This window comes from Lynx rufus, unplaced genomic scaffold (genome assembly GCF_022079265.1).
Source record: "Lynx rufus isolate CCGP_SWC_20201006 ecotype Redwood Valley unplaced genomic scaffold, mLynRuf1.p SCAF_1, whole genome shotgun sequence".
Taxonomy (NCBI): Eukaryota; Metazoa; Chordata; class Mammalia; order Carnivora; family Felidae; genus Lynx; species Lynx rufus.
Genome location: NW_025814823.1, coordinates 94,112,651 through 94,184,450, shown reverse-complemented (window position 1 = coordinate 94,184,450; position 71,800 = coordinate 94,112,651). Strand labels below are relative to the sequence as shown.

The 71,800-nt window shown below is 43.0% G+C and overlaps 2 protein-coding genes across 2 annotated transcripts; both read left to right on the top strand.

Annotated features, from left to right (window-relative positions):
- Positions 1–26,967: 26,967 nt before the first annotated feature.
- On the top strand, positions 26,968–39,764 carry TMED7 (transmembrane p24 trafficking protein 7). Its single transcript, XM_047083565.1, has 3 exons — positions 26,968–27,513; positions 32,620–32,865; positions 36,782–39,764. Exons 1-3 carry the CDS (start codon positions 27,322–27,324, stop codon positions 37,016–37,018), a joined length of 675 nt encoding a protein of 224 aa, XP_046939521.1. The 5' UTR covers positions 26,968–27,321; the 3' UTR covers positions 37,019–39,764.
- Positions 39,765–54,721: 14,957 nt separating this feature from the next.
- TICAM2 (TIR domain containing adaptor molecule 2) lies at positions 54,722–70,515 on the top strand. Its single transcript, XM_047083553.1, has 3 exons — positions 54,722–54,880; positions 58,799–58,923; positions 69,158–70,515. Exon 3 carries the CDS (start codon positions 69,207–69,209, stop codon positions 69,918–69,920), a length of 714 nt encoding a protein of 237 aa, XP_046939509.1. The 5' UTR covers positions 54,722–54,880; positions 58,799–58,923; positions 69,158–69,206; the 3' UTR covers positions 69,921–70,515.
- The last annotated feature ends 1,285 nt before the right edge of the window (positions 70,516–71,800 follow it).

Sequence of the window (71,800 nt, the reverse complement as noted above, 5' to 3'; positions counted from 1 at the left end):
TGGTCTCTTTTGATGAATTGAAGTGAATAACTCAGTGTAATCTAACTTTTTGTCTTTTGGTGGTTGTGTTTATCGTGCCCTGTTTAAGAAATCCTTGCCCCCTCCAAGGTCATGAAGGTATGTTTTCTCTTAAAAGCTTCATTGTTTTACCATTTACATTTAAGTGTATGACACATTTCTTAATTTTTGTGTATGGTATTATATAGGAATCAAAGTTCATTTTCTTTTCCATATGGATACCCAACTGACCAAATGCCATTTATTAGAAAGAACATTGAGAAGTGTGCATGAGTGGCTCAGTTGCTTAAGCAGTGGACTCCTGATTTCCACTCAGGTCATGATCTCATGGTTCATGGGACTGAGCTCTGTGTCAGGCTCTGCATTAACAGCAAGCAGCCTGCTTGGGATTCTCTCTGCCTCTTTTTCTGCGCCTCCCCACCCACACATGTGCACATGCTCTCTCTCTCTCTCAAAATAAATAAAATACAATAAAAACTTAAAAAAAAAAAAAGAATATTGAGATAATCCTTTCCCCCCAGTGAATTGCAGCAGTATTTTTCTATGAATCTGTTCTGGACTTTTTGGTGCCACTGGCTATCCTTGTAGCAATATCACATTGTCTTATTTAATATAGCTTTATGATAAGTCTTAAAACCTGGTAGTCTAAATGCTCAAACTCTTTTTCTTTCTACAAGATTGATTTGGTCATTCCAGATTCTTTGTATTACCATATGAAATTTTAAATCAGCTTATCAGTTTCCACAAACAAAAACCTGCTGGAATTTTGATCAGCATTATATCTATAGGTTAATTTGGATAGAATTGACATTTAATCAACAGTGAGTCTTTCAATCTATGATAGTGGCATATTTCTCCATTTATTCAGGTCTGCTTTAATTTTTTCATTGATATTTTTTCCCTGGAGTTTATTTCTGGATATTTGATTGTTTTAGCTATCAAAAATGGTACTTAAAAATTATTGTGTTCTGATATTTATTGCTAATCTATAGAGATACAGTTGATTTTGCATATTGACCTTGCACCTAGTGACCTAATTTCATGTATGAATTTAAATAGATTTGTGGGGGGGTGGCGCCTGGTTGGCTCAGTCAGTTAAGCATCACCTTTGGCTCAAGTCATGATCTCACGGCTTGTGGGTTTGAACCCCCCTCCAGCTCTGTACAGACAACTGGGAGCCTGGAGCCTGCATCAGATGCTGTGCCTCTGTCTCTTTCTCTTTCTGCCCCTCCCCTACTCATGCTCTGTCTCTGTCTCTCTCTCTCAAAAATAAATAAACACTAAAAAAATTTTTTTTAGGTAGATCTTTTGTGGGGTGGAGACACTTCAGATTTTCTACATACACATTCATGTCATGTGCACAGAATGGCAATTTTATTACTTCCTTCCCAAACTCTATGCCTTGTATTTATTCTTCTTGCCTTATAGCTCCCATGAATTTTTTGTAGTGTGCTTTTAAGAGTTCTGAAACATATGAGGGTTTTCTGCTCTGTCTTTATTGTTAGGTTCTACTTTTGCTGCACTCTGCTGAGAAGAAAATCAAAGAGAGTGCCATAACAGAAGACAAGGAAACAGTGTTTCTAGAAGACAGAATTCCATACTGCACACACTTCTGATAATCACATAGTTTATAAAGAATGAGAATATTCACTATTTTTCCCCTGCCACATGGCATGTCTTATAGGATCACCCTTAGGCTGGGACAAGAGGGGCTCCTCCCCTGGGCTCCATGCACTAGAGGGGTCCACAAATCACACACACACAAAATATTTATCAATCGATACTTGGGATCACTCAACTCTAGGGAAATTCTTCTCCACTTCTCTTACCCTGTATCTTTGAAACAAAAAGATATACAACATTTCTAGCATCCCAAAGAGCTCTTTTACTCCCCTTCCTGATAAATACATACCTTCCCGATGAATACACACCTTTAAGTGTCTGCCTTGAAGGTGTGTGCATGGTACTGTTGTTGACATCACGGAAATGCACTGCTTTAGAATGAAGTCTTTCAACAGTAGGCTTTCTCATAACACCTAAGTTACAAACAGAAGACAAATCTGTTGACTTTTCAAACTTTTCTCCTGGTAGCATAAAGGCAATAGATACTTTCATACACAAGTATCCATCCCCAGTAATGTCAAACAACATCCATTTTCTTCCTTCTCATTGTGTTTCAGTGCTTCGTTCCAGAGACACCATGAGTCAAGACATTCACAACAGTTGCATAGAGCAACTGAGATTACTTTGCGGTATTAAACAATTTATATTCTGTTACATTGTATAATTTTAGGCGTAATCTGAAACATCCTCGATGCTGATGTACATTGGCAACTATATGGGTATTGAATATTAAAACTCCAAATAGTCCTATTTTTCTAACAGTATTTGATAAAATTTAATTGTTTTCAAAATATTAAAAAATTTTCATTAAAATTTTTCATATTAACCATACATCCTATTTTGTTTCATATTTTAATAGGTCATTCTGAATATTTTTAGGAGAAAAGTAACTTTTGAAACATAATAAGTTTAAAATTTAAATCTTTTGATTTTTACATTTATTTTAATTCACTTTTTTATTCAAATATATTCAGGGTGCCTGGGTGGCTCAGTCGGTTAAGTGTCCAGCTTCAGCTCAGGTCATGATCTTATGGCTTGTGGGTTCGAACCCCGTATTGGGTTCTGTGCTGACAGCTCAGAGCCTGGAGCCTGCTTTGGATTCTTTGTCTCCCTCTCTCTCTGCCCCTCCCCCACTCACGCTCTGTATGTCTCTCCTTCAAAAATAAATAAACATTAACAAAATAAAATATATTCAAATTTTGTACTGTCCAAATACATTTTCATGTTTAACTCTTCAGAAACATTGCTTTCAATAGAATACAAATTTTGTAAATATCTTAATTTAACAGTAGAATTAAATAATTTTGCTGAGGGGTGCCTGGATGGTTCAGTCAGTTAAGCGTCCAACTTCAGCTCAGGTCTCAATCTCATGGTTCATGAGTTCAAGCCCCATGTCAGGCTCAGTATGGACAGCTCAAAGCCTGGAGCCTGCTTTGGATTCTGTGTCTCACCCTCTCTCTGTCCTCCCCTGCTAATTCTCTCTCTCTCTCTCTCTCTCTCTCAAAAAGAAACATTAAAAAAAAGACATCTTTAAAAAAATAATTTTGCTGAAATGACAGAAAAAATAAGTTTTATGAAATCAATATGCTTTCTAAATTATTTATGTCTTATGTCAATGAGCATTTTTAAAATTTTATTGTATTTATTTAGTATTCTACCAACTTGCAATCACATATGATCACACTTCCTGCAAAATTTTCTTTTTTTGTCTTTCTGAAGTTATTTCTGAACAAGTAAGAAAATGGAACATATTTTACCTAACACTTTGTTGTTTGATTTATTATTGATTTGTAACTGTTCTCTATATGTTCTAGTCACAAGTTTACTGTCACATGTATGATTTACAAATGTTTTCTCCCATTCTGTGGGTTGTCTTTTCACTTTCTTGATAGTGTCCTTTGAAGCACAAAAGTTTCTAACTGGAAGTCCCAATTTATTTATCTTTTCTTTTATTCTTTGTGCTTTTGGTGTCAGATATAAAAAAAAAAAAAACCATTGCCTAATCAAAGGTCATAAAGATCACAACTGTGTTTTCTTTTTTTTTTTAAGAGTTGAATGTTTATTTATTTATTTTGAGAGACAGAGAGAGAGAGAGAGAGAGCATGAGTGGGGGAAGGCAAAGGGAGAGGGAGAGGGAGAGAGAGAATCCCAAGCAGGCTCCATGCTGTCAGCACAGAGCCCAGCGCAGGGTGTGATCCCACGAACTATGAGATCATGACCTGAGCTGAAATCAAGAGTTGGATGCTTAATCGACTGAGCCACCCAGGTGCCCCATGCCTGTGTTTTCTCATGAGAGTTTTATACTTTTAGTTCTTACAAATTAGGTCTCTGATCGATTTTGAGTTGATTTATTTTTACATATGAGCAAGGGCTCCAACTTCATTGTTTGCAGATATCCTGCTCTCCCCGTATCATTAGTTGAAAAGACAATTCTTTCCCCATTGAATTGTCTTGGCAGTCTTGTTGAAAATCCATTCGCCATAAATGTGAGACTTTCTTTCTCAATTCTTTTCTGCTGATGTATGTATCTGTCCTGATGCCAGTATTACATGCTGTCTTGATTAATGTAGCTCTGCAGTAAATGTTGAAATTGAGAAGTATGAGGCCCCTAGCTTTGTTTTCTTTCTAGATATTTTTAGCTAGTTGAGGTTCTTTGAAATTCCACAGGATCTACAGGATCAACTTATTGATTTCTGCAAAGAAAGGAACTGGAATTTTGATAGATTGTGCATTTCATCAGTAGCTCATTTTATTTAAACTTTTCCATATTTATACATATGATACCTAGGTGTTTGGGCCCCACAAATATGAAGCTGGGCATGACTTCATTTACAGTATTTTCACGACTCACACTGACCCTATGGGGAAAACATTATTAAGGAACTTTCTCAAGATCACACAGCTTAGTAAGTGGCTGAAATGGGACAACTCTTGTAGGTTTGGTTCCCCAAACTACAATCTTCTCATGGTATTATGCTATCTCTGATAATAATATCTTATATTTTGAGGGCTATATATTTTTATATTTTCTTATGTGTTGTCATTATGTACAAAAACTACACGTTAGAAAGGATAAAAATGATCACTTCCAATTAGAAAGCCAATTGGGTGTTAAAGCACCCTGTGTCTGCCTTTATTATCATAGCTCTCCTCCATAGCTGTTCTCCATGGCACTGGGAGTGCCTTCAGGACGGTGGCTATATCTGGATATTCTTCTATTTCCAGTACCTGGACAAATGCCTGGCACTGGGAAGGGCTCGGTGATGGCTGAGTGAATAAATGATCATGTTACACCTTTGACCCTTAGCATTCAGAGGCTGGTGTCATAAATCCCCTTTTTTTTCTGGAGTGTGATTCATTTCCCCCCACTACTCTGGGGAAGCCCAAAGGCAGAGCCAAAGTTTTGCTCATGATAGATGCTCAATGCTTAAAACTTATGGTCCAGGAAGGATTCTTCCTCGGTACAAGAAGAACTAATGTATCTTGAGAAAACAAGTGCGTGTGGTTCACTGAGAAGAGATAGGAGTAACCAGCAAGTACACAAAGATGTTCAACCTCACTATCGATCAAAGAGACACAAATGAAATAAGACTTTGCCTTTTACCTCTGAAACTAGCAAAGAGTAAAAAGTTGATAGCAAGAACATAGAGAGATGGGCCCTCTTGTGCAGTCTTGCTGGGAATATAACTTGGTGCAAGTTTTCTGAAGAGAATTTTGGCAATGGGTATCAAGTTGTAAAATACAAATACGCTTGGATGTCATAATTCCATTGTTTTTACAAGTGCACAGTGTTGGGAGAGACCACTCTTGTTGGGCCTCTGGTAGTCCTCTTGCTGGGCAATGCCCTAAGACTGCAAGACTCCAACTGCTTTCACTGGGGCCATTTCTCCAGATTATCTTATTTTTAAAAATTTTTTAAATGTTTTTCATTTATTTTTGAGAAAGATGGAGCACGAACAGGGGAAGGGCAGAGAGAGAGAGGGAGACACAGAATCCAAAGCAGGCTCCAGCCTCTGAGCCGTCAGCACAGAGCCCAATGCAGGGCTTGAACTCACGAACCACGAGATCATGACCTGAGCCGAAGTTGGTCAACCTACTGAGCCACCCAGGTGCCCCTCTCAAGATTATCTTATACAGTTGGTAAACTTGAGAGATAAGTTAACTTCGTCCTTCTGATCAAGAGCAGACTTGTTTAGTGCTTGCTATAAAAGCAGTGGATTCTCCAAGCTCAGTGCTCCTCAACTACAACACAAAGCCACTGTGTGCCCAGCCCCGTCTGGCTCATATTGTGTCACGCCCAGGGTACTTGGTGGCAATGGGGAACAACACAAACATGTTGATGCTACTGATGCTTGCTGTGCAATGAGTAATAAGTCCTTTAGCTCTGGAAAAAAAAATTATCAGACCCATTTCGTACAGATAAGTGAAGCGATTGTCAAAGTTGAGTGACCATCCCAGATCACACAGTTGTTTACCTTCGGAGACAAGACCAGAGCCCTGGGTAGCTGAGCCTCTACCACAAAACAGAGCACCTGGATAAACATTATGAGACAGAAATACAGCAACAGCTCTCATAGTAGAACTTCATCTAAACAGCTTCCTGGATTATCTGGCACTCTCAGAAAGGTCCAGACTGTTTGTGGCCCATGCCAGCTACCAAGGCACTCTCCAGAACAGTGGTTCCCAAAGTATGGTCTCCTGGATCAGAAGCATCAGCCTCCTCTGATAACTTGTTAGAAATTCAAAGTTCTCAGGCCTGAACCCAGACCAGCTGAAACTCGGCAACATGTGTTTTTAACAAGCCCTACTGGTGATTCTGATGCACACGAAAGTTTACACAACACTGCCCCGTGCACAGTGCAACTTCACTCTCTCCAGCTGGGTTGCAGCCTCACCGAGGGTTTGTTTCCACACATGTATGTGCAGTGTACTGGTCATTCTATTTACATATTTTTTAAATGTTTATTTATTTTTGAGAGAGAGCTGGGGAGGGACAGAGAGAGGGGGAACAAGGGATCTGAAGTGGGCTCTGCACTGAGAGCACAGAGCCCAATGTGGGGCTCAAACTCACAAAACATGAGACCAGGACCTGAGCCAGAGTCAGATGACTGACCAACTGAACCACCCAGGCACCCCTCTATTTACATATTTTAATTAACTGTTATATTTATCAACGAAATAGGAGGGAAAAAAGAGAATTGCTATTTCTATTGAAAACTAAATGCAATCTTTTAGAAAGATTCAATGAAGACAAGTCACTAAAAAATTGGTTTTGAAAGAGCGAGCTGAGTAGTAAACATCCACTGATTTGCCCTCAGTCTGCTTCACCAAAGCCTTTGAGTGTTCATTCCACTTGAAATCTGGAGATTATCAAAAATGGATGGTTTTAGGTGAGAAATATGAAGCAGAACACCAAGCAATGATTCTACATATTTTTTTAAAGAGTCCCTGGACCAGGGAGCCTGGGTGGCTCAGTAGGTAAGCGTCCGACTTTGGCTCACGTCACGATCTCACGGTTTGTGGGTTTGAGCCCCACGTCGGCTCTGTGCTGACAGTTCGGAGCCCCGAGTCTGCTTCAGATTCTGTGTCTCCCTCTCTCTGCTCCTCCCCTGTTCATGCTCTGTCTCAATCTCTCTCTGTCAAAAATAAACATTAAAAAAATTTTAAAAAGGCCTTGGACCCACATCAAAAGATTTGCAGATAAAAATACAGTGATGTGATTTAAGTTAAAATAAAATGTACATGGTACGTATGTACTGTTTTTTGTAATTTCCCATGTAACTAATATTTTACCTCCATTAATTGGCAAATTTTTGGCCCGCATTCTGTGGGCGAGAGAGCTTCTCTTGGATACAATTTTTTTAATCAAGTTTATTTATTTATTTTAAGAGGGAGAGAGAGGGAATCCTAAGCCAGCTCTGTGCTATCAGCATAGAGCCCATTGCGGGACTCCATCTCACAAAGCACAAGATCATGACCTGAGCCCAACTCAAGAGTCAGACACTTAACCATCCGAGCCACCTGGTGCCTCGTCCCTTGGATACAATTTAAACCCTGATCGAAGATTACCATCTACACCGCGGGATCTGGCATAGTATCTCCTGATTGCTGTTTCTCTCACTCTCGGCTCATTAAAGAAGGTTGGGTCTGTCCTCTTCGCTTCTACTCTTCTGTTTCTAAACCAAGACGACACCATGGTTAAACGTCTATGCCCTTGAGCAGTTGTTGCTAGGGGCATGATTAATGGTAATACCTGGGACATGTCCTGGAGTCCATTTATTAAGCCCAGTGGCAGATCAGTGTGTAGCTTGGACTTTAGCCAGAAAATTATTGTCCTCCCAAGGGGTACAGAAGCTCAAAGGACAGAGTAGGCAGAAGGAAGTGGTGGCAGGAAACCTTTCACCCCCACACCATCAGAGAAACCATTCGCCCCAGAGAGAGAAGCCATTGTTCTCCCCATCCCAAGGCTCCTCCTCAAAGAACCTTCCCTCACCTCCTTCTCAGAAATTTGGCCCCCATGTTGGCCCACTCTGATGTAAATACATTAGACTGGGGGTGGAAACCTAATTTCCACTGATCAGTCTCTTCACTTTCCTGCAAATATGGAGGATTTGGCACGTAGAGCATTAAATCGTCGCCAAGTGAATGAATTGGAAGGGATGTACAACTTGGGCTGGTGAGGTGGCAGTATTCTCCTGTGTGCTGGAAGAAGCAGAAAGAGCAATCCCAGAAGAGAGAGAAGGAAGCACGTGCACAAAGAGAAGCAGCAACGAGCGATCATGTAAACATGGACAGAATACTCTTGGCTGGAAACTTTCCATCTCCTGCTTCCAGTCCAAGTCAAGAACCCCGGCTGTACTCCTGTACTTCACGATCATCAACTACCCCTGCTTCTTTCTACTAAACTGCCTCGTTTTCTTCCCTGAAGCTCATTTCAGTAAGCCTCTGGGCCTTGCCTGATTCTCCTCCTGGAGCAAAAACTACTTGATGAGCACATTGGCATCTTCATGAGCACATTGAAAACAAACATTGGCAACTCCATGATAATGACTCTGTTGTTTAAAATCTGAACTTTAAGTAATTAGAGATAGAGGTAGTTTACTGATTAGTAATAAGGGCCCTGACACAGAAACATGACATTCCGGTATGAAATGGGAACAGCCTGAGTATCATAAAAAAAAAAAAAAAAAAAAAAAGATAAGCAGACTTTGGTCAACATATTATGGAAGAGACATTTGGACTAGAGCTGAAGAGAAGCTATTCTGTCTGCCATTCCCAGCCAAGGCATTTTTATTCATTCTATTTATTTTTCACTTTTAAAAAAAATGTTTGTTTACTTTTGAGAGAGAGAAACAGAGCATAAGCAGGGGAGGAGAGAGAGAGAGGGAGACATGGAATCCAAAGCAGGCTCCAGGCTCTGAGCTGTCAGCACAGAGCCCGACGCGGGGCTCGAACTCACCAACCGTGAGATCATGACCTGAGCCGAGGTCGGACGCTCAACCGACTGAGCCACCCAGGCGCCCCTATTTAATTTATTTTTTAAAGTTTTATTTATTTATTTTGAGAGAGACAGGGACAGTGCAAGTGGGGAAGGAGCAGAGAGAGAGAGAATCCTAAGCAGGCTTTGTGCTGTCAGCACAGGGCCCTGACGCAGGGCTCGAACCCACAAAACCATGGGATCATGACCTGAGCTGAGGCCAAGAGTCAGACGCTTAACTGACTGAGCCACCCAGGTGCCCCACCAAAGGCACTTTTAAAACAATTCTTTATTGATAGAGGAATTAGAAATTAATATCAGAAACATTGTATAGCGTTTGTGTATTGCACATAATTATGGTTAAATTAGTTCTTATTCTGCAGTGTGGATTCAGTAGGTTCTCACAGACCCTGCTGGTATTTTAATGAAATCTTGAGTTAGAGAACCTTCCCACCCTGTTCACCCCTTCACCCCAGAGGACTATGGAATATGGACATAGTCACGGGCCCTACCTGCCTAATATGGTCAAGACTGAGGTGCCCAGAATGGCAATATCAGGTGAACAGCCCCTCTGGCTGAATACTCCTTTTTTTTCCCAGTTTATTTATTTTGAGAGAGAGAGAGAGAGAGCGAGCATGCATGCACGAGCAGGGGTGGGGCAGAAAGAGAGGTAGAGAGAGAATCCAAAGCAGGCTCCATGCTGTCAGCACAGAGCCCGACTCCGGGCTCAATCCCATGAACCATAAGATCATGACCTGAGCTGAAAACAAGTCAGAGGCTGAACGACTGAGCCACCCAGGCGCCGCTTGCTGAAAACTCTTTCAACAAGACGTATTTCTATCTGGGAGTGTGACGTACTCTTGAGACCACCCTAAATGTAGCAAAGGTTTCCTCCTGCACCCCTTTCCTTGTGTTCCTTCCTAACCTCTTTAGGAAAGGAAAACAGATGACGAAGGTATGCCCGGAAGGACCCAAAGGAAGAGAGAGGGTAGGCTACAATTCAGAAGAAAACAACACTAAGATTCCTCTGGGCGTCTCTGACTATGGGCTGGAGAGGGGCTTTGGGAAGGACGCAAGAAGGCTGCTGGGGAGACAAGGATCCCCAGATACAGATAAATGGGTTCATGACCTGACTGGCGGGGGGCAGAGGAAGGCTCTTTTCTCTTACCCCCACCGCCATCACCGGGGGCTTTGTCTTTGGGAAAGGAGAGGAGTAAGAGTGGGGTTAAGGTGAAAGGGGTGTGAGTAGCTGAGCTGAGGCAGAACCTGATGGAAGGGAAGTAAAGGAAAACACACAATAAAAGGGAAAAGATAAAGAATTCACTCCTAGCTTGACGTGGTGGGTGTGTACACAAGTCAGTAAGAGCCAGGTGTGTGTGTGTGTGTGTGTGTGTGTGTGTGTGTGTGTGTGTGTATATACACCAAGGAATAGACTTTTAGTGTAATGGTTTCAGTGGAAACAGAGCACCTCCATTTCGCCTTCTTGTTTGCTTTCTAAGAAGACATTTCACAAAAAATTAAATTAAAAAAAAGAAAACATTTAAAAATTTTAAAAAGATGTAAAGGTTGTGTAAAATCTGGTGTTAGATGTGGTTACAAAAAGAGGCTTTGCCACTAATTAGCTGCATGACCTCAGTTAACTTGGTTAATTTACTTAACCTATTAATAGAGGTTTATTAATAGTAAATCACAGTAACGCCCATGTAATAGAACTGCCCTGAGAAAGAAACAAGATAGTGTATGTAAAGCAATTGATCGTGTATTGAGACCTGTTTTTTGCCAGCTCCTGTTCACATCTTTAATGTTTATTTATTTTTGAGAGAGACAGAGAGTGAGTAGGGGAGGGGCAGAGAGAGGGGGAGACACAGAATCTTTTTAAAAAAATTTTTTAAATATTTATTTATTTATTTATTTTTGAGAGAGAGAGACAGAGTGTGAGAGGGGGAGGGGCAGAGAGAGAGAGGGAGAGGGAGACACAGAATCCGAAGCAGGCTCCAGGCTCTGAGCTATCAGCACAGAGCTAGACGCAGGGCTTGAACCCATGAACTGCGAGATGGTGACCTGAGCCAAAGTCGGACGCTCAACCAACTGAGCCCCTGTTTCCTTAGGAATTTTAATCATCTTCAGAGTTGACATGAATACCATGGATGTATTCTGTATGAATCGAGTGCATAAAATCTGTAGTCCAAATTGAAATTAGTTACATTTCCTGTTTGAAGGACAACTTGGTTATGCTACATAAATGTTTGAGTAGATGTGAATCCCACACGGAAACATACATAGATGAGTCATATAATGTAATTATTTTTTATGCTCACCACAAATGTAGCCACCACTTGTCAGCATACAACACTGTTAGAATACCATTGACTGTATTCCCTATGCTATACAATGTAATTATTTTCAGAGAAATTTGTCAGGGGCGCCTGGGTTGCTCAGTTGGTTAAGCGTCCCATTCTCAGTTTTGGCTCATAGTTCTGTGAGTTCAAGCCTCGCTTCCAGCTTTGTGCTGACAGTGTGGAGTCCGCTTGGGATTCTGTCTCCCTCTCTTTCTGCCTCTCTCTTGCTCTCTCTCTCAAAATAAACATTAAAAAAGAAAAGAAAAGAAATGTTCCAAAGGGTGCAAGAAAATAAGTTTCATTATTTTATAATCTCCTTTCCTTTTCCCCTTCCTCCAAAAAAAAAAAAAAAAAAAGTAATACCTACCTAAATTATTCACATCCCATTCCAATGATATTTGGTTTTTTCTTAAAATAATCTCCTTCCTTAAACCTAAAAGTTTTTCCTGCCAGCATAGTCATTAAGAACATGATATGGGCAATAACAAAGAAGCAAAGGCGGACCCCAAGAGAATCTTTTGTACCCTAGAGCTCTGGCTCTTTCGGCCACAACCTTGAGGGTGGAGAGGACCACACTCACGTTTGGCACATGAGTTAAATCTGGGAAGGCCACTTCAGGGTTGCTCCTCATTCATATTCTTTGGTTTGCCTTCCATACCCAAACTGAATTCTCCAGTCCGCCTTCCCCAAAGGTTTACAATTCTCTTTGCTCTTTGTAGTTCTGTGTCGTTTTGTGGCAGGACCACACACGGTGACGGAAATTCCTCAGAAAGAGTTTCCTGGTTTGGTTTCTATAACCCAGCTCATCTACCTACTGTAGTATTTATTCTTGCATTTAGACCCTGGAAACATGTTTTTTGGTTTTTTTTTTTAGAAATAAGTATAAAGTATCATTATGGGTGGGCTTGGGGGAGACACGGTACTGAATAGTACCATAGAGAGACAGCAGTACATTGTCTAGCCCAGAGCTATATAAAAACAATATATTGTCGGGGCGCCTGGGTGGCGCAGTCGGTTAAGCGTCCGACTTCAGCCAGGTCACGATCTCGCGGTCCGTGAGTTCGAGCCCCGCATCGGGCTCTGGGCTGATGGCTCAGAGCCTGGAGCCTGCTTCCGATTCTGTGTCTCCCTCTCTCTCTGCCCCTCCCCCGTTCATGCTCTGTCTCTCTCTGTCCCAAAAATAAATAAACGTTGAAAAAAAAATTAAAAAAAAAAAAAACAATATATTGTCTTATATTGTTGCATAATAAGAAAGCTCATGGGAGATTACTATCCGGACCCTAGGCTTTTCTCTTGTATCTTCGCCTTTGACACATTATCTTGCTTCTGCTGTTGTTTTCTCCCTTGTCCTATTTCTGAAGTGAATATTGGAACAAAATATATGCTCATGTATGGTAGAGCCTAATTCAGAAACTGCATCCTATTCTATCTTAAGAGCCATTTGAGGAGTGCTTGGCTGGCTCAGTTGGTGGAGGGTGCAACTCTTGATCTTGGGGCTGTGAGTTTGAGCCCCAAGTTGGGTATAGAGATTATTTGTAAAATAAAATCTTTAGGGGCGCCTGGGTGGTTCAGTCAGTTAAGTGTCCAACTTTGGCTCATGTCATGATCTCACCACCCTGAATTTGAGCCCTACATCGGGCTCTGTGCTGACAGTTCAGAACCCGGAGCCTGCTTTGGATTTTGTGTCTCCCTCTCTCTTTGCCCCTCTCCTGCTTGCTCTTTGTCTCTCTCTCAAATAAATAAGTAAATAAATAAACATTAAAAAATAAAATCTCAAAAAAAAAAAAAAACAACTCACTATGGCTTAGCATTAGGGAAGCTCAGTAAATTCACCCACTCTCAAGATTAACATCATCACACGTAACCAGTGAGTGAGGAATGAGGATTGAGTTAATTTTCATCACAGATAATATAACTTCAAAATAAAACTTTACCCTATTCTCCATCTGGATTAAGTAAGTATATAAAATATGAAACATGAACTCAATATTATGTGTAATATTTGTGAAACTACTGCTGGATATTTTTCTTCTTGCTGAGTCAACTATCAGGTGAAGAATTTCTATATTGGACACATAGCCATTGTTTGCCATCCGGGCATGACCAAAAAGCGAATTGTTTTGTTTCGTTTCGTTTTGTTTTATCTCTGTAGAAAGGTCAGTGTGCAATTTGTTTAATCATATTTACTTTCTGAACGTGATTATGTGACATATGTTACATAACCCTTCTGTGCCTTTTCATGATGGGGATCAGACTCTACATCACACAAGTCACAGAAATTGAATAAGCTATCCAGTGTAAAGCTAAAAGTAACCAAAGTATGAGTCATGAGTTATCAGAGTTCTTTTTAACTCATGACAGTCATACTCTAAGGTGAAATGAATATCCACTTCCCAGTACATGTTATCACATGGCCTAATGAGCAATATTCTCAGAGGGGTGGCCTGTTATCGTTTCTCGTTAAGACCTTTGGAGACAAGTTCAAGAGCTCACATATAATCAGCATGAACATCGAAATGGCCAATAATATGTTATTTTATTCATCTGTGTGTGTATTTTTTTAAGAATGCTTCACACCCAGCCCAACATGGGGCTTGAGCTCACAACCCTGGGCTCAAGACCTGAGCTGAGATTAAGAGTCGGGTGTTTAACCAGCTGAGCCACCCCGGTGCTCTCTGTTCATTTGTTTTCAATCATAAACTACAGCCAACCCAAATGATTACTAAAGTGTATTTCATACATATTTCCTAAAAAGTCCCACTGAATAAATGACAAAAGTTCAGATTCCAGGGTATGAGGCCAATCGCCCACGGAATGCAGTGGTGAGATGACTAATCTTTGGGGCAGATCTTTGGGGTACCAGGAAGTAGAATTAATTGTTCCTGAAAGCACCAGATAACAAAGCTGGGAGTGGCATTCACATCTCGAAATGTTTTCCTCAAAGCACCACATGAAACTCTAAACCCTTCCAGTGACTGATGAAACCTGAAATCTCTGAAAACCAAACCCAGAGATTAATTCTTGGGCTGCCTCATTATGATGTTAGTGGAAACTAGAAAACCAATTATCAGGATGCGCTTAGGACCTGGAGAATCCAGAACCCCCAAAATCTTCTGAAATATTCAGCCCTGCTTGCTTTTGCTGGGGAAGCTCATCTTGGTTGCTAGAGAAACCTTCCGACATCCTGCTGGAAGTCTCACTGTGGCCTGGCTGGCGGCCAGAATGCAAACTCAAATGTAGTGAAATACAGAACCAGAGTAGGGAAAACGAGAATGACGTTACAAAGAATGGCAGGAATTTGCTAACTCACGTCGTCAAAAGTTTGGAGAATATTAGTGGAAATGGCTTTTGAAGGTGATCAGTTGAGGTAATGTTTTCCGATACCATATATATATATATATTTGTTTTAATTTTTTAATGTTTATTTCTTTTTGAGAGAGAGAGTGTGAGCGGGGGAAGGGGAGAGAGAGAGGGAGACACAGAATCCGAAGCAGGCTCCAGGCTCTGAGCTGTCAGCATAGAACCCCATGTGCGGCTTGAACTCAAGAACCGTGAGATCATGACCTGAGCTGCGGTCGGATGCTTAACCGACTGAGCCACCCAGGTGCCCCTCCGCTCCTCCCCCGTAGTTTATATTTTGATGTAGGTGTTACCCTTCTTTGAACTGGCTCAGGAAATCAAATGTGACTCTGAAAATGTGCTGGCTGGACCAGCAGCTTCCAGCCTGCCACAAATGAATGTGTTAAACTCCATCAAAGGCAACATATTCCTTTACACGCGGCTGTGGAATGAATTCAGAGATTTCAGAGGACCTCCATGTTGGATTCGATATGAAAGCATCCCTCCAAAGTACCCTGTTACCACTGCAGACTTGAAGATTTTCGCCTCTGCCGTGATGGATCGGGGAGATCCATCGTGATGGTCGGGGAGAAGAGTGTCAGCCCCATTAAAGCATGTTTTAGTGGCTATCCTTAGTCAGCTGGGAAGGCTGGTAGGAAAAGCTGAGTGAAAATGAGCTCCCTAAGCTCAGTGAGGTCAGGAGGATCCCTAAAGACAGTGCCCTACAAAAAACGGTTCTGCTCATTGTAATAGCCACCACATGGCTCAGTCGGTTGAGCTTACGCCTCGATGTCGGTTCAGGTCATGATCTCATGGTTCGTGGGTTTGAGGCTTACATCGGGTTCTGTGCTGCGAGCGCAGAGCCTGCTTCAGATTCTCTCTCTCTCTCTCTCTGTGCCCCTGCTCTGCTTGTGCGCGTGCTCTCTCAAAATAATTAAATTGGAAACAAAATTTACAAAAAAAAAAGTAAAAGAAAAAATATAATAGCCACCAGTTTGTTGATCACACCTAAAGTAGTGTGTAATATGCACAGATTTCTGGTGTGGTTAATTCATGGGGTCCACAGGGGACCTGAGTCTGTTCCTACCCCTAGAATGTTTTGAGTAAGATGTTGGATAGCCTAGGGGCGCCTGGGTGGCGCAGTCGGTTAAGCGTCCGACTTCAGCCAGGTCACGATCTCGCGGTCCGTGAGTTCGAGCCCCGCGTCGGGCTCTGGGCTGATGGCTCGGAGCCTGGAGCCTGTTTCCGATTCTGTGTCTCCCTCTCTCTCTGCCCTCCCCCGTTCATGCTCTGTCTCTCTCTGTCCCAAAAATGGAAAATAAACGTTGAAAAAAAAAAAAAAAAAAAAAAAAAAAAAAAAAAAAGATGTTGGATAGCCTTAACAAGGTTCCTTTCCATGATCATATTCCTGGGACCTTGGCCATTACCCTTGGAAAAACATACACTTGGAGAAATCATTTTAATTTTGAGGATTATTAAATGCTAGCGAGCTAACATTAATTCTGGGGACTCCAGACATCACTATGATTCATCACTCAGAGTAGGGGGTTATGGGACCAGGTAATAAAGGATTTTAATTCAAGGGTGCCTCGCTCTAAGCCCATTTGGGTCCAAGATACATTCCACAGTCATTTTCTCAGGTCCCGATTATAGGGTTGGTGAAGCAGTAACAGTTGATAACATTTCCAGGCTGGCTCATCCTCAGAGTAAGGAGTATTGGTGACATGGCAAGAAGCATCAGATGGAAGTTATCAGAGCTCCTTTTCAACGTCGAAACACTAAATCAAAGCAATACCGCGGAAAACAGGGAAACCACGGATCATTCCTAGAGTTGTACATAAATAGACATGACAACAATAGGATGAGACTATTGCTCAGGGACAGACCAGCATTCTTTTTTCTGTTTAATGTATTTTATATGGCGGTATAATCCAGAATAATTTGTAGTTTATAGGCTCATAGAGGGTGACCTTATCAAAAGATATTCTGACAAGGCTCTTCTCATTTAATACTGTGTTGTCTGCCTCATTCAGCAAGGCCTTGGCCAATGCTGCTTTCCAAGTGCCAACGTTAAGCTAAATGACATTGTTTTATTTTTAGTTCTTTATATAGAACTAATTATATAATATGATATAAAGGACATTGCATGTTGTAAGCCTCGCCAGTTAAGCACAATGCAAATGAACAAAGATTCTCTCCAATTGCTTCCTGCCCTAACCACCCATCTGGAACAGTTCCTTTGCATTTGTCAATGTAACTTTGTTTCCAACCATGATATTCCCCTGAATGAAAAAGATGCTCATATCTGATGAATGATAACCCAGTGAATGTAGTTGTTTGAAAATGTCATGCTCTAGAATCCTAGTACTTTCCAGTAGTTAAAACAAGATTGCCATAAGTAACAATACAAAAGGAAAGAACTGGGCTCTGAATGGTGGGTGCTGTACATCCAAACACTTACCATTCTTATTCTCCATCCATCCATCCATCCATCCTTTACCTAAGATTTACTTAACACCTGTTACATACCTAATAACTGCAGCAAATACAAGACAGTTCTCTGTATCGTGATGTGCTTTTTTAAAGAAGGAAATTATAATAACAATAAGGATGCTTGACTTCTTGGTATTTCAAACCAGTATTTCCCTACTCTGTGGGTCAGGAGCCAACCTGGAAATGTTATCAGTTGTTGCTCTAGCAACCCTATAATCAGGCACCTAGCCCAGTGTCTAGAAAACAGAGGTTCTCATTCACAGGACGCCACCTTGCAGATTTCTCAGAAATGTTTGCTGTCTGCCCTCTACTGCCAGGCTGCTTTTAGCATCATCAGGATGTCTCTGAATACCTGAGTAAGTTAGCTTCAGTGAGGGGAACATTTCCTCAACTTCAGGAAAAGTCAATCAATCAAATCTCTCTCTTTCTCAATCTCCCTCCCTCTCTCCTTCCCTCTCCCCTCCCCTTCCATTTTTGTCCCACAATATCTTCTTTATATTTTGTTTATTTATTCTGAAAGAGAGAGAGAGCAGGGGAGGGGCAGAGAGAGAGAGAGACTCCCAAGCAGGCTCTGCACTATCAGAGCAGAGCCCGACGCAGGGCTTGAACCCATGAACCGGGAGATGGTAACCTGAGCTAAAATCAAGAGTCAGACGTTCAACCAACTGAGCCGCCCAGACACCCTTGTCCCCATAGTATCTTCTATATTCTACTCAGTCATTACTGACCAGTATCTTTTCACCTCCTACCGTATTGACTCATATCCTCTCCCATCCTAAACCCCTCCCAACGGGTGCTAGTGAGCCATCAGAGGACATACTATTTTATTTCTGGTTGTCACCATCTTTTTTTCCGGGATACTGTAACGGTCTTTCAGTTGGTGATATTTTCATCTCCCTAATCCAGTCTTCATATGGCAATCAGATGTTCTTTTACAATACAACCCTCATGGCATTCTCTCATGCTTAAAACTTTTTCAACCATTCTGTGCTGCCCTGGGAAAAGGTCCAAATCTATTTTTAAAAAATTTTTAATGTTTATTTTTGAGGGAGAGACAGAGACACAGCACGAGTGGGGGAGGGGCAGAGAGAGAGGGAGACCCAGAATCTGAAGCAGGGTCCAGGCTCTGAGCTGTCAGCACAGGGCCCGAGGCGGGCTCGAACCCACCAACCGCCAGATCAGGACCTGAGCTGAAGCCAGCCGCTTAACCGACTGAACCACCCAGGTGCTGCTGTCCAAACCTATTAACATGACTTTCCAGAAGCTTTGTGATCCATTCACTAAGCACTTTTCATCCTAATCTCCATTTTGTTATCCTAGTCCTTTACCAAAGTTTAGTTTAAATATTTCAGCTGTGCTGCTGCTGCAAATCCCCCATGAAAAAGGAACAATTTTTGTGGTTTGTGCCCGGGCAGAAATATTAGAAAGCCAGCAGCACCCCCTAGTGGCCAGGATGGTGTTGGTGGGGCCGAATAAAAAGAGAGAAAGGGAAGACCCGAAACCGAAAGCCTAGTGTGTTCACAGCGCCACCTGCCCACTTAACAGGTAGGGCCTCTTCCTCCGCTGTTTCCTGCATTTTGGAGAAGGCAAAATTGACGTTCTCAGGGAAGGTGGTGTGTTTCTTACCGTCTCCAACTTCATTTTTTAAAAACACGGTAACATTTTTCATGTGTACGTAAAATAATGGGGCGTCTGGGGGCTCAGTCGCTTCACTGTCCAACTTCGGCTCAGGTCATGATCAGTACATGATCAGTCAGAACATGAATTCGAGCCCGGCCTCGAGCTCTTTGCTGACAGCTCCGAGCCCGGAGCCTGCTTCGGATTCTGTGTCTCCCTCTCTCTCTGCCTGTCTCCAACACACACACACACACACACACACACACACTCTCTCTCTCTCTCTCTCTCTCAAAAATAAAACACAGAGAGAGACAGAGACAGAGCATGCGCAGGGGAGGGACAGAGAGAGACGGAAACAGAGAATCTGAAGTGGGCTCCAGGCTCTGAGCTGTCAACACAGAGCCTGGCTGGGGGCTCGAACTCATGAACCATGAGATCATGACCTGAGCCAAAGTCGGATGCTTAACCAACTGAGCCACCCAGGCTCCCCAAAACATAAATAAATAAATAAATAAATAAATAAATAAATAAATAAGTAAATATTGCACCTTAATATTATGCTCAAAACCTCAAATAGTAAGTCCACCATGTGTAGAAATTTATTTGGAGAAGGGAAAACAGTGCCTTCTGAACAGTGACAGTGGGGTGGAGTGGATCCCTGGCTTCCACAGAGTTTGTGTTTCCATTTCCACTGGTGAGTGGCTTCTGAATATCTGTCCTTTCCTTGAGACACACATGTGATTGCATGAACTTGCATGATTGATTGGTCAACGTCAGGGTTGTTTACCTGTGGTTTTGTCCTTTGCTCACTATCAAGTAGGCAGTCACACCCAGCACCTTTCTGAAGAGGTCACATCAATTTTTGAACTTCAAATTTAGCACCACTTTGGAAAAAGGATATGCCGCCATGAGTCCTGACAGACTCGGATACTCCCAAGGGTCTGAATATGTGTCCTTTGTGCATACCTGCGGCTATCTCTTCAAATAGATTAGGAACTGTGAAGAATAACGAGTCAGTGTGCCCATTTGACTTTTTCTTAAATAACAGAGATAGCAGATAAGCCTTTACCAGGGAGCCCTCTGTGGGGGCTGGGCAAAAAATGCGGGTATCCCTCACCTCCCGAATTCTCACTATCTGAAGACTGCGAACCGTTTTACTCCAATGTTTATTTATTTTTGGGACAGAGAGAGACAGAGCATGAACGGGGGAGGGGCAGAGAGAGAGAGGGAGACACAGAATCAGAAACAGGCTCCAGGCTCTGAGCCATCAGCCCAGAGCCTGACGCGGGGCTCGAACTCACGGACCGCGAGATCGTGACCTGGCTGAAGTCGGACGCTTAACCGACTGCGCCACCCAGGCGCCCCAATACTCCAAATTCACTCTAAATCAAAACTCACCTAACAGATCTGTAGGGATCTGTCACCCGAAATATGTATGTTAGCTTACACATCTGGAGGAGAGGATGCACGGTGGTCTGCAGACCTGGCTCAGAACCCTTCCGGATATACGGTGTTTATGTTACGTTTATGTGGGCTATACATTATAGACATCATCTTCACATTATTCAGTGCTATAATCTGAATGTTTCTGTCTCCCCTTTCAAAAAAATTCTTACCTTGGGGCCCCTGGGTGGCTCAGTCGGTTAAGCGTCAGACTTTGGCTCAGGTCATGATCTTATGGTTTGTGAGTTTGAGCCCCACGTCAGGCTCTGTGCTGACAGCTCAGAGCCTGGAACCTGCTTCAGATTCTGTGTCTCCCTCTCTCTCTGCCTCTCCCCCACTCATGTTCTGTCTCTTTCTCTCTCAAAAATAAATAAACATTAAAAAAATTTTTTTAAAAAGTCACAGATGTTGCTAAGGTTATAGTCCTATGAATTCAAACATAAATGTAAATATAGACATGGCTATAATTACATAGGGAAAATGTTGAAGAACCTAAAGAGAAACCTGTTCGCAGTGACGCTCACTGTTGCTCAGAAGAAGAGGAAGAAGAGTACATCGGAATACTCAATGCCAAGTGTTTAAAAGGTATTTTCGGTCATGCACAGGAAGTGATCGTCGGTATAAACAACAGCGATCATGACATGAGCAGAAGTATCACATTCAAAACTGCATTTCCAGGTGCCATTTTATTACTGGGTGCTATAGAGCAGCAAGGTAAGGGAATGCTCTTCGTTTTGAGGAGCTGTTACTTTATTATTTTTTTTTAATTTTTAATGTTTATTTATGGAGAGACAGAGACAGAGTGCAAGTGTGGGAGGGGCAGAGAGAGAGAGGGAGACACAGAATCCAAGGCAGGCTCCAGGCTCTGAGCCGTCAGCATGGAGCCCAACACTGGGCTGGAACTCATGAACCATGAGATTATAACCTGAGCGGAAGTCGGACACTGAGCCCCCTGGGGAGCTATTTCATTGGCTGTTTTGGGTTTTGTCCTCTTGTTTCAAGTGGGGCTTCTCAGTCACTGACTGAGCCTTGATTGCCAAGTTGAGAAGAATGTCTATCCATTCCTTGATTTTAGACCTGGACAAATCTCCGGCAGGTCCTGTGTCAACTCACATTTCACTAGTTCATTCTCCCTCAAACCCCACCAGTTGCCAAACATCTACCAAGCTCACGGTCCTCCTCCCCTCCCACCCCACTCATCCTGGGGGCAATTAGAAAGTAACCATTTTTTAACTGCCTCTCTTTACCAAATTTTAGTTTCCTAAGTGTTACTATGTATCCTCAGCAGGGTATGGCCTTTATTTACCCTGCACACCGTGTTCATTGCAGTGGAAAAAGAAACCATAATTCATATCTCATGGAGTATAGTCAGTCTCCTTGAGGCTGTGCAGAAACATACTGTTGGTGAGCTCAGGAAGTTGTCAAATAACTGAATGATACGTATTTTAAATGCTTAAATCGTGCACTAAAAAATTGTTACAGGAGTCAAAGAGCAACGTTCATGACATTTGGGAAAATTGGCTGGCTTTTTTGTAGGGATATAGAATGCATGATTATTTTTCCCATTTAAAATACTAGCATGTAGACCACCTCTAAAAAAACAAAAAAAGTTTCTAACTCTAGCACCTAAATTGTTACCCGTCGTGTTTTCGGGAATGGCTTAGACTTAGATAAAGAGGCATTGCAGCAAAGATGTTGACATTTCTGGTCCCCACCGCCTTGTGTCAGGGGCTGCCCAAACCATCTTGAGCTCTGCATGGGCAAATGCTTCATTTCAGAGCTTCCCTGATCCGCATGTGATGCTGACACCATGCGGTCACAGCAGTGTCTCCCCACCCCCATTCCTGAGCCCCTCAGTATGAAACTGCTTTGATTCTATATTTACACTAATTTTAATCTGATTACTTAATCTGAATCTCTTACTGTAACATAAGGAAGTGAAGAGGCGACCCCATATCAATAAGGACTCATAAGGGGGTCCTGGGCAGCTCAGTCAACTAAGTTACTACCTCTTGATCTCAGCTCAAGTCTTGATCTCAGGGTCTTGAGTTCAAGTTCTGCGTTGGGGTCTGTACTGGGCATGAATCCTGATTTAAAAAAAAAAAAGACTCATAAGAAATATAACTTTAAACAAAATAGTGGTCTTTGGGGTTTTTTTCAATATTTATTTCTTCATTTTGAGAGAAGAGAGAGAGAGAGAGAGAGAATGAGTGTGTGTGTGTGTGTGTGTGTGTGTGTGTGTGTGTGTGCTGAAGAGGGGCAGAGAGAGAAGGAGACAGAGAATCCCAAGTAAGCTCTGAGCTGTCAGCACAGAACCTGATGTGGGGCTTGATCCCACAAATTGTGAGATCATGACCTGAGCTGAAACCAAGTCTGAGGCTTAACCAACTGAGCCACCCAGACACCATACCCCCCCAAAATAGTAGTTTTTTGAAGGAGAATTACAGAGTTTCTACTGCATTCTGAGCAGTTTCAAGTGTGCTATTTGGATCTTATGTATTTCAATCCTCTCAGCCACCTTCAAAACAGGTATTATTATTTCCCTCTTATAGCTGAAGAAACTGGGCTTCAGAAAGGTTAAGTAACTTGTCCCACATTACACCATACTTCCTCCATTAGGAAGGAATTTAAGACTACCGAGGCTCAAAGACTGTTTGAGTCAAAATTTCCATTGCTGTGTTCACTACAAGCTGAGCAGATCACAGTTTGTTTTTTCCTTGTTATATTTTGTAGTCTCTAGGAAGAGTGTGTACCTGACATAGAGATCATATCAATTTGTGTATTTTATAAAGATATTTCACATATGCCTTCACTGATTCTTATAATAATTCTGAGAAATGAGGGGAAAACTCAAAATATGGAACAAAATTAAATGGATATTTTCTAGATTATGAACACTCCAAGGGCAAGAATCTGGTTTTATTCATTTTCTGCTTTTATTTAGAGGGGTAGATTGATTGGCAAAAATAAACACAATTCTTCCCCATATACCCACTTCCCACTTTTGCTATTAATCTTTTCTTCTTTGATTGTGAAATATAATATACAGAAAAGTATATAAAATATATAAGTTTAACAAGGAATTATAAAATGCAAATACTAAAATAAAATGAAAATACAGGTCAGGGCTGCCTGGGTGACTCAGGTTAAGCGGCTGACTTTTTTATTTTTTTTAACGTTTATTTATTTTTGAGACAGAGAGAGACAGAGCATGAACGGGGGAGGGTCAGAGAGAGGGAGACACAGAATCTGAAACAGGCTCCAGGCTCTGAGCTGTCAGCACAGAGCCCGACGCGAGGCTCGAACTCACGGACCGCGAAATCATGACCTGAGTCGAAGTCAGCCGCTTAACCGACTGAGCCACCCAGGTGCCCCAGCGTCTGACTTTTGATTTCGGCTCAGATCATGATCTCAAGGTTGGTGAGATCAAGCCCGGAGTCGTGCTCTGAGCTGACAGCACAGAGTCTGCTTGGGATTTTCTGTCTTCCTTTCTCTCTGCCTCTCCCTTGCTCACTCTCTTTCTCTCAAAATAAATAAATAAACATTATAAAAAGCCACCCCCTACATCAAGGAAAAGAGTATTGCCAGCACAGAGGAAGCCCCCCACCTTCCCCATCTAATGTTGCTTCCCACTTACCACCCCCTGACTATCTATCCTGTCATTCCCTTGTACCTTGGATAGCTTCACCATATACCAGGGAAAGCCATATCCTTCAGTCTTGACTATTGTCAGCCTTTACATTGCGTATGATTTTCTTTTAGCCTAGCTTATTTTGCATTATGTTTATAAGATCCCCCCCCATATCCCCATATTGTCCTAGGTAACTATAATCTGTTCACTTTTATTGTTACATAATGTCTCATCTTATGAATATACCCCAGATTAAGGATATTTGGAGTATTTCCAGTTTAGAACTATGACTAGGCTTTGATTTCATTCTTATATAAGTATCCTAGTATACTTGTGCGGGCATTTCTCTAAAGTAACTCTGGATCCCGAAATCTTACAATTTAAAAAGTAAATAAATTACATTTAATGAATTAATTTTTTAAATTTTAAATTACTGAGATCCAAGACACTTACAAATTCATATTGAATAATTCATTTAAAATAACAATAAAAGGGGCACCTGGGTGGCTCAGTCGGTTAAGCATCAGGCTTCAGCTCAGGTCATGATCTCACAGTTTGTGAGTTCAAGCCCCATGTCCAGCTCTGTGCTGACAGCTCAGAGCCTGGGGCCTGCTTCTGATTCTGTGTCTCCCTCTCTCTCTGGCCCTCCCCCCCTCTCAAAAGTAAATAAACATTTTAAAAAGTAAGTAAAATAACAATAACAATAACAATAATAAACCCGTTACATGTTCTATTTGTTTCCTGAGACCACCATGACAAGTTGCCACAAATGTGGTGGACTAAAACAATAGAAATTTGTTCTCTCAGAGTTGTGGAGGCCACAAGTTCCTTCTGGAGGCTCTGAGGGAGAATGTTCCAGGCTTTTTTCCTAGCTGCTGGTGGCTGTGGGCGATCCTTGGCATCCTTAGCTTGTAGACATATCACTCCAATCTCTGCTTTTGACTTCACGTGACATCTTCCCTATATGTCTGTGTTTGTCTGTTTCTATGTACCTCTCTTTTCTAAGGACACCAGTCACTGGATTTAGGGACCAGCCTAGATCCAGGGTGATCTCAAGTCAAGATCCTTAACTTAATTACTTCTGCAAAAAACCCTATTTCCGAGTAAGGTCTCATTCACTGGGATGTGGAGTGAGGACTTGGACAAGTTTTTTGGGGGGACACAATTCAACCCACTATACATGTCAACATAACATTCTAAATGAAAAAGAGCTTTGTATTTATTTATATTATATATTTTATTTATATATATTAAATATGTAGTTATTTACATATAACTATATTTACATATTAGAAAATTTATATTTTCCAAATAAAAATTTAGTGATGAGTGACGTTGCTATACGTTTTTGTAAATCTCTTTAATATCTCGATTCATACAAGAAGTTGGTTGCTCATCTGCTTTTACATTTAATCCATTATTTGTTGTTTTGGTTGAAAAATATGATGAATAAAAGCCTCTTGCAGGTAATCTCAGACCCCCTGGGAGGGTTTGGGGGGTGGTTCTTTGGAGAACACTCTGAGAAGCACTGCTCTAAAGTATATATTGTAAAGTAGAAGCAAAGTGGAATTTCTAGACATATGTATGTATCTTCTGCTTTATTAAATAAGGCCACACTGTTTTTTAATGGTTTGTATCACGTCACATAACCGCTAGCAGTGAGTGAGGGATCTTGTTACTCTACATACTGCTAACCAATGTCTTGTATTGTTACACTTTTGCCCAACTGGTGGTGCGTACTTGTGTAAACTCACGAGTCAGAAAATAGAACCCACCGTTCCTACTTTGAAATTCATTCCTCCTTCCACTCACAGACACAAATAAGCTTTCTGTTTCTGGCCCAGTTCTCAGGAAAGTGCAGTCTCCCCCAGATCTTATCTCCTTAGAGCTCCTTTCCTGCATGCGGAGGGTTTGGGCCCCCAAAGGCCACAGGAGTTACTGCGTCCTCCCCTCACCCCTTAACAATATCCCTCACCCCTACCTGACCTCCGCACCCACCTCCCTCACTTCCCCGCCTGGCTCCTACCACCGAATCTGTATTTACTTCTCATCAAGCCCTCTACCACCCTCTGCTGATCATCTGAAAGTGCACAAGCCTCACCATGGTCATTTATTAAAAAATGGAATGATACCTAATTTGTGTTTTTATGCACAAGAAAATGTATAATTTAAGAAATCAACACCTGTTAGTTACCTACTATTTTTTTTAAGCACTCCAACACAAACCAGTGTGTGATCATAGGTAAGTTACTCAACTTTTTAGATCTTCGATTTCCTTATCGGTAAAACAGTAGTCATAATACCTTCCTTTACCCGAGAAGGATCAAAAGACCTGGGTAATAGGCTCAGCATAGTGCCTACTGATAATGAACCCTCAACTGATGTTTATTTTTATTTAACAAAAGCTTACTGAGTGCCTACTATATGATGATCATTCTCCTGGGTACTCTTTGCAAACATTAAGGTCTTGTAATAATCGTCTGGGTTAGGTTTGGGTTAGGTAGTATTATCATTTTACAGTTGCGAAGACTGAATTAGAGAGGTTAAGCAACTGGCCCAAGGTCACACAGCCAGTAAGTAGCAGAACAGGGATTAAAAGTCCTGTAGGGAGTGGTCCCAGTATTCAAGCTCCTGGCTAAACTGCTTCCCCCAAATACTTGTTATTATTTATGAGAAAACTCTCAGCAAGTTGCAAAGTGCTCTATTACCAGTTATTAGCCCCGTAGGGTAAAATTGAGCTCCTCATAACTCCTTCGGAGACCCCCCTCCCCCCCAGCGATCAGTTCTCACAGGAACAAGAAAAACTGTAGTTTATGCTCGCTGAGCTGTACCAGCCGGCCACAAGCCCTATCTAGACACCGGCTGGACACACCCTTTTTTCTGGGCCCACCCTGCCACGCTCATTACGCTGGCCCCGCCCCTCGCCTCTGGCGCCGACGGAGACCACGCAGACGTCTCGCGAGCTTCCACGTACACACTCCAAGGCCTCTACCCACTGCCCGGGCCGAGCACATCCGGGTTGCTGGAGCAGGTGCCTCAAGCCCCGCCCCCTTTTGCCAGGCGCTAGCCCCACTTCCGGCCATCTCAGGCCTTTTCCGCCAGTGCTGTGCCGGCTTTATCTCTGCTCTGTAGGTCGTTCCCGGCCCCAGGCCCCGGTCTCTCGCGCCCTTCCCTCGCTCCTAGCGGCTCGTCGCTCATCGCGAATCTCTCCGTGGCCCGGAGCGACTCCCGTGCGTCTTCGCGGGCGGCCCGGACCGAGGCCTGCCGCTCGTGGTGAGTCCGCGCAGACGTGACCCCGAGTCTCCCCGCAGCTCGGTTGAGGCTGCCTCCGTCGCCTCGGGATGCCGGGGCCGGGGTCCGCGCAGCGCTGGGCGGCCGCCGCGGGCCGTTGGAGCTGCAGGCTGCTCGCGCTGCTGCTGCTGGTGCCGGGGCCCGGCGGCGCCTCCGAGATCACCTTCGAGCTGCCGGACAATGCCAAGCAGTGTTTCTACGAGGACATCACGCAGGGCACCAAGTGCACCCTCGAGTTCCAGGTACGACGAGCTCTGAAAGTCCAGGGGCCCCAGCTCACGGTTCCAGGGTCGGGGCTGCATCCTGCTTGGTGACTCGTTCCTGTCTGGGTTTCTCCACTCTTGGGCTGGGTCAAGAATCACCTCTAGGTAGCTGATGCAGGGCATTTGCCTTTCCTGTTACACATCTTGGGCGAGAGCCATTTTAGACGAAATATGAAGATACAGGAGTTCCAGAAATGGTTCCTGTGACTTTTCCTTCTATGCTCCAAAATGTTCTTCGTTTTAAGGCCTATTGAACTTTCCCCCTTAAAGCACTTCTTTTAAAAAGAACTTCTTCCTGTTGTATAGTGTTCAGTGACCGGTCCCCTGCTCTCTGATTGACACCTCCACTTGAATCAGTTTTGAAGTCCTGCCAATATCTAATTCCGTTGGTTTTCAGTTTTTCCATTGATGTTAGGACTTTTGGTTAATGCTGTCCCTGTCAGAGGAGAGCTCCTTTCGAGGCTAGAAGACCATCTGCCAAAGGCATTGAACGAATAGCTGTGATAAATGAGAGGACCCTTTTCATCTTGGGGATTTTCATAGGAAAGAAACTTAATTTAACAGAATGTACTTTCTTAAGTTTGCTACAACAATCTTTATTTCCTTTTTTTTTTTTTTTACTTTATTTATTTTGACAGAGAGAGGGGGAGAAAGCAGATGTGTGGGGGGAGGGGCAGAGAGAGAGACTCCCAAGCAGGCTCCATGTGGTCAGCACAGAGCCCGTCGTGGGGCTCAGTCCCACCAGCCATGAAATCATGACCTGAGCAGAAATCAAGGGTCGGACCTTAATCAACTGAGCTACCCAGGCACCCCAACAGTCTTTATTTCTGTTTTGTTGGTAGACTCGTTTAGCTTATTTGAGCAGCTATTGAGTGCTAGGTGCTGGTGATAGGAAGTGGTACAAATAGATTGTTTCGCCGCCATCATTCTCGATTCCTTCTGCATCCAACCCTTTTCTTAATTAGTACCTGCTCATTCATCAAAACTACCTTAAGAGCAGAAAATCTGGGTGTCTCAGTCGGTTGAGTGTCTGTCTGACTCCCGTGGTGATTTTACGGTTCGTAGTTCAAGCCCCCTTATCAGGCTCCTCGCTGACAGTGCAGGGCCTGCTGTGGATTCTGTGTCTCACTTTCTGCTTCTCTCCTGCTTCCGCTCTCAAAATAAAGAAATAATTTTTTTAAAAAGGCAGAAAATAGAGAATAAACGGTCTAATCTTTGGGATCTATGAGAGCTTCCTTTAGGAAGTGATTTTAGGCTGAACTGTAAAGGATTAGTTGTACATACTTTGGTAAGGGGAGTGGTGAGGGAATAGAATAGCCTTTGCAAAAGTGTTAAGAGTGGCTGGGAATTTGAGGTCTATCATGAGATCCAATATACTTGGGAATAAGTATATTGCCAGAGGAAAGGAGGTCAGGGGTGAGACCATGTGCCTTGCTGGCCTAGTTAAGGATTTTAGTTTTTCCTCAGAGTATGGGAAAGCCATCAGAGCGTTGTGAGCAGTGCAGTGATATGATTCACGCGGTTTTGGTAACTGTATGTTCACTTGTGCAGGTAGAGAAAGTATTAGGGTGTTGGAGAGATGGCTGTAGGAGACTATTATAGTGGTCCAGGCTTCAAGGGTGGTAGCTGTAGAGGAGGAGACAATTGAAAGGATTGGAGAGAAGCCAGTAGGTGAAATCAACAGGACTTGATGATGTTTTGGCTACCGCGAGTAAGGGAAGGGAGGCTAAGGATCACCCTTTGGTTTGTTTAACTTCATGGGTTAGAACGAGGGGACTGAAAAGAAGATAGCAGGAATCGTAATATAAAAATGTCTGTGTATTTCAGGTATCAGCGTCAGACACCGTGCTTGGTGCCGAGAATACCACCACTACTGTTATGGGCTGTTACGTCTGTTAGGTAGCAGACAGCACGCCAAGCATTTCAGGCGTGTTACTTAATTCTCAGGACACCTCCATAGGAAATGGGTAGAGTTCTTACTTCTTCCTTACTTAGGAAGCTAAGGCTTTGAAAGCTTTGAGCCCAAGGTTGCAAAACGTAGCACGTGGCAGAATGAGTATGCAGTTCCAGGTTAAGTTTTTAACTCCTATACACTACCTCCCAAAGGTCAGTGAGACTGACCTTGACCTCAGGGAGCTTACATGGATACATGCAGTCATACAGTGTTAAATGCAACAGTGAAGGTACACACTAGGTACAATGCTGGGCAGAAGGAGAGGGCTCATCCAGGGAAATGTCACCGAGGGGCTGATGTTTGAATTGTGTCTAGGAGAAAGAGGAGCTACTCTACAAGATGGCATAGGGGAAAGGACATCCTAGGCAGGTAGATTGTGTTTGTGAGACTCAGTTCCTGAAATTAGCTTGAGCCCACACTGAAGTACAGTGAGTAATAGTGTTGCTTTGTAACTGTGGGTCCAAGGGCTTCAGGGGTGATTTGTCCCAGTTTGTCAGCATTGTTTGTTGGTAATAGTGAGATTGATGATTTGTACCTGGTCTTGGTGAGATATCCCCCAGCCCCCCAAAAGGCTGTGCTGTTGAGACTGGTAATATAGCAGGGATGTGCCTGTGTGACCAGTGACAGGCCTCTTTTTGGGACTCACTGGTTGCAAGGTGTTCCTTGCACACTTGTGTCATTCCTAGTCGAGAGTCTTTGTTTGGCTACAGTCCTCACAGAGGGAGGACAAAGGAGCCCATGCCTCACCTCCCCACCCCCTTCTGGTGGACACTTTGACTGTGATGTTTTATATTATGTTCTTTCCCTGTAATAAGCTGTAGATCTGTAAGTATCGTCGTTTTGGGTCCTGTGATTGTTGAGCAAACAGGACCTGTTTAACTCACCACTGTTTGAGCAGATGTAAAACAAAGATCTGTTCAGAGAACTTCTGGCAGTCTGCTATTTTTGGAACACAGAGAAAGGGTTGTTGAGGCCACCTTGAGGAGACACAGAGGAGTGGTATGGCACTGTTAACAGGTTGGGATTTTTCTGAATTTATCACAAGGTTTTAAGCGAACGGGTGATGGGGAGGCCAGGAGACGTGGGAGGGGCGACTCTACTGGCGTCTGGTGAACGGAAACCAGAGATGGTTGTAAACATGCCACGGTGCCCCGGGCAACGCAACCCCCTGCCGCAAACAATTATCCATCCCTAAACCAACTGAGACTGAGAACCCCTGGGTTTCGAGGGAAGAGAGATTGGGTTACGGGAAGACCTTTTAGGAAGTTGTGGCTTCAGTCCTGTCTAGACTCTGGATTAGGAGTGGAAGAGGCCGGATGAATTTGAGGGAGGCAGCAACGTGAAGAAATTTGTGTGACTAACTGGACAAGTAGGGAGACTTCGTTTGGGATGATTCCCAGTTTCTACATTATGTGACCGGACAGATTCTAAAGGGGTATTTTTTATCTGAAATAAGATGATTTGTTTGGAAGTTTGCTGGAGGAAGAGTGGCATGGTGATCTGTTCTGGTCCTGTTCAGTTTTGTTGTATTTGACCATTCACAGCACAACAGCCAAGTACGAATAATCAGGTACATAAAAATGAAGTCATGACTTTCACCTGGAGGAAAAGTTGTTGACATTGGAGAGGCAGTAAATGCCCAGTTGATAAGACACTTTTTAAGTCGAAACATCGTACCTGTATGTTAATATTTACATATTAACAGTTTCCTTAGCAGTTGCCTCAGTACATAGTTATATTTCATTTATTTGTCAAAGTGATCTTGTAACATAGTTCAGTTATTCATCATATTTCCTAAGTGACAAAAGGTCACACTAGCAGCTGATCCTTCTTTGAAGTGCGAGGTTTGATCTCTGTTCTGCAGATCTGGAATGGCAACATTGTGCTCACCGTGAGAGTTCACACTTGAGAGTACAGGCTTGTGCCACCTGCTCTCATGGGGGTTGGGAACCCTCAAACCCACATCTCTTCTTCCTCACTTCTTTCCCATTCTTTCAGCCTGCACCCTTTGTTTCTTACATCTCCCCTCCCTCTTTCTTCCTACTTAATTCTTTGTCCTCTAAGGAGGCCTTTCTCCTCTTTAATCCTTTTCTCCTTTTCCTCTCTCATTATGCTTGTCTACTTACCTCAGGAAGAATCTCCCTCCCCTTCATTTGTACGATCCAAATGGGCCTTTAAATTGTAACTGATGAAGCACAAGCCCTTGAAAATAACTCCAAAGTCCTCTTCAGAACTTTTCATTTACCCCCCTGGCTTTCCTTTCAAATATGCTTGCCCTTTAATACAGGCTTCCAGATAAGCAAAAGATTTGTTTGCTTTTGTTTTGTTTTTGCTTTAATCACAAGTGTATAAACAGGATAGTTTAATCATTGATATTTCTCTGGGAAACAAATTTGCAAAATGAGGCTATACTGTTAGAATCAGTAGCCCATGGGTCTGTTCAGTCCATAATGCTGTTCAAAACAAAAGGTGTATCAAATTCCATATAACTGATGTAGAGAAGCACTTAAGAAACAAACCTAAATTTGGCATTAAAGTGAATTTAAGTTCTATAATAGATATATGCTTGGGGTGTTACGCTAAGGACTGGTCTACTTTCCTCCTGCACTACACTATCCGTGCGTGTGCTTGGATGGTGCACATAGGAAATAAGGGGAGAAAATTTAGGGAAGGAAAATACTACATGGCAGTGAGCTTAAGGGTCAAGAGTGTGACTTTGGGGTTCAGATTCTGTCTCTGCCTTTTACTAGATGAGCAATCTTGGGTAGGTTGCTTATCTTAACTCTCCGTTTCTCAGTTTGTCAAATGGAGGGCAGAAACCCTCTCTTGTAGGTTTGTTGGGAGATTCAAGTGATTTAAGAGACCTGCGTTAATTAGAATGGTTATTTGGCTGGTTAGGTAGTTTCTCTCTCCCATCATGGGGAAATTTGTTCAGTGTTTGTAAAGCTTTGGTTGAACTGAAATCTGCCTCCCAAATTCCATCCACTGCTGGGAATTAAAAAATGTGAAATTGCCCTTGATAGTAAAAGTCCACTGCCAGGAGTCTTATCCTTTTAACAGGAAGTCTGGTTGCTTTGTCAGACTTGTGAGTTGCAGTGATATCTTTCTTCCCTTTTTCTCTGTCTTCATAGGTGATTACTGGTGGACACTATGATGTAGACTGTCGATTAGAAGATCCTGATGGTAACGTGTTATACAAAGAGATGAAGAAACAGTATGATAGTTTTACCTTCACCGCCTCCAAAAACGGGACATACAAGTTTTGTTTCAGCAATGAATTTTCCACGTTCACACACAAAACCGTGTATTTTGATTTTCAAGTTGGAGAAGACCCGCCTTTGTTTCCTAGTGAGAACCGAGTCAGTGCTCTTACCCAGGTAAATGAAAAGCAACAGAATGGTGTGTTGAGACAGAGGGAAAGCATAATTTCACACGCATTCACCCACTGATGAACACAGAGTTTGAGACTTTCACACAGTCTTTCAGATCCATCTTAATTCTTATAGTAGATTAGACATTTCAGGGAACTTCAGACATTTTTGGTGGAGACCACTGTGAGAGGATTTTATGAACTTTGAAGTGTAAGGAGGAGGATCCCTTCAGTGGGAAAGGAAATTTAGGAAGACTGGACAGTGCTCCAGCATTCGGAAGCATTTTTTGTGGTTCATGAGGAATATGGCTTCCATAACCCGGCAGGTTGGTATAACTGGAAACAAAATGATGCCTTCGTTAATCTGTAATCAATATGGCACCTGGTAGTGTTCTCCCAGTGTTTAGTGTTCATTTAGGCTGCTCTTAGAATGTTTGCTAGAACTTAGGGCAAAATATTAAAGATCAGTGGTAAGCCATCTAACAAAAATAGTTAAGGAAGGCAGGTTGGACTTTATGTTGAAGAAGAGCTTAACGAGAGAAAGAGAAGGAAAGAGATTTAAAGTCTGTGAACAGATGCGGCTCAGGTGGTGAGAAGGGCCATTTTCGTTCCAGCTTAAACAGAATGTGAGTTTAGATCTTATCTAAAAGGTACTCAATTAGGTATCCGAAGGAATTATTTGTTAATTCTACTTGTTAAGCCCTTAAAGTGGTATTTCATTGTTCCCAGGTTCTAGTTAGGTTGTTGGCCCAAGTCATGTGGTGACAGAAGCCATTTTTATTTGTTACTTATTATTTTTTAATTTTTTTGAAATGTTTATTTATTTTTAATGTATATTTATTTTATCTTTATTTTTTAGTATAATTTATTGTGAAATTGGCTAACATACAGTGTGCAAAGAGTGCTCTTGGTTTTTGGGGTAGATTCCCGTGATTCCTCACTTACATACAACACCCAGTGCTCATGCCAACAAGTGCCCTCCTCAATAATAACGTACAGGAGCCTTAACTCATAATCCTACTGTGAGCATTAACAGGATGTATTCATACACTCTTACTTTTAGAAATGTTCTCTTATTTTACCATGCCGTGTGAATGGCGCTTTGCTTTGTAAAAAGGTTTTTCTCTGGGGCCCTTGTTTGTAACATAAGCTTCATGAATTCTAATTTGTATAAGGTAGCTTGCTCTACAAGCCAGATAGATAAATATAACACGTGAGTGGTAATAAAGCAGTTAATAGCTGTTAATCTCCTTTATTTGTATCACATTTTTTATCTTAATCTTATTTTTCTACTTTTGAAAAGCTAATGAGTCCCTCATACCTCCTACGGTTGGTGACACTCACAACGCAGTTGTTCACATCTTAGAATAGAAAAATGTACCAGCTGGTAAATGCAGAATAAGTTACCGAGTTGTAGTAAATCACCATTTTTCACCTATTAGTAAAATGATGGATCTGGAGTAGACAGTGTTACCAGTCACTGCTAAAGCCACTAGGTGGAAAGCTGTGGGGGAATTGTACCATGGCTAGATCACACTGATAGCACCAAATCTAATGGCCATTTCCAGATGGAGAGGTAACTGGGCATTGTGTGTCTTCTGATAATATGCGTTAATGAAGTGCACAACATTGGAAGTTAGAAGGAAGTTGGAAATGCTGCAGGACAGAGAACCCAGTTTCTTCAAGTGGGAAGGGAAGACAGGAAGAGAACCAAAAGATTCAAGAACCCTTGAAGGACACATCAGCCAGACGATTGGGGTCGAAGCTGTTTGGATTCTGATTTGTAAACAACTTTTGAGATATTTAGGAAAATTTGAATACCGAGTTTATATTGAAAACTCTAAGGAACTATTTTTCAATTGTTTTACGTGTGCTAATGCTACCAGGGTTGTAGCTTTTAGTGTAGTGTTGCCTTGCAGAAATGAATATAAAGTATAAAAGTATAGTTAAAATGATAACAGCTAAGGGATTTGCCTCAAATTAATTGGAGTGGGGAGAAAAATAGGTGAGGAATACGTACATATTGGTGAAGCAAGATTAGCCACATGTTAATGATTGACCTGGGGGCTCACTGTACCACGTCCTTTGGAATATGAACTTTTTGAACATGGACTTAAATCTGAACACTTCTCCTTATTAGAAGAGGTAGGGAAAAAAGGGAAACCTCTCAAAAATTATACGAATCCGTGCAGTTAGTCCCTTTATTTCTGTGATGTTCTTTCATCCAGCGCTTCTTAATCCTTGCTCCGTGTCAGACTTCCAGGAATCCTTAAACATTCTGAATTTGTATCAGATCCTCGCTTTTGTGCACACTTCCCAGGATTAGCCTCCGTCCCGCTTTGAGAACGCCTGAGAAGGAGAGAGAGTCTAGAAGCACCTCCGGAGCCTCCTACCACAGATCAGAACATGTGATTATTCATTTTAGCACCGTTTTGCTAATCTTTGATTCTTAGGGCCCTCGACAAAACAGGAACAGGAAAAACGTTTGAGTGTCCATCTAACAGGTACATGCAATTTGTGGACCACGTAATTTCTCGTACTTCGTGGACCATGTAATTTCTCGTACTTTGTAGAAGCACCTTTAATGGAATATTTTTATAAGTGATTTCTTTCATCTTACTTTGGCAAAAACTTTATTAAATGTTCGAATTCTTTTCTAGTTCTCTATTCCTTCACAAAAAGTAAGACCGGAAAAAAGAAATCCCAGAATCTTTTGAGAGATTCTGTGGATTTATTAGTGAAAGGAGGGAAGAAGTTATACAAGTCGTAAACACTGTAGTAGAGAGGAGCCCAAATAACTTTGTGACATGGGGGTATTCTAGTGACTGAGTTAGCTTGACAGTTTTAGGGTCTAAAGGAGAGAGAGGAGCAGAAAGGAAGGAAAATGGGAAGGTTGCTAAGATAAACTTCATTTATTGGAGAACTTTCCAGAATACAGGAAAGTAGTAATGTTCGCCATCTTCCTCCCTCTGCTTCCCATACTCCGTGGCCCTCATCGCTGTCCTATTATCATAAAGATATTTTTCCTTTGTGCGGCTGTGCACAGTATATATCAACAGTTCCTTCCTTAGCGATAAGGGCGAGAAAACCCTCAGATTGTTTGTAACATTCTTAATACATGGTTTGTGATGTAGAATAAGTATAATAATAACGCAGGTATTTCATCACTAGGATTAAGTTTTCAGCAGTAGGAAAATATTAAACTCTGCTGTACAAACAAAAAATTTAGACACTTACCCTTTCTCAAAGCAGATAGTGTGATGAATGTATAGAAAGGTAAGGTGTCATCAGATGAAGGCTGGCAAATGGATTACACAGTGAAACTGAAACTTCCTCCCACTGAGAACGTATGTGTTGGTTGACTGGCAGGAGGGAGGACACATGTTTAGCAAATTGATAAATTAAAGAAAGACACTGACGCCCTGACCTATCACTTTCAGACTCAACTGCTTTTAAGATGGTTAACTTTGTCTGGTGCTTGGTTTATTTTTGTATCTATTTGGACTTTGTACTCATTATTGATCAAATTTTCTGCCCTGCCATTCTCTTCCTCCTAATTCATCCTCCTGGGGGAGCCTGAACTTGAAATTCTGTAACCACGCACTGTCACTGATAAGTATTTCTGCTGCTGTCAGCTTAGCATTCTGTCTAGCACATGGCAGGTACCACCGCTGTGACTTTCCAATTTGGGGCAAGCCGCTGCCTCACCGAATCTCCGGCCTCACCAGTTGTCCTAGTGGGGGTGAAGGGAAGGGCCGGTTGCATTGCCGGAACCAGTGGCGTAAATGAGCGGGTGAATGAGTGAGTGCCAGTTCAGTGGTGTGTTAATCAGATGAGGAATTGAGATCTAACTGGAAGATGAATATATTAGATGGATAGGGCAGAAAGTGTCCCACCTACTAACTGCACCTATCTCTCTTTAGATGGAATCTGCCTGTGTTTCAATTCACGAAGCTCTAAAGTCTGTCATCGACTATCAGACTCATTTCCGCTTGAGAGAAGCCCAAGGCCGAAGCCGAGCAGAAGATCTAAATACGAGAGTGGCCTATTGGTCAGTAGGAGAAGCCCTCATTCTTCTGGTGGTTAGCATAGGGCAGGTATTTCTTCTGAAAAGCTTTTTCTCAGATAAAAGAACCACCACAACTCGTGTTGGATCGTAACTACGTTTTGAGAATTGCTGCACCATTGCCACCATTAATATTGCTGTCCTCTGGTTAATTTTAGGTACCGAAGAACTTACTATTGGCAACATTTTTAAACCTTACTCATACACTTGTTGGGGGGGATTTACAGCACATATCCCCAAACTGTGGAAAGGACACCTTTTTTAATTTGTAAAGGTAGACAAAACTTCGGAACTTATTTTGGGCTATTCATGTTCAATATTCAGCACCAATGATCTTTTCTTGGTTGTTTATATCTTCGCATACTAAACTTTGGTATTTTGATTCCTTTTAGCCATTTAAAAGTACTTTTCTTATAGGTAGTGGATATTTTAAAAACCTTCCATTTAATGTCTGTGTGTTGTGGAGGAAGAAAATTGCCTTTTAATTGTTTATAGTAAAGTTTTCTTTTCCAGAAAACCAAATGTGATTCACTGTACCAGGCCCTAGTCTGCACTGTTTAATTTGAGCATGGAGGAGGCACCCTGGAAATGTTAGTTGATATTGATATAATTTTAAATCGATGGATCATGGTATAATTTATTTCTTACTAGCTTGGAAACTGTCAGTCTTTTGTTTTTTGTCTCCATTCTGTAATTTTTAAGCCAATACGTTCTTTTTTCCACGAAGACGTTCTCACCACAGAGAAAAAAGTAGGTTTCAGCAACGTAACAGCATTTATACAGGCCTTAAAAATCAGTCTGTTAAAACAAGTAGAATAATTACAGAATAACTTAAGATCCTACATCGGGAGGCAAATGAAATGAGAAAAGTTTTAGTGAGTTGTCTGCGCCATATTACATTTTCAGTGCTTTTACAGAGAAAAAAGTTCATCTGTTTTACTTTAACATTTTGATGGGCTGGTTCTTGCCCTAATGTGGCTTCACTGTCTGAGTCATTCCTGGCTTAAATTGACCGCTGTAATACTCACATTGTAAAAGTGCCATATCCTGAGGGGGGTGCTGCACTGAGAAGTTGGTTTCTTTGGATTTTATCCTTTCTTTTTTGTGTGTGTTTTGGTTTTTGTTTGTTTTTTGTCTTGCACATGTAATTTGTACATTTCTGGTCAGTGACCTGAATATGCTCTAAAACTTCAGAATGCCGTGTGTTTCTTACTTGATAATCTTCATCAATTGTACTGCATTTAATGAATATTAAACAGCGCATATCCTGTACGCTATAGGGTTTAGACTGTGTTTGTATTTTATAACTTGTATAGATCGAGCTGATTGAAATAAGATTTTGTTCAGGTGTTCCAGAATAGAATACAAGACACATGCAAAACTCTGTAGGTGTTTCAAGCTTTTCTGCTGTTAAAAAAAAAAAAAAAAGGCAGCTGCTTTTTGCCATGCCTCCCACCCCCACCCCAGAGTGAGGAGTGCTGAACAAGACTGTCCCGTAGAATGCTAATGGGATGGCAGTTCTAGTCACTTAACCACTGTGGACTGGAAGTTAACTCAATGCAAAGCTATCTTTAATGTCTTCAAAAAGTAGAACCGGTTCTGCATGTAAGAGCAAAACAAATTCAAAGGTGTTGTGCTTGCTCATTTCAGATGCTACAGTGCAGTTTGGGATGAACACGTTTCCACCCCTTTCATTCTCAAATGCTCGAAGACCAAATAGCTACTCTTTAAGCTATTCAGCAGCGGACTAGGAACTGAAGTTGACCATTTTGCAGGTTTATCTCTGGGTTTTTGTATCGGGATTGTCCTGCAGCTTTTATAAGTGTCCCTGTATATTTAGATTTGAAACACTAGCGTTAACGTGATTGATCCGCACGGGTGTACGTTATCTGTCCTTCTCCACTTGCCTGTCTGCTCTGTTGTGTTCCGATACCTTCCACCATAATTAATCCCCGTCAGGCAGCATCAGTGCACCTGGTTTGGCTTAGGTAATGCGGTCATTCAGTCTGCGCCTCCCAGAACTACACGATACTAGACGATTACTACAAATAACTTCTGATGAAACTATCGAGCTGTCTTGAAATTTTTGAAGTCACGGTTGTTTCCTGTTGTAGAAAATAGTACAGGCTTAGTCGACACTCTCTGTAACTGGTTCAAGTTTGACAGCTGTCTATTCTCAACTGGGTATGTATATTGAAATCAGAAAATACCTATCTATCCAGACCTAAATGTTTAAGAACTTTTTTTTCTTCCTCCTGCTGTATAATTTGTAGCTCCTCTTGTTTCTTTAATCCTTTCGTAACTTGTTGGAAGAGTTTGAATTTCCCAAATATTTATGTTTAGACATATGGCTCAGAATATATATTTAACATCCTTAGCTGTATATATTTTTAAAGTAAAATAAATAATGGAAAGGGCCTTGATATACAGGTTTATTACTAAAATATCAACTGTGTGAAGATCCATTTTAAGATACTACTTTGCTAATTAATCTAAACATGTTTTTTTCTATTAAAGACACAAACGGTTTGTGGTTCACAGCTCTCATCCTGGTTTGATGATAATCAACTTTGAAAATACAGTGGACCGAGGAGCGGTTTTGTTCTTTGGAAGGTTTCATTTAAGTCTCTGTACATCCATTTTTGCTTCAGTTTGTGTAACATTTATAGTTCTATAGGACAAAGCAGACCCTATGACTATTGTTTTCAGAAGTTAATATATAAATAATTCAAAGGGGGTTTTCATTTACTTTTGAAAAGAAAAATTTCTCTAAACACATGTGGGTCCTGCAGGATTGCACCAATCAATTCTTGTAGAATAAAAAAAAATCTTTCAACAAACTGACTTCACTTGTTTCTGTCAGGATTTGTCTTTTTACAGCTTCTTAAAAACTTGCAGCTTGGAGTACAGTTTGTAGCGAGAGAGTGGTTTTTATTGGGTGTTTCATCTAGACATCTCAGGGACTGGCCAAGAAAGAATGATGAAGAAAAATACCACCTCTAAACTACCTCATTTTAAACCTTTTTGCATTTTCTCACTGGAAGTTTTGGGTGAAAGGGAGTAAAGTCCTCAGTTCCCTAAAAAGCTCTTTGTTTTTAAGTAAATTAGCCTTAGGTTGTATAATGCCAAGTTTCCTCAGTTGTATTCTTACCCTTCATGATGTACTCACAGGGGACATTTGGGTTCCGGGGCAAAATTCTACAAAAGTAGCAGAGACCTAGCAGTAAATACAGGTTGATATGTGCAGTCAGGTGCCGTGCTAAGTATTTTACTTGCATGGACACATTTCATCTTGGCGATAATCCTGTGCACTGGGGATATTCTTCCCATTTTACAGACCAGGAGATGAAGAAGGCATTGAGAGGTTAAGAAACCCCCCTGTATCTCAGTATCATTAGCACAGTCTGAGTGTGAAGCACGGCGCTCTGGCTCCCGAGGCCTCTCCCGCGACCATGGTGCAGTCAGTACTGCCTTACAGACACCAACCAAGGAGAGATCTCAGAAGGCTTAGCTCTCTTGGTTTCCCTATAGCTCAGCAGCAGTTCAGGGCTTTACCTTTGGAGTCACCGCCAAGTGCAAATTATAGTTGTGTGCCCTCACACAAGTGATTGTGTTAACTTTATTTGTGTCTTCGCCTGTCGCTAAGGTAATAGCTGCTATAAAGAGAATAAAATGAGATGTTCATGAAACACTTAGGATCAGTAGCCACCCTATACAAGCCCTTAATAAATGCTGTATTTTCCTCATTGGTCCAGTTCTAGTCTCTTGATCTGTCTGGAGTTTCTGAAGTTTTTACCGCAGCCTGTATTCTTACGGCTCTTAAGTAAATACATAACACGAACATGAAAGTATTTATCATGTGCATGAATGATCTAGAATTCTGGTTTCAGAAATGAGTACAGTACTCTGACCACCAGGAACGTAACTTAGTTGGGGAGACAGGATAGGTCTCTGAGCAGCTAATGTTACGTAAATAGTGAAGTGGAATGGACTCAGAGAGGCTTAAGACCTTTCAGGGTGCTAGAAGTAAAAGAATATGTAGATCAAAAGATTTACTCCCCGAGGAGTTTTAACTTTGTCTCCCCACAGGGGAAGCTCATGGTTGTCTAGGTAGGCCAGTGGTTAAGTGGATTAATCTCTAATTCAGAGATAGGTGGACTATTGGCCAGTCCCCATTGCTGAATATTGAAAAAAACACATTCTTTTACTTTGTTAATAATAGAAGCGATGTTTGGTCTGACTTCTCTGTCATGGTTGTTTCCGAATCCAGGAAGAAAATACAAGGATGTTATCCCTAACCACCAAATGTGCTGTCTTTCATTCTACATTTCTCCATTTTATCCATAAGATATTATTAGAAATGATCCTATTACTCGCTGAAATCAAGATCTATTAGAAGTAACGCTGGTCTGGCACAATCTTTTTAATTAAAGAGAAAAGGCAGCACAAGAATTTGAGAAATAATAATTAGAAGAATAAAGTCCACTCATCCCACCGTCCACTTAGATGTATTTCAGTTGTGTGTGTGTGTGTGTGTGTGTGTGTGTGTGTGTGTGTTTAAATGTTTATTTTTGAGAGAGGCACAGAGGGGGACAGAGGATCCAAAGGTGGCTTTGCACTGACAGCAAACTGCAAGATTATGACCTGAGCCAAAGTTGGACGCTCAACCAACTGAACCACCCAGGTGTCCCTATATTTTAAGAACTGGTATTCTATTGTCTGTAACAAAATTTTAAACTTAAAATGGTAAATAAAAGTGGACATAATAGCAGAAGTTATTAAGGGCGCCTGGGTAGCACAGTAGGTTAAGTGTCTGACTCTTGATTTTGGCTCAGGTCGTGATCTTGTAAATCATGGGGTCGAGCCCTGCATCGGGCTCAGTGCTGACAGTTCAGAGCCTGCTGGGAATTCTCTCTCTGCCTCTCTCTCCCCTCTCTCTCTCAAACAAACTTAAAAAAAAAAGCCTGAAAAAAAGTTATTAGATGTATATAAAGAGGAATAATGTAACACACATTCATATCACCAATGCTCAGGTTAAATGCCACCTTGCCAGCACCCTGGAAGGCTTTTGGGTATCCTTTCCTGATCACATCCCTGAATTTCCCCACTAGAGATCAGCAATGTTCCGGTAATGAAAATAATTTCCGAAGCACCTGGGTGGCTCAGGTGGTTGAGTGTCCCGACTCGATTGCGGCTCAGGTCATGATCCCAAGGTCATGGGATCAAGCCCCACGTTGGGCTCCATGCTGAGCCTGGAGCCTGCTTAAGCTTCTGCCCTTCTCCCCGACTTGTATTCTCTCTCTCTCTCATAAAAAGAAAACAATTCTTGATGTTAGGTAAAGCATCTTTATAACCTTTTTCTCCAAGATTTGGGCTGTCATCTTTGTCATCTATGCTTTGCATTTAAAAAAATTTTTTTTAATGTTTATTTTTGAGAGAGAGTAAGAGCACGAGCAGGGGAGGGGCAGAGAGAGAGGGAGACAGAATCTGAAGCAGGGCCCAGGCTCCAAACTGTCAGCACAGAGCCCGACGTGGGTCTCAAACCCACAGACCATGAGATCATGACCTGAGCCGAAGTCAGACCCTCAACCACCGAGCCACACAGGCACCCCTATCCTTTGCATTTTTGTACGAAGTTTGGAATTTGCCCAAGTTTCAACAAAACAAGTCTTGGGATTTTTGTTGGAATTATACTTAATTAATTAATCCTCTCTGTAATAGTGCATTGTCCATTGAATGAACATCTCTCCATTGATAAGGACTTCCTTAGATCTTTTGATAACAGTTTTGTGATTTTCTTCATAAAGCATTCCATAAATTTTGTTACATTAATAATCATTTTCTTTATATTTTAGATGCTATTGTAAATGATGTCTTTAAATTTTGTTTGTTGCTGGTGCACAGAAATTGAAAAAATTTCAATATATATTTATTTTGAAAGAGAGAGTGAGCAGGGAAGGGGCAGGAGAGAATCCTAAGCAGGCTCCGCACCGTCAGTGCGGAGCCCGATGTGGGGCTCGAACCAACGAACCTTGAGATCATGACCTGAGCCGAAACCAAGAGTTGGACGCTTAACTGACTGAGCCACTCAGGTGCCCCAGAAATAAAAATTTTAAACAGATTTTTCTGTTTGGTAACCTTGCTGCAATTCGCTTATCAATTCTAGTAATTTCTCTATAGATTCATTTGAACTTTCTAAATATGCAAATACATCACCTACAAGTCAGAACAGATTTGCTTTTCTTTCCATTCCTCATAACTTTTGTGGTTTTCTTTCTTTTTCTTGTCTAATTACATTGGCAGACCCCCAGTACGCTGTTGAAGAGACGTGGTCATAATAGGCATGCTTGTTTTGGGAATGCACTCCAGGTGTTCTGTAAGCAGTTTATGGTATTTTTATTAAATTGAGAAATATCTATTCTTAGTTTGTGAAGAGATTTTCGTAATCACAGATGTTGCTGAATTTTATCAAAAGCTCTTTCTGGAGGCACCTGGGTGACTCAGGTCATGATTTCACAGTTCATGAGTTCTAGCCCCACATCGGGCTCACCACTGTCAGTGCAGAGTCTGCTTCAGGTCCTCTGTCCCCGTCTCTGCTCCTCCCCTGCTTGTGCTCTCTCTGTTTCAAAAATAAATAAGAAAAAAAAAATTTTTTTTTAAAAAGCTCTTTCTGTATTGCAAAAAATTATTGTTTTTCCACCCTTAATCATTAACATGATTTGTTACATGGATTGGTTTCATATTGTTAAACCAATCTTCCTTTCCTGAAGTAAAACCAACCTGGCCATGATTTCATTGGTTTGTTTTTGATTTGGCGTATTTTAAGATTTTTGCTTAATATCTCAATGATATAGCCTTGTAAAATGAGTTGGAGAGTGGCTTTCTTTCCCTGTTTCCTGGAGGAGTGTCTCTAAGATGTGCATTACTCCTGTCATAAATGTTTATTAGAAATCTTAAGTGAAGTATGTGTGGGGCCTGGCATCTTTGTGGGATACCGATTCAAATTTCTTTCTGTTTTTTTAAAATAGCTTTTTTTTTTTTAAAGTTTATTTATTTGTCTTGAGAGAGAGTGAGAGCACATGAACAGGGGAGGAGCAGAGGGAGAGAGGGAAAGAGAGAAACCCAAGCAGGTTCCATGCTGTCAGCCCAGAGCCCGATGCGGGGCTGCATCCCACAAACCACGAGATCATGACCTGAGCCAGGTCATGGGGATCAGGAGTCAGACGCTTAACCGAGTGAGTCACCCAGGCACTGAAATTTTCTTTCTATTAATAAGAGCATTTCTTCATGTAGAATATTGGCAAATTGAATGTTCCCGAGAATTTGTCCACTTCATCTACATTTTCAAATTTATTAGCACAGTGTTATTCCTGCCCTCTTTTTAACATAGGCCAGATCGGTAATGATGTCCCCCCCCTTGTCATTCCTGATACTATTATTTGTGGCATACAAATTTATACTACTATTTCTTTTATCATCTTTCATTTTTACTTGCCCAGCCTTTTTTCAGAGGGGTGTCATCTGTATTTTTTTTCAAAGAACCAATATTTTGGTTTCTTGTTGTTGTCATTGTTTCATTGATTCCAGCTTTTTATGATTTCCTTTTTTCTAGGTTGAGTTTGTCACTTTTCTGTAGTACTGTAATGGATATTTAGCTCAAATGTTCACCTTTCTAGTCAACTATATATTTAAAACTGTAAATCTCCTTCTAAATGCTACTTCAGCTGTATGTTCATTTTCTGTGCTCTGTGTCAAGTGACCACAAATTTTCCCGTCTAAAACAGCATACCTTTGGGGCACCTGCGTGGCTTAGTCGATTCAGCCTCTGACTCTTGATTTTGGCTCAGGTCTTGAACTCAAAAGTCATGGGATCAAGCCCCACATCAGGCTCCATGCTGGGCACGGAGCCTGCTTGGGATTCTCTCTCTCCCTCTCCCTCTGCCCCTCCCCTGCTCACGCGCAAGCACGGATACGCACGCACTCTCAAAAAAATAAAAATAAAACAGCATACTTTTATTATCTCACAGTATCTATGGGCCAAGAGTCTACGCACAGCTTAGATGGGTCCTCTGTTCAGGGGTTCGCAAGGCTGCATCAGTTACTACCCTGGACTGTGTTCTCAGCTGGAGCTTGCAGTCCTCTTCCAAACTCATCAGATTGTTGACCACATTCAGTTCCTTGCAACCCTCTGCCACTAGAGGCTGCCTCTCCAGACCATGTCTCCACTGTATGCTTCGTCAGGGCCAGTAAGAGAGACTCTGCTACTTTGAGTCTCTTTCAGAAAAGGCCAGACGGGATTCACCAGATTAGGTCAAAACTACCCAGAATAAGCTCCCTTTTGACTAACTCTGAGCCAACAGTATAAGGACATTAATTGCATCTCCAAAATCCTTTTACCTGTGCCCTATTCTTTTGGTAAGAAGCAAGTTATATGTTCTGCCCTCACAAGGGTATGGATCTGGGGATGGGGAAGGAATGTAGAGGCTGTTCTGGAGTTCTGCAAACCACAAGCTCCATTCTCCAAGCGTAGATATCTAGTTTAGTTACTCGATAATTTCAAAGAATACTCTGCTCTCATTATTACTTATAATTTGACCCACAGATATTATTTGGAGCTATAGTTCTTCATGTTCAAACATAGCTATTTAAGTTATAATTGAACTGTTATTAGAGAATATGTTCTCTGTGTGATTTAAATTATTTGACATTGGATAACAATTGCCTCATGACTCCATTTACCTCCCTCTCAACTTATATGTTGTCATGTATTTTGTATCTCTTTAAAGACAAGTCTTTATTGTCTTGTATAGTCACCATTCATTTAGATTTACCTATATTTGCCATCATTTTTGCTCTCTGTTCCTTGCTGTGTCTTTGAACTACCATCTGGGATAATTTAGTGCAGTTCAGCTGGAGGCAGATTCACTTTTTTTTTTTTTCCGAAATGTCTTTATGGGGCGCCTGGGTGGCTCAGTTGCTTAAGCGTTTGACTTTGGCTCAGGTCATGATCTTGTGTTCGTGAGTTTAGCTTTCTGTCGAGCTCTGTGCTGATAGCTCAGAGCCTGGAGCCTGCTTCGGATTCTGTGTCTCCCTCTGTCTCTCTCTGTCTCAAAAATAGATTACCCTTGAAAAAAAATTGTTTTAGATATGTATTTATTTGGCCTTCATTTTTAAAGGCAATCAATTTTTTCTGGACATAGAATTCTCTTTGGGTGATGATCTTGAAGATAACCTTCCCATTGTCTTCTGGCTTCCCTACCATTGCCATGAAGAAATCAACTGTTAGTTTCTTACTCCATTGAAACTAGTGGAGTCTTTTTCCTCCGGCTGTTTTCAGGGTTTTTTCTTTGTATTTGCTTTTCCGCAGTTTTATTATGCTGTGTCTAAGTGAGGATTTCATTTTATTTTTCCACTTGGGTTTTGTTTGGCATCTTAGATATGTGGATTGATACATCAGTTCTGGAAAACTCTCAATTATATTCTTTAGGTATTTCCTCTGCCCAGTATTCTCTGTCCTTGACTTCTGGGATTCTAAGTAAACACATGTTAGACCTTCTTGGTATGTTTCCTCTATCTTCATTTTTCTGTGTGTATTGTGTTTATTTTTTCTGTGTCATCCTAGATCGTTTCTTCTTATATAGCCTGTAAATCATGAAGTCACTTTTCAGCTATTTTTAGTTTGCCAGGAGACTCATTCACTGAGTTCATAATTTCTGTTTATATATATATTTTTTATTTTTTTAATGTTTATTTTTGAGAGAGAGAGAGAGCAAGCAGGGGAGGAGCAGAGAGAGAGGGAGACACAGAATCCAAAGCAGGCTGCAGGCTCGGAGCTATCAGCAGAGAGCCCGATGCGGGGCTCAAACTCACGAACAGTGAGATCATGACCTGAGCTGAAGTCAGACGCTCAACTGACTGAGCCACCCAGCTGCCCCTCTGTTTTTATATTTTTTAATTCTGTTTTTTTGGCAAGGTTCTTTTCCTTAATCTGCACTGGTATGCTATCTGGTTCCTTGCTGCATTTTTTAAATGAGGATTTTATTTCCGTGGATTATCCTTTGTGTCTGTTAATTCCACTATCTACAGCCTGCTCCAGTTCTGTTCTGTCATCTGTAGTTCATGTTGCTTGTAGTTCATGTTGTCTGGCATTATCTTTGATGGTTTGCTTGAAAAACCTGGAAAAGAATACAGAAATAATTTAAGATCTGAGATGATTTCATCTTCCTTAAGAGGTTTTTGTTCCTTGCTGCCAAGTGCCTGAGGTGACTAGCAGTCTGGAACTTAGGGTTTAGATGTTCTGTTCTCCTCCACATGATCCACTGCACCATGTATCCCTACTCCAGGTTACAGCCCTTGGGCTCCAGTCTTTGGGTGGATACCAAACGCAACCTTTGTCTCTCCAACTCTAATTGTTGATGAAAATACAACTCTGCCTCTCCACTGACTCCTCTAGATTGGCAATTCAGCACAAGGGCAAACGCAGCGCTGGCACTATTTCCTGAACTCTAATCCTCCTTCCTTAGTTTGACCTGGTAGATTCCATCTTCTACATCTTCGAGAGGATGCTTATTGTGTTTCCTCAGTTTTATCTTCGGTGAGAACATTGATCCAAGTGACCTCTTTTCTGGGGCACCTGGGTGGCTCAGTCAGTTAAGTGTCTGACTTCGGCTCAGGTCATGATCTCATGGCTCGTGAGTTTAAGCCCCGCATCGGGTTCTCTGCTGTCAGTGCAGAGTCCTCTTCGGATCCTCTGTCTCCCTTTCTCTCTGCCCCTCCCCCATCTCCCTCTCTCAAAAACATACAAAAAGCCCTTTTTTAAAAAAAAAAATGGCCTCTTTTCTCATCACCACCTCCAGAAATCCAAGGTTACATCTTGGTCATCAATAAAATGTGCAACATCTGTTCTTTGGTTCTCCACCTCACCCCTGGGTCACTCAAGGAGTTTCAGATGACCCCAGATGATATCTTTTTATCCATGAGTGACTCATTTATTCATTCAACCAGTATTTATTCAGTGCCAACTATGTTCTATGCTTTTTTTCTTAGAACTAGAGACTCAGTGGTAAACAAGAACTTACTGTTGTCTATCTAGGAGATAGACAAGTCAGTTTTCATATGAGAGGATTTTAACTTGGGGTAAACCCCTTAAAATTATTTGGAAGATTTTACATGTATCTTCAGTCTTCGGGAGGGTTTGTAGTTTTCTTCACATCCTCGAAAGAGTCTGTGACTCAAAGGGTTTTAAAGAATCGGTGCTCTATATGATATTACAGTAAGTTTAGCTTTCTCATATTAATAAAAAGATTTAAATTCTATGTCCGAATTTAAATTTGTTATTTGTTCTACCTTGTAGGACTTGGAGGGTTGGAGGTTGATTAGCTTTAAATAAAATTCTACCACTCAATAGATGTTTGACTACATGTCTACTGTGTGCTAGGCAATGGAGGTACTGATATAAATATGATAGTTTCAGTCCTCAAGGCATCTTGACACAGACACTATACAGAAAATTATAACCTCTTACCCGAAAGTAGTAGTTCTCAAACATTGGTGATATATAAGAATCAACTAATCTATTGTAAAGTATTCCTCTTTCTCAGGTTCCTTCCCCTGACCCTGAGATTTTTATTCCATAGATCTGGAGTGAATCCTGGAAATCTGCCTAAGGATTCTGGCCAAGTGTTATACCCCATTTCAAGAAATGATAATGTAAACTCTTTTGTAATACTATACACTTGCTCTTCTACGTTCTATATTTATGCTACCGAATCTACTTACTCCTCTTAATACTTTTTTGTCCCATCATATAGATGAAGAAACCAAAGCACAGAACAGTTAAGTTGACTTGCCCATAGTCACATGGTGCTAGAACCAGGGTTCAAGCGCAAAATATCTACAAGGGCAGGCTGTGTCTCCCCTGTGTATACATATATGTAGCCTCCTAGTCATGCAGAGATATGTGAAGAGCTTATCTTGAGCCACTGAAGGTCTCCCTGTTAACTTTCTGGCTAGTCCACTGGTCTGCTGCTTACCTCATATGAGAGCACAAACTTCAGGCTCACAGAGCTATGGGCTTTCCCCATTTATTTCCTCCCAGGTTTGCAATTTTTCCTGCCAGCACTGTTAGGTATGGCCTTTATGTCATCCACTCCAACTCAAGTTAGCTCCCTCTAGCAGTGGAGCTCCTGGCTTTGAATGTTGACCTCACCCTGGTGGCAACGTTGCACCAACCCATTTGGGGAGTCTGCTTCTGGCAAGAATGCCACAGACTCCCACTACTCTGGCCTGAAATTCGCAGGGTTTGAAAAAAATGAATAAATGATTCGCAATTTGTTTGCCTTCGGTCAATTTCCAGAGCCCTCAAATGATTATTTTGACAATTTTTTCCAGATTACTTTTTTGCGGCAGGGATAGAGTGTGGATTTGATATCTTTACCATCACTAGAATCCTTCCTAAGTGCCATCTACACATTTTGTCAGGTCTTGGATTTGATTTTACCCCACTTACAATCTAATCAATTAACCTGTTACTGTTTCATGGATGCTGGCAGAAAACACAAAACTCCTGGAACAGAGACAAAGGACTTTGTTACCCAATGGCACAGCAACAAACGCTACTGTCAGCATATTTGCAGGGGTTCTTCTTGCTCACAAGTCCCACGGGGGGTGACACAAAGAGGCTTAGGTCGATGCTACACATGCAGTGGGTTTATGTCATGTCTGAGGAACACTGAACTTGAGGAATCCACCACTTTTTTTTTTTAATTTTTTTTCAACGTTTTTTATTTATTTTTGGGACAGAGAGAGACAGAGCATAAATGGGGGAGGGGGAGAGAGAGAGGGAGACACAGAATCGGAAACAGGCTCCAGGCTCCGAGCCATCAGCCCAGAGCCTGACGCCGGGCTCGAACTCACGGACCGCGAGATCGTGACCTGGCTGAAGTCGGACGCTTAGCCGACTGCGCCACCCAGGCGCCCCAAGGAATCCACCACTTTTATGGCAAGCAGTAAGCAAGCCTGTTCTTTTTCCTGGAGGGAGGCATCACCTCATAACTCAAGGTTACTCACTTGAGATAAACAGGTTAAACGCCAGCCTGGGAAATGGCTCAGGGAAAGAGTAGGCACTGTCTTGCATTTTTGGCATACCCATCAAGTATTGGAGGAACACAAGAGACACATGACCAATGTCTCTTTCCAGCTCATTTTACCTAGTTTGTTGGAAGGAAGTTACCAATAATACCTTTCATCTTTTAGATTTCTTATGACCTGTAGCAATGTTTCCTTTTTACTTCTAGTATTATTTGTGGCTTCTATCCTATTTTTTCCAGAGTAGTTTTACCAGTTTATTAATTTTATTAGTCTTTTTGAAGAACCATCGTTTGCTTTTGTTCATCCTCACTTTTTTCTATTTTTCTGGCTTTGTTTTGTGATGTATACTTTTTTTTTTTTTTGAAAGAGAGACAGACAGAGCCTGAGTGGGGGAGGGGCAGGGAGAGAGGGAAACACAGAATCCAAAGCAGGTTTCAGGCTCTGAGCTGTCAGGACAGAGCCCAACGCAGGGCTTGAACTTGTGAACAATGAGATCATGACCTGAGCCAAAGGTGGACGCTTAACCGACTGAGCCACCCAGGTACCCCTCTAGTATGTACTTTTAAGACAAGAAATTCCCCTCTATGTTTTTAGTTACGTCCCACAAGTTTTGATACATAGTATTTTTAGTAACAGATCAAAATATTTTATGATTTCTGTTTGTTTTTTGACCCATGGGTTATTTTGAAATGTTTTTTAATTTCCAAATATAGGGGTTTTTCTAGTTATCTTTTTATTTTGTTTTTCACACTAATACCTAGGTTAGAGAACATAGTCTGTATTTCACTCTTGATTTTTTTTATTTTTCTTTGTTGAAATGTGCTCTATGGCCAAAAATATGGTCTAATTTTGTTCATGTCTAATTTTGTTAATGTTCCATGTGTACTTGATGTCTATGTCTATGTCGATCAGGTCAGGTTCATTAATCATGTTCATCATTTATATCCTTACTGAGTTATGTGAGTGTGTCTGGGCATATGTTAGTTATCCAGGAAAGTTGTAGAGCAAATTAAAAAGGTCAGAGGCCCAAGACCTTGAACATACCAGTATTTAATGCCAAGCGTTTCAGGGGTGTTAAGCCACAGGAAAATATTTTACATGTTGGAAAAGCCATCTCTTCTCTGACTTAATTAGCACTCCTCCCCACTTTGCTTATTTCATTCATTCATCACCAATGAATATTCTTTAAAAAATTGTTTTTAATGTTTATCTTTGATAGAGAGAGCAAGTGGGGGAGGGACAGAGAGAAAGGAAGACACAGAACCTGAAGCAGGCTCCAGGCTCTGAGCTGTCAGCACAGAGCCCAACGCAGGGCTGGAACCCAGGAACAGTGAGTGAGCTCATGACCTGAGCAGAAGTCAGAGGCTTAACTCACTGAGCCACCCAGGAGCCCCAACAATGAATATTCCTAGTTGTCTTGCTTGTTTACATATCTATTGTCTGTCTTTTGGACTAGACTACAAAATCTCCATGAGGACAGGGACCATGTGTCTTCTTGACAGTATATCCCTCGTGCCTGTACATACATGATACTAAATATTTGTAGCATAAATGGTGCACTTTCTTGAAATGTAACTTTAGATAATTTGGAGAAATTTCAAATTATTAAACTCGTGACCAATTAAAAATGTTTTCTTACTACACCACGTGAATATTCGTGAAGAAGAATGCAAAATTTGGAGCAATTTAAAATATAAAATGGGAACAATTCAAGTAAGTTTGCCTTTGACATTGGTGACTCTGGGCTGATTTATGCATACCACGTAGATGGTGAATGGGGGAAATCAATGTTTATCTCACTTGTCATCGGTGTTTTTTCAATGAAAACATTAAAAAGCAGGGATTGGAAGGGTTGTCAGACGAAGTACAGGCAGGAAACTTTGGGCAGGGAATAGGAATTGACTGAGAATTAAAAGAAATGGAGGTGGAGAGAATTTCTGAACTGGGTTGATAGGGTTATGACTAGGATTGGGAGCTTGAGGAGGACAGAGTGGGATTAGGCATTTGGCTGTATAAGGCTTTTTATGCTTCTTCTTCTTTGCTTTTTTTCTTTTCTCTTCATATTCAGCGTTGTTTCAGTCTGTTTCCGTTGTGGCCAAGGGACCGTAGAGAGGAAACTTTGTGAGGGTGGCTTCTTCGAGGAGGGGGTGATGCGCCGCGCACGGATATAGCTGACAACAGCACTAGTCAGTGAAAGGGCCCTAAAGGCAAAGGAGAAGCCAGGGGGACCGCGGGAACGGCTGGATATCGGCAAGGTCTAGGGTTTGGGTAAGCCCAGGGTTTCCTTCCTTCTGAGTTTAGGGGCTCCTCCTGTCTGGGAGGCGTGGAGGCAGCGGCTGCGCCCCTCATCCCAGCACCCAGGTCTGTACGGAGCAAACACAACAGCGTCACCCGCACCTAAGCCTCCAAGCCCGGGCGTCCGGGGACATTACAAAGCAGCGCAGAGAACGTGCCCGTTCGCCTCGGTGACATTCCCCCCGCGCCACTGCCGGTCCTCTGCCCGGCTCTTCCTTCTGCGCAGAGACCCAGGAAGGTTCCCGGGACTTGTTCCCGCGGGGCTGACCTCCAGGGACTAGCATCCCAGCGCCTCTGGGGAGAGAAGCTGGCGCGCCGGACACGGACACCTCCCCTTCCCGGAGGCAAGCGGGAACGGTGGGCGTGGGCTCGCGAGGGGCGGAGCCTGCGCGCCTGGCCGGGCACCCTCCCTCCGCGGCGAGTGGGGCCGGTGGGCGTGGACACGCGAGGGGCGGGGCCTGCGCGCCTGGCCGCACACCCTCCTCCCTGCCGCGCGTGGGGAAGTCGCCGCCGGCGGGGTCGCCTAGAGGGAGAGGAAGACTAGGGAGTCGCGGGGCCCCGCGCGGGTCGCCCCCCCTCCATCCAGGCGAGTAGCGGGCGTCCTGGCGGGAGCGGCATCGGGGCGCGGGGCGAGCTTGGGGCTGGCCGGCGCGGCGCCGTCCCTTCGGTGGGTGCTTGCCTCCCCTTGCGGGGAGAATCCGCGCAGCCTTCTGCCTTGCTTATAGGTTTCCCTTTGACCAGAAAACCTGTTTCTGGGAAAAACCTCAGAATATAACCAAGTGGCCGAGAGGTTCTCCGTGAGCCTCAACTGGACACACACGGAACCAGTGCTGAAGCTTTCGGTTTTGGTTTTCGTATTTGGCTAAAAGCTAATTTGGATAAAAGCAATTTGGGCTGGCAACTGTGATCTAGTTTTTAGGCAGTAAACTAAAATATATATATATATATTTTTTTTACATATATTTTTAAAGAGATATATTTATTTATATATGTAAATATATATTTAAAGATCTGATACATTTTAACGCTTGAAGTAGTGTGTTGATTCTAAAGCTCTCCAACTCCATATATCTCATTTAAATCGGAAAGTAGATGAGCAGGTATAGAAAACCACCTTATCTCCTTTTGAAACACAGTAAATGTCACTCATGTGTCCAGCTATATGGAACTTGAAGTATAAACTGCGTTTAGACTGTTGAATCATTGGCACCTCCTGTCTTGTCATTTGTTCCTCGTGGTGTTATTTATTTATTTAACAAACATCTGCAGATAAATCTCGTCCTTAACACCCCCTAGACCGAACATCCCCATTCTAGGTCCTACCCATTTCTCTGCTCCCTTTTTTTAAAGAACAAAACAAAAAACCAGCTTTTTGAATGAAAGACTTGCTTCCCAAGTTTCTAGGTCCACTCCTGTTTTCCTCCAACCCCCTCTCATCAGTCAGGCTGTCTTCCCACCCCTTCTCGGGAAATCTAGGGTCTGTGCCAGTTTTCACCTTATACGGCATAGTTGATTGCTCCCTTCTCCACGTTTTTCCTTCCATTGACTTCCAGGTCACCATATTTTCCTGCATTTCCTCCCATCTCACTGGCCACTCCTTCTGTGTCTCTAGGTTTCTTTTTCCCAACCACTGAGTGTTCAGAGTGCTACAGCACTCAGTACTGGCCATATTCTCTTTCTAGGCATACTTTCTCCCAAGGCAGTTTCTTTCTTTTTATTTAAAAAAAAATTTTTTTTAATCTTTATTTATTTTTTGAGAGAGAGAGAGCACGAACCAGGGAGGGGCAGAGAGAGATGGAGACACAGAATCTGAAGCAGGCTCCAGGCTCTGAGCTGTTATGACAGTACAGAGCCCGATGCAGGGTTCAAACCCACCGACCGTGAGATCATGACCTGAGCTGCAGCCCCAGGCTTAACCCACTGAACCACCCAGGCACCCCTCCCAAGGGGCAGTCCATGGCTATAAATAACATCTCTAAGCTGACAACTTCCAAATGTTTATCTTTAACTTTTCTGTCCTGAGTTCCAGATGCTTATCTCCAACTGTTTACTCAGCATCTCCACTTGGAAGTCTGATGGGTATTTAAATGTTGTGTGTCCAGGGGTGTCTGAGTGGCTGAATCGGTTAAGGGTCTGACTTCAGCTCAGGTCATGATCTTCCGGTTCATGAGTTTGAGCCCTGTGTCCGGATCTGTGCTGACAATTCAGAGCCTGGAGCCTGCTTCGGTGTTTCCCTCTCTCTCTGCCCGTCTCCTGCTTGTTCTCTCTCTCTCTTTAAATAAAACGTTAAAAAAAATAAATGTAGTGTGTCCAAACAGAATTTGTAATACCGCACCCACCCAGCCCTCCCTTTAGTTTTTCCCTCATTTACCTTCCTCATCACGGTAAATGTTACTGTCTTTCATCTAGGCTAAAACTCTAGGAATCGTCCTGGACTCATCCTTTTAGTTCTGACCCAACATCCAAGCATCCAGCACATTCTGTCAACTCTACCCTGAAAAGATATCTCAAGTCTGACCATGTATCCCGCCCTCTCTAACAAAAACTACAGTGCCTTCTTGCTTAGATGACTGTAAGTCTCTGATTTGGTCTTCCTGGTTCTGCCCTGGCTCCCCTACAGCCTTTCTCCCAACAGCAGTGGTTACAGAAAACCAAAAAACATGTAATCAGAACTTTCACTTCCCTTCAAAACCTGGTAGCTTCTCATCAAAAGCAGAAAAACCGAACTCTTATGATGGCTTCAGCGCCCTATGTGATCTAACCTCTCTCTCTCACCTTTTCCCTCTCACCTTTTCCCTTGCTTACTCCGCTAGTGACACTGATCACGCTGCTGTTTTTGCCTGTGGTCGGCCTTGGCTTGACCCTCACAAGCTGTTGCACCTTCACCTTCTCTCGCCTCCCTGTTGAAATACTGTCCCAGGGGTTACTGCCTTTTTTTTGCTTTTTGAACAGCCCTTTGCTCCTGACCTTTTGTGTGGGTTGCTGTTGGATACTGAATGTTATTCTCCACAATTCCACAAAGCCTGTGGTGGCTCTTAAATCATTGCTGGTTTCGAGGCTCTCTAATATTAAAAACGCACCCCCGTGCTTGCCTTGAGCCTCATTTTGATAAGATGTGCAGTTTACTGTTTTCACATTCAGCAGTTTTAGAAAACGTTCTTCCTGGTTTGGAGAAGATTTGCCCGTTAAGGCCAGTTCTCATTTTTAAATATAGAAAATGAAAGAAAAATAGTTCATGTATCAAAAAGAATGTAGAGTAATTTTTTTTTTTTTTTTTGGAACGTCCCTGGTTATCATTAGGAAACAACAGTCCCTCACTTGGAGAGTTTTTGAATGGTACCAGGAATAGGTAGTTTTAATGGGAAGAAGAAACGTGTGGGAACAGGTTCAGAGAATATTACACAAGTTTTTAAGTTGTGTGGTGAGTAAACCACTATCAGAATGTCAAGCTTTTATAGCAACATTCTGTTCTCTTTTTACAATAGGTGGGGATGGGAGTGAAAAATAATATTTTTATCTTTATGAAAAGCTGTTGGGGGATAAAAGACTGTTTATAATGTTTATTTCTCATTTTTATCCCAAGGAACTAGTTCTGTGATGTTATCAGTAACACGTGTACTTATTACCTTCCCCTCTTTCAAAAGAGAAGGAAAAAAATGTTCCATTTCAGCATTGGGATTTCAGATGCGTGAATAAATACGTACAATAGACGATGAAATAACATTTTAAAATGAGGGCGTTTGGAATAAGGAACAGGGAGAAGATGAGAGTAGGTGAGTTAAGGAGAAGCCAAGAGTGAAGAGGTTAAAACCAGAACACCTGGGGCACCAGGGTGGCTCAGTCGGTTAAGCATCCAGGTCATGGTCTCGGGGTTCACGAGTTCAAGCCCTGCGTCGGGCTCTGTGCTGACAGCTCGGAGCCTGGAGCCTGCTTTGGATTCTATGTGTCTCTCTCTCTGCTCCTCCCCCGCTCCCATTCTGTCTCTCTCTCTCTCTCTCTCTCTCTCTCTGTCAGTCTGTGTCTCCCATAAATAGACATTAAAAAAAAAAAAGACTCCCAATGTAAAGAAGTCAAAGAAAAGTACACATGTTCCTCACCTGGCTGGCATAGGTCTGTTCTTTTGTATGACGGAGCCTGATGGAGCTTGGCACCCCCGTGTTGTAGTTCAGGGAATTGCTGTAGTTCGGCCAGTTTTTTCCGGAAAGGGCCAGACAGTAAATATCATAGGCTCTACGGGCCATACAGTTTCTGTTGGGACTACTCAACTCTGCCTCTCTAGCATGCAGTTAGCCAGAGACATCACATCAGTGAATGTGCATGGCTTTCTTTCAATAAAACTTTATTTACAAAAACAGGCGGCCGGTTGTGTTTTGCTGCTTACCTCTGCAGTAGCGCTTGGTCGTGAATGTGGATGTCGTGTCCCTCACAGTTTAGTTGCCCAGAACACAACTTCGGCTGGTTGAAGCAGAAAGCCGTGCATTGGAGGCCGTTACAGGATTTACAGTATTGTTGGGAAAGTTGAAGAACTAGACTGTAGGTTGAGTTTCTAAGAACCCCTCATAGCACCGCTGAGCAGAGCTGGTCTGGTGGAACTGGGCTCCTGCCAAGTCAGCTGGCTGCCAGCTCCTGAATCACAGCAGCTCTGCCTGAGCCCTTAAGCAGCAAAACAGCCGCCTTGTGCTCCGCCTCTGCCTAGTTCCCTCCGACGCGTAAGTGCATCTGATCGGCAGAACTTAAGTTACGCCTGGAATCTTACCTTGAAGGGAGCCTAGGAAATACAGCTTTTAGCCCTTGTGGTACAGGAAGTACGGAAGGTCCACTAAAAGGAGGTGGGAGGAAATGTTGGATGCGCGCATCTGCAGAGTCTGCTACGGAACACCCCTCTGGCTACTTATCATCCACACTCTCTGCTGTGTTTCCACACTTGAGCTTCCAGATAGCACTAGCGAAAGTGGCCCGCTGCCTCCAGTGCGATGCAGCTACCCCCTCATGGAAACAAAAGGGCACTTGCTTTGTCCCCACAGGTTCTGCTAGTCACGACATCTTCTGCAGTGTTCATCACGGACGTTGTGCTGGGACCTAGCAGACTCAGGTGTTGGGTGGCCTCTCTCCTTTCCTAGAGCAGGAGGGCGTAGGTAGGCGAGGTCAAGCTGCCCAGTGACCAAGAGGCTAACAGGAAGATCACACCCCTGTTTTTCATCTTTTGTCTCTCTACTAGCACATTCCCTCTATTTGTAAGCGTTCCAAGTTTTCTTTATTAAGAGATCTCATTAGAAATCCCCTCTGGACCCTGCGTTCCCTTGTAACTCCTGGCCCCTCCTCTCCTTCTTGGCCAGGCTTGCCCTCACGTCCCATATACTCTTGTCTCCTTTGGTGATGCCACCGTGCATCTGTAATTGCCCCAGTAGACCTCGAGGTGCTAGATGCTGTGGACACTGACCGGATGGTCCCACTCCTGGCACCATCACGTGTCTGATTTTCCCATTCCTCCGTTGCCATTTTCCCCCCTCCTTTTTTTTTTTTAAGTTTATTTATTTTGAAGGAGAGTGAGCGTGTGAATGGGGGAGGGGCAGATCAAGAATCCCAAGCAGGCTCCGTGCTGTCAGCACAGAGCCCGTGCGAGGCTCAGTCCCATGAAGTGTGAGATCATGACCTGAGCCAGAATCAGGAGGCTTAACCATCCGAGCCAGCCAGGCAGCCCTCCTCCGCTCCGTTATGGCCCCTCCTCCTCCGGATGCCCCTCCCGGCACTGGTTGTGTCTTCAGCTCTCTGCTCTCCTCTTTCTAGCTGTTCTCAGACGCTCAAGATTTGATCTCCTGAGCCTCCTACACGTGTGAGTGCCTCATGGCCAGCTGCTCTTCCAGGTCCCCGGACAAGCTCCCTGTGTCCCAGACTAGATGAATAGGTCATACCCCACCCTCTCCCCTGCCCTGTTCACGACAGCAAATGGCAGCATGACCCACCCAGTTCCACAGGGCACCCGCTTGGGGGGCATACCTGGTTCTTTCTCTGTGAGCCCCCGTGACTCCCTGCATATCTTCACGTCCCCTGTCACTTCCTTAGTACAGGGCTCTGCTCCCTCACCTAGGTTACGGCAGCAGCCTCTCAGCTCATCATTCTCCCAGTCTAGAGCTTACACATCCCAGCCTGGTCTCCATACCTGCAGCTGTTTTAACCTGTCCTGCACAAGTCAGATCATGTCTCTCCTACTTACCACCTTCCAAGGGCTCTCTGTCTGCCAACACGATCGCATTCAAAGTCCGGAACAGAATATATTAGGTAGCTCCCTCATTAATCCTGTGTGTCTCCATCCCTACCTCTTGCTGGTACTGCTCCCCCCGCCTCCTCCTACTCATACTCGAGGCATATAAACACCTAGTGCGAAATGATCCTAATGTACTTGGCTCTGTGTTTTTGCACATGCTGTTCCCCCTGCCTGGTAAGTGTCCACGTCCCTCAGCCTTACTCATGCAAGTGTCGTCCGATGCAGGTGTCCCTCCTGAGCGCTTTCGTAGCACCTGGTGTCCTGGACAAAGCAGCAGTGCAGTGATTGTCTACTTATCGTCTACTCATCTCGGCTTCACATCCCGAAAACCCAGTAGGTCTTGGTACAGAGTAAGTTTTCCACAGTACTTATTTGTTAATACCGATGAAACTGTAGTAATTAAACGAGGGAAGACACTGTTGATTTTATGCGTATTTGCCACAAGATGGTGCTGTTCAGATAGGGAAAACCTTCAGGGCTGAAGGAGTCAAGCACTAGGGGCCTTAATCTTAAATGTATTACATTTCAGGGGCAGTAATCTCAGTAACAAGCTTTTTCTGGGGTAAATACATGGACACCCTGAAAACTGTATATGTTCTCGTATTTTATCAAATTATTGCTGATCATTATTTCACTTATTGCTGTTTTGGGACCCTCTTCCCAGGTGGTCAAACATGGGGGGAAAAATAGTTACAAACAGAGAGGGAGGGAGGCAAACCGTAAGAGATTCTTAAGTACAGAGAACAAACTGAGGGGGGGTGGGGGAGAGGGGAACGTGGGTGATGGGCATTGAGGAGGGCACTTGTTGGGATGAGCACTGGGTGTTGTATGTAAATGATGAATCACGGGGATCTACCCCTAAAACCAAGAGCACACTTTACACCCTGTATGTTAGCCAGTTTGACAATAAATTATATTTAAAAAATAAATAAAAATAAAAAAGGAAAAAAATGCAAAGATGAACTCCTAACTCTAGGGCAACACACCTTTAAGGAAGGTTATGGTAGGGTTCTCTAGAGAAGAAGGACCGGTAGGTTGTATAGAGGGCGGAGGGTGGGGGACAGGGTGCATTTATTTTAAAGAATTGGCTTGCGTGGTTGTGGGGCTCCAGGGCCTGAAGTCTGCAGCGCTGGAAACCCAGGCAAGAGCTGGTGTTGCATCTTGAGTCCAAGGCTGGAAACTCAGGCACAATTTCTGCGTCGCCACCTGGAGGCAGAACTCCTTCTTGGTGGAACCTGACTCCACATCTTCCCGGACTGAACGATCTCGCGTTGCATCCTGATGAACCGATCATCAGTTGAACGTCTCCTAAGTCAAAAGTGCATTTAATACACCCCACGTACCGAACATCGCAGCTTAGCACGGCCACCCTCTGCATGCTGAGAACACGTACATCAGCCTACAGTTGTGAAAAATCAACTCACACGAAGCCTGTTTCTTTCTTTTTTTTTCTAATTTTTTTTTAATGTTTATCTTTTTTTTGACACAGAGAGAGATAGAGCATGAGCGGGGGAGAGGCAGAGAGAGAGGGAGACACAGAATCAGAAGCAGGCTCCAGGCTCTGAGCTGTCAGCACAGAGTCTGACGCGGGGCTCGAACTCACAAACTGTGAGATTGTGACATGAGCTGAAGTCAGATGCTCACCCGACTGAGCCACTCAGGCACCCCTCTTTTTTTTTTTTTGTTTTTAATTTCTTTTTTAAGTTTATGCATTTATTTTGAGAGAGAGAGCACCTGCAAGCGGGGAAGGGGCAGGGAGAGAGAGAATCCCAAGCAGGCTCTGCCCTGTCAGCGCAGAGCCCGATGCGGAGCTCGAACTCAGGAACCGTGAGATCGTGACCTGAGCCAATATCAAGATTCTTAACTGACATTGGATGCCACCCCCGCCTCGCCTACATGGGTCTTCCCTCATTTTTTTCCCTCCTTCCCTCCAGCATCACCAAACTGTACCTCCGCTAGCTCGCTCTCTGGAGCAGTCATCTTTGTAGCAAATCCTCTTACGGCTCCAGGCCCCCTCCCCCCAGCTCTTACTCCCTTTTCTCCTTTATGGCAGGACTCTTCCACGTCACGCTCTATACTCAGCCTCGAACTTCTTTTCTTTTGTCTTCAACCCTGTCCAGTGAGGCTTCCCCTCCCTCATGTTTGACACAAGGCCACCGAAGCCGCTCTTACCGAATCAGTAGGTCCTGCATCGGTGGCTCCTCCAGCAGCCTGTCCCATCTTGCCTTTGGAGGCTCTGGAAGACAGCTGGGCGCTGTCTTTCCCTGAACCGCTTCCTCCCCTTAGCTTCTGAGTTAGCGCCACACTCTCCTAGGACTCCTCTGGCCTTCCTAACTGCTCACTTTCTGTCTTTGCTGGTCCTTTCTGTTCTTGACCTTACACTGTTGGAGTGCCCTAGGGCTCGGCCCTTGGACCGTTTCCTTTTTCTATCTCTACTCCTTCCCTTAACCATCTCCTACAGTCTTTAGGTTTTTTTTTTTTTAATTTTTTTTAACGTTTATTTATTATTGAGAGACAGAGCATGAGCGGGGGAGGGGCAGAGAGAGAGAGGGAAGCACAGACTCTGAAGCAGGCTCCAGGCTCCCAGCTGTCAGCACAGCATCACCCAAGGCTCAAACACATGAACCAAGAGATCATGACCTGAGCCGAAGTCCGATGCTTAACTGACTCAGCCACCCAGGCGCCTCCCTTCCATTCTTTTCAATGTTTAATTATTTTTTAGAGAAAGAGACAGAGCACAAGTGGGGGAGGCAGACAGACAGGGAGACACAGAATCCGAAGCAGGCTCCAGGCTCCACGCTGTCAGCACAGAGCCCAACACGGGGCTCGAACTCACAAACCGAGAGATCCCGACCTGAGCCGAAGTTGGATGCTTAACCGACAGAGCCACCCAGGTGTCCCTACAGTCTTTAGGTTTTAAAAACAGTCTGTATACGTTGGGGCGCCTGGCTGGCTCTGTCGGTTAAGCATCCGACTTGATTTCATCCCAGGTCATGATCTCATGGTTTGTGAGTTCAAGCCCCACATCGGGCTTTGCACTGACAGCGTGGAGCCTGCTTGGGATTCTCTCTCCCCCTCTCCCTTCCCTTCCCCAGCTTGTGCTCTCTGTGTCTCTCTCAAATAAATGTACAAACTTCAGATACAGTCAATACACTGATAAAAGCCAAATATGCAACTCCTGGCTGGGCCTGTCCCCCAAACTCCTAACTCTGTATTCTCTGCCCACTCAGCATCGTGAGTAAACCCTGCCAGTTCTGCAATATATACCCCAGATCCAGCACCTGCCCACCACTTCCACCGTGCGCTGGTCCCAGCCACCACCATTTTCCTCCTGGGTCCTGCAACAGCTTCCGAACAAGTGGTCTTGCTTCTCTCCGTTCTGTTCTCAGAGCAGCAGAGCCGCCCTACAAACACCAAAGTCCGGCCGTGGCATCCCTCTGCTCAAAACCCTCCTCTGGCATCCGCTCCCCATTATCTCCTCCTTCTCTACGCTGCGCTCTCGAGCCCCACCGTACCCTACCTCCCGTTGCTCATCAGTCATTAGGCACCCTCTGGCCTCAGGGCCAGGATGCTCTTCCTCCACGTACCTGCATGGCTTACTTCCCTCACCGGTGTCTTTATTTATTTATTATTATTTTTAAAATATTTATTTATTTATTTTGAGAAAGAGAGCACACACGCATGAGGTGGAGGGACAGAGAGAGAGGGAGACACAGAATCGGAAGCAGGCTCCAGGCTCCGACCTGTCAGCACAGAGCCTGACGCGGGGCTCGAACTCACGGACTGTGAGATCATGACCTGAGCCGAAGTCGGAGGCTCAACCGACCGAGCCACCCAGGCGCCCCTGTTTGTATTGTTTAGATTCTGCCTCCACGTATCCTCAAATTATAAATCCTTACTCCACGGTCGTGAGAGGATGGACCCAAGTCTAGTGAGAGGGCAGCCTGACTTGTAACTCATAACTATCTAGAACAGAGCTGTATAAGTACTGTGGATTTTTGAAAACAGAGGGCAAAGCATTTCTCAAGAATGCCATGTGGGACAAGGACTAAATACTATAAAGAAGAGAAGTGTCAAAGCTCCCTCTCTCCTAAGCAGGTCCGAAAGGAACGTTCTCTGTCTCTATAGATCAATTTGAATTCTCTCGATTTTGATATAAATGGAATAAAAATCTGTACTTGTGTTTGGTCTGGCTTCCTTCATACAACATAATTAGTCTGGGATTCATCCGCATCCGTGCGTTTATCAGTAGTTCTTCCCTACATGTTGCTGACTGGTATTCTGTGATAATGGACATGAAACAATTTTTTCTCCATTCCCCTCTTGGTGGACATTTTTCACATCCTCTTTATTTCTGTAAACTGGTAATTATATCCAAAGACTTGGCTAGAGTCGGGCTCAATGTTTTTGGCAAGACTGCTTCATGCATTATGCCGTGTACATCATATAGAATTACATCGGAAGGCACATAATGTCTGATTGGGCTCAGTAAGGCTGAGCGTTTGATTGAGGCTGGTGAATCTGTTACATCTTCGAATTTTGTGTTGACATTCATCGAATTTTCTATTTCAGATGCATTGGTTTTCATTCCATTTGCTTTTTTTTTTTCTTTTTCAAATCTCCATAGCTATATCTTTTTTCCTATTGCTTTACTGTCAATGGTCTTTTTTCCATTCTGCATTCTCGGATTTTTTTTTCTTCACACCTTTCCACCACGTTTAACTGATTTGGTTTTGATCCTGTTTATTCCATTTGCCGCCTTTTTTCTGTTTTTTCGTAATGGTGTCAGACCCTTGATTTGTCTGCAGTCTCTCTTTTCAGGGAATTCTGTTCTCTCAGCTTCGATACTTTTGTTTCATTGGTTACCCTTCTCTTTAGCGTCTCCTGGGGCAGCACTATTCAGAACGCTGGTCTCGTAATAGAAGCAGCAGCAGGCACTGAAGGTAAACCGTGTGGCTCTCTGCATTGAAAATGTCTTGCTATGAAAAAATGTTAGCTGAACTGAAAAGCATACCTACCTGATGTGGTTGATTTACATCCTGGCATGGTGTCCCCATCTTGTCATGGACTGGCACCAGACATTTCAGAGACGGCCAGCTTGTCCATGGACTGCTCTTGGAGTAGCCCTGCCCCAGAGCGTAAGCCCTGGTTGTGGAAATGAAATGTTCCTTCAGCTTCTTTGTTATGTATGTCATAACCATAATGGCCACTAACATGTAAGGAGTGCTGTGCTCAGCCATTGTGATCTTCATAGAAACCCTAAAGGTGGGTACTATGATTATCACCGCTCTGCACATGATGAAATTAAAGCACAGTTATCAAGTAACTTGTACTAAAGTCACATGGCTTTTTTTATAGCAGGGTGTTGGGATTTACATTTAGGCAGATTCAAGAGCACATAGTCTTTTTTTTTTTTAGTTTATTTATTTATTTTGAGAGAGAGAGAGAGGAGGGGGGAGGGGCAGAGAGAGAGGGAGGGAGAGAGAGAGAATCCCAAGCAGGCTCCACACTGTCAGTGCAGAGCCCGATGCAGGGCTTGAACCCATGAACCATGAGATCATGACTTGAGCCAAAGTTGGATGCTTAACCGACTGAGCCACCCAGGCACCCAGGCACCCGTCCAGAGCACCTCGTCTTCATGAAAATGGAATTTTTTGTCTTTTAATGTTTATTTATTTTTGAGAGAGAGACAGAACGTGAGAGGCGGAAGGGCAGAGAGAGAAGGAGTCACAGAATTCGAAGCAGGCTCCAGGCTCTGAGCTGTCAGCACAGAGCCCGATGTGGGGCTTGAACTCACGGACTGTGAGGTCATGGCCTGAGCTGAAGTCAGAGGCTTAACCGACTGAGCCACCCAAGCACCCTGGAATTTTTTGTCTTTTGCCTGCTGTCTTTATATTCTTTTTCACTTTCTGTAGATCTGTATGCCTACTTGCCAAGAACGCATATTCGTCATTTTGTCCTTTTCACTGTATTCCTGTTTAATGTGGAGGATCCTTTTGGGACCCTCTTTTGCTGGGTACGAGGTGGGTATACTCTGGACCCTCATTCCTTCTTATCTAGGACCCCCTGATCTCCCCTTCAGAACCTCAGCTTCCCTTCCATTCTGAAGGGTTGAATTTTTCCACGTAATTGTTGCCCTGAGGGGATGTAATGAGCCCAGTTGGGCTGTTGTCATTGGTAACTGTAGCTTTGATCTTGGATCTTTCATGGGACTAGGGGTGGGGGAGGGATGTCATTCTATCAGGTTAAAAGCAGACACACAGAAGTTTCCATCTTAGAGTAATTCGGCCAAACCTATCCTTATTACAAATGCATTTGTCCTTTGACAGAGAAATCCCATTTGGGGAAATGATTCTGCAGATGAACTTGCACACATTATGAAATGACTTTTATTCAGAGCTGTTCTCTGCAGCATTGTCCATAATAGGAGCCAACTGGAAACAACTCGCATATCCAAGAACAGAGAACGATTATGGTATATACACATGGTCGAAAATTTTGTTGTAAACAAGAGTGAGAAATTATGTGCTACGTGTCTCTGCTGCTGTTTTTCAGTGTGTGTGTGTGTGTGTGTGTGTGTGTGTGTGTGTGTGTGTTATATACATACATATGCATAAGTGATGACACTTTTTTGTGAAAAGGAAAGAGAAAAAGGATATATATTCATAGAGAAATAATGTGGGAATGCAAACTGGTGCAGCCACTCTGGAAAACAGGATGGAGGTTCCTCAAAAAACTAAAAATAGAACTACTCTACGACCCAGCAATTGCACTAGTAGGTATTTATCCAAGGGATACAGGTATGCTGTTTCGAAGGGACACGTGCACCCCCATGTTTAGAGCAGCACTATCCACAATAGCCAAAGTATGGAAAGAGCCCAAATGTCCATCGATGGATGAATGGATAAAGAAGATGTGGTATATACACGCAATGGAGTATTACTTGGCAATCAAAAAGAAGGAGATCTTGCCATTTGCAACTACGTGACTGGAACTGGAGGGTATGATGCTAAGTGAAATTAGTCAGTCAGAGAAAGACAAAAATCATGTGACTTCACTCAGATGAGGACTTTAAGAGACAAAACAGATGAACATAAGGGAAAGGAAACAAAAATAATATAAAAACAGGGAGGGGGACAAAACAGAAGAGACTCATAAATATGAAGAACAAACTGAGGGTTACTGGAAGGGTTGTGGGGGGGGGTGGGCTAACTGGGTAAGGGGCACAAAGGAATCTACTCCTGAAATCATTGTTGCAGTATATGCTAACTAACTTGGATGTAAATTTTAAAAAGTAAAATTAAAAACAACAACAACAACAATAACAACAAAGAAACAATGGAAGGGTACAGGAGAAACTAATAAAAGTGGTCACCAGTAGGAGGCCATGGGGGGAACAGGATGGATGGGGAAGACAAGGATGAAAGTGAGACTTTTCACTATAAAAACGTCCTCAGAGTCGTCATGTATTTCAGCTACTACCTTTTCTTTAAAAAAGCACAAATGAAAAAATGTACACACGGGCATTTTTATTCCTGTGACCGGTGATTTCGTGTGCTTCTCCCCCATGGCTGCCTTCATTCGCCTTCCATTTCACTGAGGGGAAGAAAATGTTTTCACCCTGTATCTGTCTGTAGCCGATGGGAAGGGGACCTACAAAGGCTTCCCCGGAAGCCTGTTTCAGGCTTTATCCCACACCTGCCTTGTGTTGTGGGAAAGCCCTCTTATAGGTGGAGTTTGTTGGCTTGGCAAGAGCACAGTCGTGTTCCTTCCTTCTTCCTTGAGAACCACAGTCCTGGATGGAGACCATTTGCCTGTCTAGGAATCACTGGGTGGTAGGAAAGGCAGATCTCCCATCTCTCCTCCTGGGCTTTCTCCTTACACCCACCCTCCAGATTAGAAGGTCCCAGTGAAGTTTTCCAGACAGTGTCCTCGCTTTCTTCTCTCTGGGCTGCTTAGGGTCGGGCTGGGTAGGAGGGCTTGGATGTTGAAAGAGCTCCATCATAGATTTCTGGAGGCTTTCCTCTTTTCTGCTGACCAATGTTTAAGAAAACTAAGATATAAAGTCACAGTTCTTGTGTTACTTACTTTTGTTTATGCCAAGAGATTTTTTTGACTCTGGCTTGACATACCATTTTACCCTAGTTATTTTAGAAGCATTTTATGAATATCTCTTCTGTTCCTCCAAGTGCACTTCTCTGCAGCCACTAGTGATTAAGATAACGGTGTTAAGTTGGTTTCACAAACTTATCTCAGTGAACATAAGTGAAGCTCATTTTAATTGACACCATAAGTAGATTCTTCTAAATGGTTAACAGTTTTTTGAAATTGTAGTGTAATGGGGCACCTGGGTGGCAGTTAAGCATCTGACTCTTGGTTTCGGTCAGGTCGTGATCTCACAGTTCTTGAGTTCAAGCCCCGTGTCTGGCTCTGTGCTGACAGTGCAGACCCTCCTTGGGATTCTCTCTCTCCCTCTCCCTCTCCCCCTCCCGAGAGCTTGATCTCTCTCTGAATGAAATTGCAGTGTAGTTAACCTACAGTCTTGTGTCAGTTTCAGTCAGTTTCAGACTGTATTGATGATATATATACTCAATATAGCAATTCAACAATTATGTACATCACTCAACAATTATTTCTTTTATACAGGAGAAGCTTTTTGCTGCAACTTTGCAGGGAAACACCTTTTGTTTTTCATTACACAACAACAAAGTCAGCAGTTAATTCTAACCAGCGAAGAGATTCCAAATTCATGTGGTTTTGCTATTTGGGATGGATGCGTGTAGCGTTTTGGAGTTATGCCGTAGAGTACCTCTTGGTAGCTGCCATAACATACTGCCGAGTAGAAGCTAAAGTGTAGACAAAATAAAGGAGAAGCTGTAGCTAGCAATTCCCTCAATTCCCTCACTATTCAGAGACAGTAGCAAACCCTTTCTCTCTTTAAGTACATGAAAAATTTTTCTGTTTTCCCTTATCTTTTCTTCCCATAACAGTTTTCCACCATTTTTGCTGAATGTTTTTTTTCTAAACCTAAATTATCTTGGTATATGTTATTTATGTCATTATAATTACAAACCTAATTGCTTTCTTTATTTGAACTCTGGTCTTTGTTCATGAACAATACATTGAAAAGCTTTGGAATAGAGGGGCACCTGGGTGGCTCACTCGGTTAAGCGGCCGACTCTTGATTTCGTCTCAGGTCACGATCTCATGGTTGCTGACATCAAGCCCCACGTCAGGCTCTGTGCTGACAGTACAGAGCCTGCTTGGGTTGGTCTCTCTCTCTCAAAATAAATACACTTAAAAATATATATTATTTTTTTTAACGTTTATTTATTTTTGAGACAGAGAGAGACAGAGCATGAACAGGGGAGGGGCAGAGAGAGAGGGAGACACAGAATCTGAAACAGGCTCCAGGCTCTAAGCGGTCAGCGCAGAGCCCGATGCAGGGCTCGAACTCACGGAGTGTGAGATCATGACCTGAGCCGAAGTCGGACGCTTCACCGGCTGAGCCACCCAGGCGCCCCTAAAAATATATATTAAAAAAACCTCTGTAATAGAGCCTCTGGGCCCCTATTTGAAAATATGGAACCTCTATTTATCTGTTGTAAATTTTCTATCTTTTGATAAAAGAATCCTTGAAACTGCCTGTTTGGGAGTCCTGTTCACCACATTGCCAATGTTATCGGAAGATTTGTTTAAACTAGACTCACGTGAAGTACGTTTCTTTTCACAGCTGATCTAATTCTTCCACTCTGAATTTAGAATTTTTCAAACAACAGAATGAGGATGAGACTGTAATGATTCTTTGTTGATTTCACTGGAGAAAATCACTAGGCTTTGTTTCCATATCCCACGCGAAACTGAGATGTTAATTTTTCCCTAGATGAACACTGAGTTTTCAAAGTATTCCCAGGATTAGCTAGAAAAAGGTATTCCGTACTTTTCTCAACCTTACTGCAATTTCCCTGCCAGCCCCAACACCAGTGCCTGACCCCGGACAGAGAAGTTCCCAGCCGGTGAACCTTAGACATCACTTCATTTGATGTTTCAGATCTTCTCTTTGTGCCGAGTTAGAGCTGCTGGCTAGTGATCTTTGGGAAATTTGTGTTCTGTTTTGTATTTGTATTTGATGCAAAAATAAGCTTTATATTTAATATTTGAGTATTCTGTTGCTTTCCACTTCTCTGTTTCTAGTTTACACAGTAAGTGGATAATGAAGAAGTTGGATTTAAACTCCATATGGGTAGAGTGGTATGGTACCATCTCAGTAAAACACCAAAGCCATTGACTTTATTCTGGAGGTTTACAGTGCGAATATAAAACCATTTAAGATTTCCAAATGTCTCCTGTTACATAAACTGACTATTGAACTTGCCCTTGGCTTAACCTGTGGTGGCCCTCGTGATGCTCATCAAAGGCAGGGGATCTCCTTGCTCCAAGAGCTGATTGGCATTTCTTTCTCAGGGTCCACGTGTTGTGATCTTTTTCAGGTTTTCTGGTAGAATGAAGAACATAGTTTCCATTTTTTGTGTTTTGATCACCTTTACAACCTTTCGTCTGCTTTGTTGTTTCTTCTCTCTTTAGATGAAAAGAGATGTTGAGGAAGAAGTGAAGCCCTCCTCTCCTGACCTGGATGTTGATAATGGGTGTCGGGAAGTCTAAAATGGACCCCTGCCCTCTCTCTCTGCCCTGGGGTAAAAGTCCCAGTGTGGATATGAGTCAGAGACCTCATGAGGCAGATTCCAAGAAATCCGACGACATCTCCCTGCGTGACATTGCCGAGCATAGCCACGGTGCCCTGACGCCCTCTGGAGAGCGGGAGGGCACTGAGGCCACAGAAGAGGTGCCCGAAGAGGATGAAGAGGAGGTGTTCCTCAAGTTTGTGATACTGCACGCAGAAGATGACACAGACGAGGCCCTCAGAGTCCAGAATCTGCTACAAAATGACTTCGGCATCAAACCCGGAATAATCTTCGCCGAGATGCCGTGCGGCAGACAGCACCTGCAGAACTTAGACGACGCCGTAAACGGGTCTGCCTGGACCATCTTACTGTTGACCGAAAACTTTTTAAGAGACACCTGGTGTAAATTCCAGTTCTACACGTCCCTCATGAACTCCGTGAACAGGCAGCACAAGTACAACTCCGTCATACCCCTGCGGCCCCTGAATAATCCCCTGCCCCGAGAAAGGACTCCCTTTGCTCTGCGAACCATCAATGCCCTAGAGGAAGAAAGCCGTGGCTTTCCTACACAAGTGGAAAGGATTTTCCAGGAGTCTGTGTATAAGATACAACAATCTATATGGAAAGAGACCAGAACTACCCTGCAGAGGCAATCGATCGCCTGAGATGGAGCTCCCCACCCACGGCTGGCTCTTGTTTTCTAGAGCAAATGACTCGCCTTCCCTTGAGAAAGCACATTCCTGGGAAGAATTTAAATAAAAGAGAACCTGGCTCTTCCAGAAACCTAGGAGCACCAAGAAAGCCAAGTTTCTGCGGGACCCTGTGCAGACTTGAGGTCCTTTGCGATGTTGTTTTGATAAACCAGAGATCGTCAGAGTTTTAAGAACATTCCCATCGCGGTTCTCCTAGTTCATGAACATCACAGAGGATTATCCTTAATTCACATTCCTTGCAGCAACCCTTGAACCCAAACTTACAGGGTAGACACTGTAAAAATACGGTAACGCCTGCATTTTGTTCTCCAAGGACACGCAGAAGAAGACGTCCCCGGGCGATGTGAGCACCCTCACTCTTGAGGCACCTCTCAGAAATGTTGCAGCCCAGCCTTACTGGTATCGCCACCCAGAAGGATAGAGAGCCCCTCGAGAACATTTAGAATGTTGAGTCGTGATAAATAGGAAATTAAAAGCAGATATGAGAACGGTGGGCTTTTTAAAAGAATCCAATCGAATGTATTTTTTCTTTCTGCTGGAGTTTGTGTATTTGGACACAGTGCCTACCACTGACTAGTAATGCCATTCGATGGCATCCTGGTTGGGGACTCCAGGGAGCCGTGTCTCCATGTCCCCTGGAGTGTCCTCTGCCAGATGTTCTCCTTAATCTCTCTTAAGGCAGCCTTTAAAAATTCCTGTTGGGGAGCCTGGGTGGCTCAGTCGGTTGAACGTCCGACTTCGGCTCAGGTCATGATCTCATGGTTTGTGGGTTGAGCCCCGTGTGCTGACAGCACAGAGCCTACTTCGGATACGCTGTCTGTCTGTCTGTCTCTCTCTGCCCTTCCCCTGCTCGTGCTGTCTCTCTCTCAAAAATAAATAAACATTAAAAATAATTAAAAAAGAAATTCCTATCACAGTGCTCTACCCAGGAAGTATTTCTCAGCTGGTGTTCAGATTAGCCATCTGAACAAGAGCCATCGGGTACAGACTGGGGACAGGGTGGAGTGTGAATCACGTCATGTCGTAACGGGGAAGGCACCCCACCTGATTCTAGTCCAGTCTCTGCCACTGAGGCCGAATGTGACCTTACCCTCCTTTATCTGTGAAATGAAAGCGTTGAATTGATGGCTCTCTAAAGGCCTTTGTCCTCTCCCAGAATGTGAACAACTAGGAACCAGAAAAGCGAACAAGCAAAAAAACTCAAAAAACAAAAAACCAACAACACAATTTTGTAATGCGATGTGCAATAATTTGCAGGAGGCTTTAGATACACTTACAGTGAAAGGCTATTCTGATGTGTTGACAGCATAATTGATTTCTAATGCTATCTGTTAACACTTTTATGGTCACCAAAGAATGACAATCCACGCTTGCTCAGATTCTTTTAAAATACATTTTTTATGGGGACCGTTGAGCAAAGACATTCTGCTCGATTTTTCTTTCTCCTTATCCTCACTTCCCTGTATCTCTTATGAGTACAAGGGGTCTGCCCACATCTTTCTGTTTCCACCTCTTCGTAGCCATGACTGAATGTTCCATGAGGAGCTTTTCCTATAATCCTGCAAGGAAGTCAAACCTGCTTTGCTAGTACTTATTGAAGAAGAGATTGTCTTCATTGCATGGTGCTGTTTTCTTTACTTGAGGCCCCTTTCTTTCATAGTAGCTTGCTTACTCACTTTTTCAGTTTAATAATAAATTTATATATATGTATATATATATATATATATATGGATTTTTAACCATGCAGCCTCGTGTATCACCAATTTCATCCACTAAAAAAACCATTAACCACCCACCCTTCATGCTTATTACCAAAGTTGGAGCTCCTGATG

What these genes read in the sequence shown, in the direction of transcription:
- TICAM2 (XM_047083553.1), top strand. Translation starts at nt 69,207, where the DNA reads ATGTTGATAATGGGTGTCGGGAAGTCTAAAATGGACCCCTGCCCTCTC.
- TMED7 (XM_047083565.1), top strand. Translation starts at nt 27,322, where the DNA reads ATGCCGGGGCCGGGGTCCGCGCAGCGCTGGGCGGCCGCCGCGGGCCGT. An exon ending in AGTGCACCCTCGAGTTCCAG is followed by an intron (nt 27,514 to 32,619) that starts GTACGACGAGCT and finishes CTGTCTTCATAG; the next exon opens with GTGATTACTGGTGGACACTA. An exon ending in GAGTCAGTGCTCTTACCCAG is followed by an intron (nt 32,866 to 36,781) that starts GTAAATGAAAAG and finishes ATCTCTCTTTAG; the next exon opens with ATGGAATCTGCCTGTGTTTC.